This window comes from Pelobates fuscus, chromosome 2 (assembly GCF_036172605.1).
Source record: "Pelobates fuscus isolate aPelFus1 chromosome 2, aPelFus1.pri, whole genome shotgun sequence".
Classification (NCBI taxonomy): domain Eukaryota; kingdom Metazoa; phylum Chordata; class Amphibia; order Anura; family Pelobatidae; genus Pelobates; species Pelobates fuscus.
This window is the reverse complement of record NC_086318.1, coordinates 77,066,098-77,138,186: the sequence shown is the minus strand read 5'-3', so window position 1 is coordinate 77,138,186 and position 72,089 is coordinate 77,066,098. Positions and strand designations below refer to the sequence as shown.

The 72,089-nt window shown below is 44.2% G+C and overlaps 1 protein-coding gene across 1 annotated transcript; it reads left to right on the top strand.

Moving 5' to 3' along the window:
* Positions 1 to 15,116: 15,116 nt before the first annotated feature.
* Positions 15,117 to 41,869, top strand: LOC134586160 (galactose-3-O-sulfotransferase 2-like). Its single transcript, XM_063441665.1, has 2 exons — positions 15,117 to 15,353; positions 41,096 to 41,869. The coding sequence occupies exons 1-2, from the start codon at positions 15,180 to 15,182 to the stop codon at positions 41,867 to 41,869; spliced, it is 948 nt and encodes a 315-aa protein (XP_063297735.1). The 5' UTR covers positions 15,117 to 15,179.
* The last annotated feature ends 30,220 nt before the right edge of the window (positions 41,870 to 72,089 follow it).

The following is a 72,089-nucleotide window of genomic DNA, read 5'->3' as shown; positions in this document are numbered from 1 at the left end:
GTAGGTGATATACCTGCCCTGACCATGCTTTGCAGACCAGGTATCAGTGGTCAGATGGACCCTTGCCCCAACACTGACATGCCATTACTTCCTTTTGCACAATCGAGTACAGGTTGGGGATTGCCTTTTGTGCAAAGAAATTTTGTCCGGGTACCTTCCACTGCGGTGTGTCCCAATAGCTACAAATTTTTTGAACGCCTCAGACTCCACCAGCTTGTATGGTAAAAGCTGGCAGGCTAAGAGTTCAGTCAAGCCAGCTGTCAGACGCCGGACAAGGGGGTGACTTTGTGACATTGGCTTCTTACGCTCAAACATGTCCTTGACAGACACCTGACTGTGGGCAGATGAGTAGAAACTGCTCAAGGCGAGAGACGGAGGGGCGGATGGTTGAGAGGGGGCAAGGAGGACAGCAGTGGTTAACGTGGCTGAAGATGCTGAACCAGGAGGAGGATGGCGGCTTTGAGTTTGTGTGCTGCTTGTACTCATGTGTTGATCCAATAGGCGTTTGTGATGTGCGATCATGTGCCTTCGCAAAGCAGTTGTACCTAGATGGGTGTTGGACTTCCCACGACTCAGTTTCTTTTGGCACAGGTTGCAAATGGCATCGCTGTTGTCAGAGGCAGACACACAAAAAAAATGCCACACTGCTGAGCTCTGCATGCATCGGCATTCTGGTGGTGGCAACAGCATGCGTTGATTGGTGTGCTGTCTGGCTGACCCCGGGTGCCGATGCATGCTGTCTGACTGTGCCACTAGCTCCTTGCGACGACCTCCCCCTGCTTCCAACTCATCTCCTCCTCCTCCTCTCTGTCTCCCAATCTGAACTTTCCCCCTGTTCTTCTTCTCTTCTAGTGGGTACCCACGTGACATCCACGGACGCATCATCATCATCATCGTCATCATCAACCGCTTCACTTGTATCTGACAACTCAGCAAAGGAGGCAGCGTGTGTAATGCTGCCTGACTGAGACATATCCCTGTTATCTACATCATCTGGCAATAATGGTTGCGCATCACTCATTTCTTCCAACTGTTGTGTAAATAACTCCTCTGACATACCAAGTGAGATGTGGTGCTAATGTTGGTGGTGGTGGCAGGCGGGCGAGTGGTAACTTGAGAGGTGCCCGAAGCTAAGCTGGAGGAGGATGGTGCGTCGAGGTTCCGAGCGGAAGCTGTAGAAGATTGGGTGTCCTGTGTTAGCCAGTCAACTATGTCCTCAGAACTTTTCAAGTTCAGGGTATGTGGCCTCTGAACACTGGGCATTATTCTAGGGCCAAAGGGAACCATGACCACGACGGCCCCTGCGGGGTGGCCTGCCTCTGCCTGTCATTTTTTTTCAATTAGTGGTACTATGCGTGCAAGCCACTGTGACAACAGATATGAGTGGCACTGGTGTGACACTGTGCCCTGGCAGGCCCTGAAACGCACACTCGTGAAGGAAACTGACTGCTATTATATTACAGTCAAAAAAGTTTAGTTTTTTGTTAAATGCAAGCTATTGTGACACCAGTGAGTGAGTGGTGGCACTGGGCAGGCCCTGAAACGCACACTAGTGAAGGAAACTGACTGCTATTATACTACATTTAAAAAAGGCTTTTTTTGTTTAAATGCAAGCTATTGGGACACCAGATATGAGTAGTGGCACTGGGCAAGTGGGCACAGTATATGCTGTGAGCCTGACACAACTGCAATTACATTACACAGAAAAAATAAAGCAGACTGATGTTCTAGCCCTAAAAAGGGCTTTTTGGGGTGCTGTCCTTACAGCAGAGATCAGATGAGTCCTTCAGGACTGTAGTGGACACTGAATACACTAGCCTAGCTATCAATTTCCCTATCAAATCAGCAGCAGCTACACTGTCCCTACTCTCACTAAGAATGCAGCTTCACAATGAATGTAAAATGGATGCTGTCCAGGAGGTGGGAGGATCTGGGAGGGAGGGTCTGCTGCTGAATGGCTGGAATGTGTCTGCTGACTGTGAGGTACAGGCCAGGGTCAAAGTTTACTCAATGATGACGAATAGGGGGCGGACCGAAAAGCGCATGTGTTCGTCGTCCGTGGCGAACGCGAACAAGCGATGTTCGCCGGGAACTATTCACTGGCGAACAGTTTGGCACATCACTAGTGTACACAGGTACTGTAACCAGCAAAAAGTATATATGAAGAATGAGAAAAGCAGGAGACAGGGTAAAAGCACAGAATAAAAGCACAGAATACTGCTAAAGGTTTTCTATAAACAGTACGAAATAGGGCATGCAATAAATCTAATTGTATATATGAAGAATGAGAAAAGCAGGAGACAGGGTAAAAGCACAGAATACTGCTAAAGGTTTTCTATAAACAGTACGAAATAGGGCATGCAATAAATCTAATTATATAAAGGAACACTATAGTGTCAAGAATACAAACGTGTACTCCTGATACTATAGTGTTAAAGGGACACTATAGTCACCAGAACAACTACAGCTTATTGAATTTGTTCTGGTGAGTAGAATCATTACCTTCAGGATTTTTGCTGTAAACACGGTCTTTTCAGAGAAAATGCAGTGTTTACATTACAGCCTAGTGATAACTTCACTGGCCACTCCTCAGATAGCTGTTAGAGATCCTTCCTGGGTCATGGCTGCCTAAAATGCATCCAAACATATAATGTCTCCTCCCTCTGCATGCAGACACTGAACTTTCCTCATAGAGATTCATTGATTCATTGATGCTGATTGGCCAGGGCTGTGTTTAAATCATGCCGGTTCTGCCCCTGATCTGCCTCCTTGTCAGTCTCGGCCAATCCTATGGGGAAGCATTGTGATTGGATCAGGCTACCACTTCTGATGATGTCAGCAGACTGCTTGTTTTTCTGAGTCTAACAGCATGTAGAGTTACAGATTCAGGCTTGAATACAGTAAGATTTTTACTATATTTATGGAGGCATGAGGGGGCTAGATGGTGATTTTAACACTATAGGGTCAGGAATACATGTTTGTGTATCTGACCCTATAGTGATCCTTTAAATACACATTTTAGGTGGACAGCCACCACTTACCCCCATTAAAAAGATATGAAACCTTAATTCCAGTGCCTCGCTAGTCTCACCGCATGGTGCCCCACTCGACTCAATATTGATGATCTCAGCCAATCCAGGCTATTGCATATGCGCAGCAAATCTTTACGCTGCGCCAATCAGCATCTCCTCATAGAAATACATTGAATCTGTGCATCTCTATGGGCAGGACTGGGAATGAAAAGCAGCCCTGGAAAAAAGTTATATATCAGCCCCATAATGCATTGCGCCAGCATAGTGTGTAGATATGAAAGCGTGAAAAAAGCCTTAAAACTGAAAACTATCCCTCAAACGTGAAAGAAAGCACTCATATGGCTTCAAAATAAACAAAATAGTGGATTTGTAGTAAGCAGACGTACATTTGCATATAATCAGTGTGTCCCTATAGCCCCCTCCCCATCCCCCATGTGTCCCTATAGCCCCATCTGTCCCCATAGCCCCCTTCCCTGCCCCCACGTGTCCCTAAATCCCCCCTAGTCCCCATGTGTACTATTATAGGCCCTTCCCTAGCCCCCATGTGTTCCTATAGTCCCCTCCCCATTCCCTATTTGTCCCATTATAGCCCCCATGTGTCCCATTATAACCCCCTCCCCAGCCCCATGTGTCCCTATAGCCCCCCAGCAACATGTGTCCCATTATAGCCCCCTCCCCAGCCCCCATGTTTCTCATTATAGCCCCCATGTGTCCCTATAGCCCCCAACCCCCATGTGTCACATTATAGTCCCATGAGCTTCTGTTCCCCTACCCAGTCTGACAAGAAGCAGTCATGTGCTCTCTGTGAGCACCTCCTGTCAGACCGGGTAGGGGAACAGAAGCTCCTCTACCGCGGTCTGCCTGCTCGGCCACGCTACACTCTGTGACCAGCAGGACAGGAGCGCATCCCCTCCTGCTGGTTACTGTGAAATTTCGCAGTGTGACCCGTGGACCGGTGCGCACTAGGTGACCACGCACCGGCCGAATAGTGTGCTGGCCCACCGGGAAATTTTCGGTATCCCGGTGGGCCAGTCTAGCCCTGTCTATGGGGAGCGTACAGCGTCTTGATGCAGAGCCCTCTATGGGGCACGTTCATCGTCTCCATGTAGAGATGCTGAATGTAATTCCTGCATATTGTGCAGCACTGACCCAGGAATCACCTCTAGTGGCCATCTGAAAGGATTAAAAATCCTTCCTTTCACTTACCTCATTCCATGGAGATGGGGGAACCTAATGCAAATGCACGGTGTGTGCAGTGTGTACATTAGGGCTTTCCCATTGGAAAGCATTGAATCACAGTAGGACTATATGCAATTCAAAAAATGCAGTAGAGATGCATTGTGAGTGTATACATCAAAGCACTATCCCTTTAATTTAGTTTTGACACTTTATTTTTTTGAATTATGTTGATCACATTACTTTTGAATAACATATCTTCCCGATGCTCTTACAACAGATTATTTAAATGCCCTTCAGCTTATTTAGCACCAGCACTATTTAATTTGTCTCCCACATTGGAATTAGTGTAGGACCCACCGATACTGGGGTACTGTGAAGTAGTTTCGGGCATAAGGCGATATGGCTATATGGTGGAACTGAATCCTCATTAGACATGGGTAATTCATTTCAGTCCGAATGTCCGAATTGCAAAATTGTCGAATTTCCAAAGTGCCGAATCAAACCGAATTGCCAAAGTGCCGAAGTGCTTCGGATTTCTGAAAAGTGTCAAAATAGGAGAGGGAGGGAAAATTACGGGAATGATGACAGGAATCTAACCCTACCCCTAACCCTAACCCTACCCATAACTTCTAACCCTACCCCTAACCCTACACCGAACCCTAAACCTGCCGAAGTCCTGAAGTTCGGAAGTACCGAACTGAACCAAATATTTTGCCCATGCACATCCCTAATCCCCATATTTGTTTGCTGAGATAGGTGATTTTAAGTAGCCTTAAAAATATAAAAATTAGTCAGCTCTGTGGCAGGAATCTCATATAAAAGCAGTGCCTGGTGCCATTAGTGGGACCTAAAATGGAGCATGGCTGGTCACTCTCCAGCTGGCTTCATCCTATGTTTTTTAGGCAGTTACTGCACGAATAGGGTTGCCTGCTACTTGGTCCCCAAGCTCAGCCCTCCTGTATACCTGAGTAAGGCAGGAACCAGTTTTTAAAGAGCTTTGCCTTTCTTCAGTATTAGTAAGAAGCTATTCAGACCCTGCCTGAGCCAAGCAACATAGTGACAATCACCACTCCAAAAGCAAGCAGGTGCCTGTCACATATTTATTTTATTCATTTGTTCATTTGTAAATTTTGGCCTGAGTTTAGAAATGCCCAATGTTAACATGTTCTTAGCTTTTTTGGAAAGTTATAGGGCAATAATTACAAGTGGCACTTTGCTATTTCCAAACCATTTTTTTTTCAAAATGAACATATCTGTCATATCTGTCAGGAATCCCTGAATAACCCTTTACATAAATATTTTTTTAAAAGAAGACAACCTAAGGTATTAAACTTGGGGTATTTTGACTCTTTTCATGCAACCATTTTACCACCAATCTGTGCCAAATAATAAATAAATAAAAAATTGGTGATTTTTTTAACACACATAGCAATTTAAGAATACATGTACTGTGAACTTTATGGGTTACTTCCGAGTACATTGATACCACCCATGTATAGGTGTGTCAGATTCTCTGGGGGCTAAAAGACCTTACTTGGAGGATGCGCATTCCAGTTTTCCAATTTGGAATTTTCACAGCTGGTCATGATGCACCCATGTCCTATTTGGGACATTTTTAAAGACGGTCAATGTAATTTACCCCTATCAAATCATGTATTTTTGAAATGTAGACACCCTAGGGTATTTCAAATGGTGGTATTATAACACTTGCCATGCACTAATTCTACCACCAGTCTTTGTCAAACTTTTGGGTAGTAATTTTTGTGTTATTTTTCTCTCACATTGTACTTTAGGCATCTCAGTTCCTCTTATGTGTTACTGACAAAGGACACCCCAATTTGTTTTTAGCAACATCTCTTGAGCACAACAGTGCCCCCCAATGTACAAGTTTATTGGGTTTTTGAAAACTTCCAGGGGTCAAATGTAGGGCTTTTCCATGTTTGCACATCGAAATTTGCCAGATTGGTTTGCTGGGCCTATGTTGCCTTTGAGACCATATGGCAGCCCAGGAATGAAAATTAACTCCATCATGGCATACCAGTTGTAAAAGTAGAAAACCCACTGTAATTAAAATGGGGTATGTCCAGTCTTTTTTAGTAGCCACTTACCCTGGCCAAAATTAATATTTATAAAGAAAAGTGACATCTGGCCAACTTGAAGCAATAGCCAATGATCAATAAGTGTTATCTAAGCTCAAAGCTCTCAACAGTCTAAAAGTGTATGCAGTGCTGACATTTAAATGCAGAGGTACTTGTATGTAGTACTGATGTTTGGATGCAGGGGTAGTTGTATGTAGTACTGATGTTTGGATGCAGGGGTAGTTGTATGTAGTACTGATGTTTGGATGCAGGGGTACTTGTATGTAGTACTGATGTTTGGATGCAGGTGTGTGTTTGTGTGTAGTGTTGGTGTTGGAATGCTGAAATGTATGCACATATACACATACACTGCCAAATACAGATACGCATACTGACAACATACACACACACTGACACACGGATATACACACTGACAGATATACAGATAGACAGGCACACAGATACAAACTCTGACAAACAATCAGATACACAGATACATACTGACAACGTACAGATATACACTGACACAGTGTTGTTTTGTTGCATTCCTCAACACTTCTAGCATTATTTACCCAGTGCTTCCTATCTTTGCTGGTATCCTGACTTTTGCTTGCTGCCAGCCTCGCTGTTTGCCGCCTGCTCTGACCTTTGGACCATCTGATTCCTATTACTGCCTGACCTTCAGTTACCTTGCCTAGGAAATTCCAGTTTTTTTTTCCTATTCACCGACCTGACAGAATTTGGTTCTCACCCTTAGGGTATCTAATAGTACTGTTCCATATTCATATATTTTATTTTAAAGTCTATTTAACTGAAAGCATCCTTGACATTTTTTTTTCTTTCGGTTTTCCTTCTCTACCTTTATTTTTATTGATTATTCTCCACCTTCATTTACATTTATTAGTGTATATTTTATTTTTACTAATATGTGAATTAGTGTTAATTCTTTTTACTGATGGATTGTGGATACATTTGATTGGTTACTGAATTAGAACTGCTGAAGCTCAACCAATTGTCATTTTTTGTCAACTTAACTAAAATACATAAGGTAACATAGCTCCTACTTTTCCTTATGTATTTTCATAAATAATAGAGTGCTCTGGAAAAAATAATAGATTAAGGTAAGATAAGCAAAATAGACAAAGATAAGAGAAGCTTTATAAAGAAAAAAAAATCTATCAGAGCTGTTTCAAAAATAACACTCAACAATCACCCATTTTCAAGTAAAACTTTATTTTAAGCATAGATATTAGTACATACCTCCAGACTCTGGTATCCAGAGAAGTGGGCAAATACGTCACTGTCCCGTCCATTTTTCCAATTCTGTAATATTTATCTACAATATGAAATTCCCTTGTCTGGTTAAGTGAATGTATTTGAATATATGCATATGCGTGTAGTTTTGTAGTCATGCACATGGATGCCAATTTGAATGCAACTGTGGAGTTTGCATATACTGTTATTGCAAATACATTTGTTTGTAATGTTTATATGTGAATTTAAGGATACATTTGAGTGTATTAATACAGCGAGTCCTTTTTAAAGAACTCTATGACAAAGGAGTGGGATATTGGTATTTATTGTTATAATGGAATTCTTGTGGGCCCAGTACATATTTGAAAACAAAAGAAATATCAATGTATCCCTCCTGGTAAAATATTTTATAAATAAAAAAAATAAGTTCTTTATTATATGCTATGGGACTTGCATTTTAATTTTTGCACACTAGATGGCGTGCTTGTCTAAGTATTATTGTAATCTTTGCATTGCAGCAGTGCTCTTTTTTTAATTTATTTTTTTATTCTTTATTTTTGTAGTGCATAACTTGACAAGCATGAGAACTTAAAAACATTTCACGAGAGTAAACATATACAGTAAACTATTTAGTTACGCAAAAATGTGAGATAAACAGCACTTTTTATAGTAAAATAAGAGAACAGACACTAGAGGACAGAACTACAGTGTTGGCAATGTGGATTGTAGGATTTTGAGAAAGGCTAGATAAACTTTAGTGCTGTGAGGGACTTTACTGGGTAATTACCACAGGGTAACTTGATTAACGTGGTGCAGGAGAACACTGGGTCATGGCAAACATTGTGTTAATAATAACACCCACAATCAGCCCGGCTACAGGTGAAGCCAACATGCTCTCTAGCCTATGCCTATGGAAGGAGAGTTTCCTTCATCACCCGTCATCCCGAAATGGTCCCACCGTGGTGCCAAGGCCCCCAAATAGTTAGCTGTAAGCCTTTCCAGAGGGGGTTACCGGTCGTCACCAGGAGCTAGGGTATGCATTGGTGCGCGCCTGCAGACTCGGCCGCTGACATGAAGGACTCCAGATCATGTCTGCCACGCTGGTGAAGCAGATGCTTGGTCCTCCTCTGTCGAGGTAAGCGGGAGCTGGCACTAGGGTGCAGTTGACGGGCTAACTCAGATCTTAGTCGCGGTGGTCTTTTGATCCGTCACTTGTGCTGCACCGCTTGGGAGACAAGTGGTGGAAGCCTATGCAGTCGGTGGTGGTCGGCGGAGCGGCTCTGGGACCTCACCTCCAGCAGGAGGAGAGGTAAGCCGTGCTCTGCCGATTCTAGCCCAGAACTTGTCGCAAATGCGATAAAAGTTTGCAAGCAGTCTTTCCATGAGCAGAGATGGCTGCTGGGGGGTCGTCAAGGTTGCCGTCTCTGGTGGGGTGGCCATTTTAGATGCTAGGCCTTAGTGCTATGGTTCACCCGTGAGTTTCCAAAAAAAAAAACAGCGCTAGGCAGGACGGTTATAGCTAGACACCAGTGGAGACCGGGATAACCACCGTGAGTCCAGAGGGGTGAACAGGGCTCGGAGCCAGCAGGCACAGGGCACGGTCGGGAATCGTCTGCCTCCCCTTCCTCATGAAGAACTTCAGGCCGCAGGCGAGTCTGTCAGTCGCTGTATCTGCCGGTTGTAAGCAAGATTAATCCTAATAGTTACATAGTTACATAGCTGAAAAGAGACTTGCGTCCATCAAGTTCAGCCTTCCTTACATTTGTTTTTTGCTGTTGATCCAAAAGAAGGCAAAAAAAAAAAAAACAGTTTGAAGCACAATTTTGCAACAAGCTAGGAAAAAATTCCTTCTTGACCCCAGAATGGCAGTCAGATTTATCCTTGGATCAAGCAGTTTTTACCCTACATTGAAAGATTATATCCTTGAATATTCTGTTTTTGCAAGTATGCATCTAGTAGCTGTTTGAACATCTGTATGGACTCTGATAAAACCACTTCTTCAGGCAAAGAATTCCACATCCTGATTGTTCTTACAGTAAAAAAACATTTCCTTTGCCTTAGACGAAATCTTCTTTCTTCCAGTCTAAACGCATGGTCTCGTGTCCTATGTAAAGTCCGGTTTGTGAATAGATTTCCACACAATGGTTTGTATTGGCCCCGAATATATTTGTATAATGTTATCATATCCCCTCTCAGGCGACGTTTTTCCAAACTAAATAGGTTTAAATTTGTTAACCTTACTTCATAGCTGATTTGTTCCATTCCTATGTTCCATTCCTTTTATTAATTTTGTAGCCCGCCTTTGCACTTTTTCTAGAGCCATAATATCCTTCTTTAGAACAGGTGCCCAAAATTGCACAGCATATTCAATATGTGGTCTTACCAGTGATTTATAAAGAGGCAAAATGATATTCTCGTCCTGAGAATGAATGCCCTTTTTCATGCATGACAATACCTTACTGGCCTTGGCCACTGCTGATTGACATTGTTGCATAGTTTGTTGTCTATAACAATTCCCAAGGCCTTTTCGTGTGTTGTTATCCCTAATTCGCAGGCCCTGCCCCCTCGAAGCAGTGGTTTTCATACGTTGGCAGGGACTTGGATCCAGTTAGTTGGGGCCAAATAAAACCAATTTGAGATGTTATTATTATTATTATTATTTTTACTAGCATTTATGTATTCTGCTGCGCTTTACAATTATTGAAAGAGGATAATTGAAAACAAGTAGTAGACATATAAAATATTAAAGGAACACTATAGTCACCTAAATTACTTTAGCTAAATAAAGCAGTTTTAGTGTATAGATCATTCCCTTGCAATTTCACTGCTCAATTCACTGTCATTTAGGAGTTAAATCACTTTGTTTCTGTTTATGCAGCCCTAGCCACACCTCCCCATGATTGACAGAGCTTGCATGAAAAAAAAACTGGTTTCACTTTCAAACAGATGTAATTTACCTTAAATAATTGTATCTCAATCACTAAATTGAACTTTAATCACATACAGGAGGCTCTTGCAGGGTCCAGCAAGCTATTAACATAGCAGGGGATAAGAAAATCTTAATTAAACAGAACTTGCAATAAAGAAAGCCTAAATAGGGCTCTCTTTACAGGAAGTGTTTATGGAAGGCTGTGCAAGTCACATGCTGGGAGGTGTGACTAGGGTTAATAAACAAAGGGATTTAACTCCTAAATGGCAGAGGATTGAGCAGTGAGGCTGCAGGGGCATGTTCTATACACCAAAACTGCTTCATTAAGCTAACGTTGTTCAGGTGACTATAGTGTCCCTTTAACAGAGAAAATATTAAAAAGGTGAAGAACACTCTGCTCAAATGAGTTTTCAATCATTACAAAATATATATATATATTTTTTTAAAATCAGATATTACTGAAATATTGATATTCGTATAGATCCATGTGAAATATATTTTATGCCAGAATAAATACTAGCTTTTCCTTTAAATCAAGAGGCACCTTGGATTTGATTTCTCTGAGGCTTTTACTTAGGCCTTAATTTAATGTTTTGGGATAACATTTGATAATGATATATATCACATATAAAATATATCAAACTATTAAAAAATATACCAAATATTGCAATATTAAAATAATTTAAAATATATTAAAATATATTAAATTATTTTAAATGTTTTTCAAAAATATTCCATCATTTTAAAAGTTTATCTAAAAAAATATTCAATCATTATAAAAGTTTATCCAAAAATATTAACTTAAAATATTAAGTTGAAGCTCTTGGACATAAATCATATATATGCAATTATGTTTTATGTATTACTCTGCAGTATACAGCATATTTTAATGCTGTATGATTCATCGATAATAATTAAATTTCGTAACTGTACCCTTCTACATACTGAAGGGTAGCACGTTTCTCACTAACCACAAATACTAATATGTGTTTAGGGATACATGGATTCAGAAACTCTAGTGCCAATCCCCATCCTGACTCCCTACCATACTTCCCATCTAGACTCTCTTTCACCTTTCCATCCATTGCTATACATGACTTGCACCCTTCTCTTCCCTGTCAAGACTCACTAGGTCCAGTGTGACAGAGGTTCTGTATGTGGATGTGGCAAGAATATGATGTAGGATCCAATCACGGCTGCTATAGACACAATTATGTGTCACCTATGGCTACAGACTGTATTAAAAAGATGATGATGATGATGATGACAGTCAGTAGCATCTCAGCTAGCCATGCTGCAATTCGCATAAAGTAGTGAAAACTACAGTGGGGTCCTTCATACTAGGGAAGCCTACAACAATTGTTGTTATACAATTTTGGTAAAAATATAAAATCTGTGGGTGACTTTTAAAAATAAAAATGGGCAGCTAAACACCAATGAGAGTTACTATAAATGTAATATAAAAAAAAATCTAAAATTGTGTGAGCGCTCGAAAAATATTGAGAAAATCACATTTTATAAAATAGACATAGAACACAGAAAATGGGTCATAAGCACAATCAGGCTGTGCAACATACATTTATACACCGACACTAACCATTGAAAACTCCGGCAGTCTGTACCAAAAAAATAAAAAGGACAGGGACAGGCAGTAGCAGATAAATATATGCTGCCTATAAAAAATAAATAACGGCAAAATGTGGCAAATTTGCCTCATAAACTTGGCAAATTCAAGAACAAAAAGGACCTGTTACAACACTGCGAACACTATTTTAGCAATTCATGAATGCCTTAAAGTTTTCTGCAGTGTATGCGTATTGGCAAACATCACAAGCACTGGTCCTGTAGACCGAGCAAATGTATGTACAAGGAGAAGATGTAATAGGAGGACACTTAGGGATATATCCCAAATCTATTGTTTGATCATTATTGGTGTGTTCATGGTTGCTGATGAGATGCTAATGATGTTGAGTGATTGCAAGCTTTCTGGTCAAGTTGAAAAAGGTGATGTTTTTGAAATAACAAACTACATGCTTGTTCGTCCACCCACTGTAAAGCACTGCAGAATTTTTTGGCACTATATAAATAATAACATAATAATAATAATAATTAATAATAATATGCATATAATAGAAAATATATATGTATTGTGTTTGGTGGAATATTTGTGTGTCATGAATCAATAATAATATAAATACATTCTCTTAAATTCTGAACAGTTGGATGTTTCATAATATGAAGCTTATATATTCAAGTGTCATCATGGCTACAATCGTGTTCATCGCCTTTGAATACAGCCTAAAGAATGAAGAAATAAGGTGTGTGATAAAATATACTGATTCCAGATGGTTTCGAATACACTTACTATGAACAGAGTGCTATTTCTTACGATAAATTCTCTAGGGTTTATAAATGTTCCAGCCGCAATCAGTGGTCACACAGCCAGTAATTTAATGTACACAGTGTGGTTACTAATGGAAGTATTGATACTAGCAGCATAAGCTGACATATCAGTGTAAAAATATGATGTAATTTATATATTCTTATGAATTGTGCATTCTGTGGGTGAAACTATAAAAAGTAGACTTGTGCACCTAAAAATAATTACTTGTTTTTCTGTTTTGTTTCATCTGAATTTTGTCGACGCTGCCATTCCGCTTTGGCTACTATCGCTCCCCCCCCCCCCCCCCCCCGCACCCTCACACCCTTGCTGTACCCTAATAGTACTTACCCAATTCCAGCACCTATGTCCCACGGTGCTGGGTTGGCGCTCCGACCCTTCTGACATCACCAAACAGGGGTGGGGCAGTAATGCCCATTAGGTCCTTATCATAGGAAAGCATTGCTACAATGCTTTCTTATGGGGAATTGACTGATGCTGGATGTCTTTATGCAGAGAATGAGGACATCTGGGGTCAGTTAGGCAACCAGTTAGTCCACCAGGAGGTGCCTCTAATGGCTGTCTGATTGACAGCCACAAGAGGCAGTCTTAACCATGCAAGGTAATTATTACAGTGTCTCAGAAACTGTAATAATTATCATTGCAGGGTTAAGGGGGCAAATTCTCTGCACCCAGACCACTCCAGTGAGCTGAAGTGGTGTGTCCCTTTAAAGTGGGTAGCCACACTGATCAACATCTATCTTCCACATCTCCTGGAATGTGGGATGGGGTGAATTGTTGTTGACTTATTAGTTTAAGCAGTAGAGTAGTAGGTCAAAACAGTTATCTTGAAATATTTTTTTAGGAGAATATGCATGTATGTGTGAGTTCCTTACACATACACATAGTAGTAGTTCATTATATGTATACTGGGGTCAAGATTTAAAATCTTAACCTACGAACCAGGCCCAAAAGTTACTTGCCACAAAAATTGTTTATTTTTAAAACGATAAGCATTTTTCAATAATATATGAGTTTGAATGCAGGGATGCATTTGTGTTTGTGTACAGTGTCATTATGTACGCATTTTAATTCTCCGAAATTATATATCACCAACATATTCCACAGCACTTTACAATTATAGAAAGGGGATATTTAGAGGTGAAGAAGGCCCTGCTCAAACGAGCTTACAATCTATGAGGATTAGAAGTAGGCAGATATATATTGTTAGGAGTATTGCCCAAGAACACTTACTGGTACGGTGGATTCAGACCAGGGTTTCACAGTTATAAGACAATGACGTTAGCACTGCTCTAACTAACTGGTTTATAATATGCATTCATATATTGGAACACAGGGTCCACATGAGCGTATGAATGCAGGGGTGTATGTATGTGAATGAATGGGAGTGTATGTGTGAAGGGTGAGTGTGTGGTATAATTGCCCTGTGACTGGTCTACATCCTCTGCAGGGAAAATGACACCTGGAGGAATAGAGTCTGGGATATGTCACTGTTCCTTTTATCTAAATGTCCCTGTCCTCTCCCTCTAAATGTCATCAGCCCCTTGCTCCTTGATATTAGAATACCTGGGCACATAAATGGACACCTAAAGAATGGTTATACATCATAGTGAATGAGTAAGGGATATGCTTATCTACTTCCCTCCCTTATCCCCAGGGGGGCAGATTACATGAACATTGTTTAAATATAGTGACCTTCTATTGGGTTCCATGTGCCCCTCACCCATGGGTTATGAGTAAGGCTTAAACATCATAGTAGGAGAAGATATGCCCCGTCCATATTTCAAGCTCACCACTGACTTCCCCTGGGCCGTTGAGAAATAATTAAAACGTAGATGTACCTGCCAGTCTTATCATGTGTCAAAATTTAATTAACAGAACACATTTCTTTATCAAAATTCAGACAAACTGAAACAAAAGAAAGAAAATTAGCCCAATGATATGGGCGAACTATATTTTTTATTTTGTGCACAAGTCTAATCCTGACCAGACTGTACAACTGTACATCTATAAGCTGTGTGTATGTATTTAGTTATTTAGCCTTTCTTATGCAGTTACTGTGATCAAATAAACAGCAATATCAATGACAATCAATTTCTAATTTGTCCTGCTCCTAATAACTGCATTTCTAAACCACAGTATTTCTTTCCTTATGTATTTGACCTATCTATTTTGCTTTCATTTTCAGATGCAATGAACAAAGAAATCAAAATGCTGAGACTTTAAATAGTAGAGATATAGGTTCCTGCCAGGAAAGGACGCACATCTTCTTCCTAAAAACCCACAAGACAGCCAGCAGCACAGTTATGAATATGCTGTTCCGTTTTGGAGACACTCGCAACTTGACCTTTGCCTTTCCAAAGACTACACATTTTTCGTACCCCAGTTATTTTCATTCTACATTTGTTGATGGTTTCTCAAAGGAAAGCAAGCAGGAGTTTCATATCATGTGCCATCACATGAGGTTCCAGCTCAGTGAGGTACATATGTCACAATAAAAATATATATATATATACCACTATCTAGAATCTGCTCAGTATGGTCAATACATAAATAAATGAAACATTTTAATCTGAGAAATTTTTAATCTTAAAATGAAGTGTGAAGTTACATAATTTAGTGGCATATAGGAAAAGAGAAATGTAGACGGGAGAAAAAAAATTACAAGATGCTAAACAAATGTGTAGCTGTCCAGTTAAAAATAACATCCTGCCCTTGTTCAAACACAAGTTGAGTCAGTTGAGAAACTAGAAGACTTTCAAATATAAATACGTGGATAAGTTGATAAGATTTTCTAAAAAATATTTTTTTTCCCTAAAGATTTGTTTATGCAGGGGCTAAATTTTATAAAAAAGACTCTGGCTAGAAGAATGGTTGATGGGGAAGGCAAGTAACAATTAGACTTGGACACTTCAGAAATAGTGATGTACCGAACTGTCCGCCAGCGAACAGTTCCCGGCGAACTTATCGTGTTCGCGTTCGCCGCGGCGGGCGGACACATGCGCAGTTCGATCCGCCCCCTATTCGTCATCATTGGGCAAACTTTGACCCTGTGCCTCTCGGTCAGCAGACACATTCCAGCCAATCAGCAGCACTCCCTCCCTTCCACACCCTCCAACCTCCCTCCCAGCATCCATTTTCGATTCATTCTGAAGCTGCATGCTTAGTGAGAGGAGGGAAAGTTTAGCTGCTGCTGATTAGATAGGGAAATTGATAGCTAGGCTAGGGTATTCAGTGTCCACTACAATCCTGAAGGACTCATCTGATCTCTGCTGTAAGGACAGCACCCCAAAAAGCCCTTTTTAGGGCTATAACATCAGGCTGCTTTTTTTTTTTTTTTTTTTTTCCTGTGTAATGTAATTGCAGGTGCCTGCCTGCCAGCTTCTGTGTGAGGTTCACATTGGATACTGTGCCTACTTGCCCAGTGCCACCACTCATATCTGTTTTAACAATAGGTTAAGCTTTACATTTAAAATAAATATTTTTTTTTCACTGTAATAGAAGAGCAGTTGCCTGCCTGCCAGCTTCTGTGTGAGGTTCACATTGGATACTGTGCCCACTTGCCCAGTGCCACCACTCATATCTGTTTTAACAATTGGTTAAGCTTTAGATTTTAAATAAATAAATTTTTTTCACTGTAATAGAAGAGCAGTTGCCTGCCTGCCAGCTTCTGTGTCAGGTTGGATGCCTTGCCCATTTGCACAGTCAGTGCCACCACTCATATCTGTTTTAACAATAGCTTAAGCTTTAGATTTTAAAGAAATAATTTTTTTTCACTGTAATAGAAGAGCAGTTGCCTGCCTGCCAGCTTCTGTGTCAGGTTGGATGCCTTGCCCATTTGCACAGTCAGTGCCACCACTCATATCTGTTTTAACAATAGCTTAAGCTTTAGATTTTAAAGAAATCATTTTTTTTCACTGTAATAGAAGATCAGTTAGTTGTCTGCAAGCGTCTGGGTGTCAGGCCTACTTCAGCGTGTGCTCTGCAGACCTGTGCCAGCGTGCTTTGACAGTTGCCAATCATATCTGGTGTCTCTTTAGCGTGCTTTTACAAAGAAAAAAGGTTTCCAGTGTAAGCTAATAGCAGCCAGTCAGTGTCCTTCAAGCGGCTCTGTCAGGCCTTCCTTCAGCGTGTGCCCTGCACAACCCTGCCAGCGTACTTTGACAATTGCCACTCATATCTGGTGTCTCTATAGCGTGCTTTTTCAAAGAAAAAAGGTTTCCAGTGTAAGCTAATAGCAGCCAGTCAGTGTCCTTCAAGCGGCTCTGTCAGGCCTTCCTTCAGCGTGTGCCCTGCACAACCCTGCCAGCGTACTTTGACAGTTGCCACTCATATCTGGTGTCTCTATAGCGTGCTTTTACAACCAAAATTTTGTTTCCACTGTAATAGAAGAGCAGTTGCCTGCCTGCCAGCTTCTGTGTGAGGTTCACAGTGGATACTGTGCCCTCTTGCCCAGTGCCACCACTCATATCTGTTTTTACAATAGCTTAAGCTTTAGATTTAAAAGAAATAATTTTTTTTCACTGTAATAGAAGAGCAGTTGCCTGCCTGCCAGCTTCTGTGTCAGGTTGGATGCCTTGCCCATTTGCACAGTCAGTGCCACCACTCATATCTGTTTTAACAATAGCTTAAGCTTTAGATTGTAAAGAAATCATTTTTTTCACTGTAATAGAAGATCAGTTAGTTGTCTGCAAGCGTCTGGGTGTCAGGCCTACTTCAGCGTGTGCTCTGCAGACCTGTGCCAGCGTGCTTTGACAGTTGCCAATCATATCTGGTGTCTCTTTAGCGTGCTTTTACAAAGAAAAAAGGTTTCCAGTGTAAGCTAATAGCAGCCAGTCAGTGTCCTTCAAGCGGCTCTGTCAGGCCTTCCTTCAGCGTGTGCCCTGCACAACCCTGCCAGCGTACTTTGACAGTTGCCACTCATATCTGGTGTCTCTATAGCGTGCTTTTACAACCAAAATTTTGTTTCCACTGTAATAGAAGAGCAGTTGCCTGCCTGCCAGCTTCTGTGTGAGGTTCACAGTGGATACTGTGCCCTCTTGCCCAGTGCCACCACTCATATCTGTTTTTACAATAGCTTAAGCTTTAGATTTAAAAGAAATAATTTTTTTTCACTGTAATAGAAGAGCAGTTAGTTGTCTGCAAGCGTCTGGGTGTCAGGCCTACTTCAGCGTGTGCTCTGTAGACCTGTTCCAGCATGCTTTGACAGTTGCCAATCATATTTGGTGTCTCTTTAGCGTGCTTTTACAAAGAAAAAAGGTTTCTAGTGTAAGCTAATAGCAGCCAGTCAGTGTCCTTCAAGTGGCTCTGTCAGTCCTTCCTTCAGCGTGTGCTCTCCAGAACTGTTCCAGTGCACATTGCCAATCATATCTGGTGTCTCTATAGCATGCTTTTAAAACCAAAATTTGTTTTTCACTGTTATAGATTGAATAGCAGTTACTTGTCTTCAAGCGGGTGTGTCAGGCCTACAGTGTGTGCTCTGCAGAACTGTTCAAGTGCACATTGCCAATCATATTTGGTGTCTCTTTAGCGTGCTTTTACAAAGAAAAAAGGTTTCTAGTGTAAGCTAATAGCAGCCAGTCAGTGTCCTTCAAGCGGCTCTGTCAGTCCTTCCTTCAGCGTGTGCTCTCCAGAACTGTTCCAGTGCACATTGCCAATCATATCTGGTGTCTCTATAGTGTGCTTTTAAAACCAAAATTTATTTTTCACTGTTATAGATTGAATAGCAGTTACTTGTCTTCAAGCGGCTCTGTCAGTCCTTCCTTCAGCGTGTGCTCTGCAGAACTGTTCCAGTGCACATTGCCAATCATATCTGGTGTCTCTATAGCGTGCTTTTAAAACCAAAATTTATTTTTCACTGTTATAGATTGAATAGCAGTTACTTGTCTTCAAGCGGGTGTCTCAGGCCTACAGTGTGTGCTCTGCAGAACTGTTCCAGTGCACATTGCCAATCATATCTGGTGTCTCTATAGCGTGCTTTTAAAACCAAAATTTGTTTTTCACTGTTATAGATTGAATAGCAGTTACTTGTCTTCAAGCGGGTGTCTCAGGCCTACAGTGTGTGCTCTGCAGAACTGTTCCAGTGCACATTGCCAATCATATCTGGTGTCTCTATAGCGTGCTTTTAAAACCAAAATTTATTTTTCACTGTTATAGATTGAATAGCAGTTACTTGTCTTCAAGCGGGTGTGTCAGGCCTACAGTGTGTGCTCTGCAGAACTGTTACAGTTCACATTGCCAATCATATCTGGTCTCACAGTAGCTTGCACGCATAGTACCACTAATCCCCCAAAAAATGACAGGCAGAGGCAGGCCACCCCGCAGGGGCCGTCGTGGTCGTGGTGCTGTGATTCCTTTTTGCCCTAGAATAATGCCCAGTTTTCAGAAGCCACGTACCCTGAACTTGAAAAGTTCTGAGGACATAGTTGACTGGCTAACACAGGACACCCAATCTTGTACAGCCTCCGCTCGGAACCTTGACGCACCATCCTCCTCCAGCTTAGCTTCAGGCACCTCTCAAGATACCACTCACCCGCCTGCCGCCACCACCAAAACCGCTTTACTTGGTATGTCAGAGGAGTTATTCACACACCCGTTTGAAGAAATGAGTGATGCGCAACCATTATTGCTAGAGGATGTAGATAACAGGGATATGTCTCAGGCAGGCAGCATTAAACACATGGAGGTACGGTGTGATGATGATGATGTTGTACCCGCTGCTGCTTCCTTTTCTGAGTTGTCAGATACAAGCGAAGCGGTTGATGATGACGATGCGTCCATGGATGTCACGTGGGTGCCCACTCGGCAAGAAGAAGAACAGGGCGAAAGTTCAAATGGGGAGACAGAGAGGAGGAGGAGACGAGTTGGAAACAGGGGGGGGGGGGTCGTCGCAAGGAGCTAGTGGCACAGTCAGACAGCATGCATCGGCACCCGGGGTCAGCCCGACAGCACGCCAATCAACGCATGCTGTGTCCACCACCAGAATGCCGTCATTGCAGAGCTCAGCAGTGTGGCATTTTTTTTGTGTGTCTGCCTCTGACAACAGCGATGCCATTTGCAACCTGTGCCAAAGGAAACTGAGTCGTGGGAGGTCCAACACCCACCTAGGTACAACTGCTTTGCGTAGGCACATGATCTCACATCACAAACGCCTATGGGATCAACACATGAGTACAAGCAGCACACCTACTCTAAGCCGCCATCCTCCTCCTGGTCCAGCATCTTCAGCCACGTCAACCACTGCTGTCCTTCTTGCCCCCTCTCAACCATCCGCCACTCCGTCTCCCGCCTTGAGCAGTTCCCGCTCATCTGCCCACAGTCATGTGTCTGTCAAGGACATGTTTGAGCGTAAGAAGCCAATGTCACCAAGTCACCCCCTTGCCCAGCGTCTGACAGCTGGCTTGTCCGAACTATTAGCCCGCCAGCTTTTACCATACAATCTGGTTGAGTCTGAGGCGTTCAAAAAATTTGTAGCTATTGGGACACCGCAGTGGAAGGTACCCGGCCGGAATTTCTTTTCACAAAAGGCAATCCCCAACTTGTACTCGATTGTGCAAAAGGAAGTCATGGCATGTCTGGCACACAGTGTTGGGGCAAGGGTCCATCTGACCACTGATACCTGGTCTGCAAAGCATGGTCAGGTCAGGTATATCACCTACACTGTGCATTGGGTAAACCTGCTGACGGCTGACAAGCAAGGAATGCGTGGCATTGCAGAGGAGTTGGTGACACCGCCACGAATTGCAGGCAGTCCTGCTGCCACCTCCTCTACTCCTCCTACTCCATCCTCTTCCATAACCTCCTCGGCTGAGTCCTCTTGTGCCGCTGCTTCTTGCTCCACATCAACGGCACCCCCCCAGCTCCCCAGGTACTATTCCACATCCCGGATACGGCAGAGTCACGCCATCTTGGCTTGGACTTGCTTGAAAGCAGAGAGTCACACTGGACAAGCACTCCTGTCCGCCCTGAACGCACAGGTGGAAAAGTGGCTGACTCCACAGCAACTGGATATCGGCAAAGTGGTGTGTGACAACGTAAAAAATTTGATAGCGGCATTGAAGTTGGGCAAGTTGACACATGTGCCGTGCATGGCACATGTGTGTAATCTGATCGTACAACGCTTTGTGCATAAGTACACAGGCTTACAGGACGTCCTGAAGCAGGCCAGGAAGGTGTGTGGCCATTTCAGGCGTTCCTACACGGCCATGGCTCACTTTGCCGATATCCAGCGGCGAAACAACATGCCAGTGAGGCGCTTGATTTGCGACAGCCCTACACGTTGGAATTCAACACTCCTAATGTTCGACCGCCTGCTCCAACAAGAAAAAGCTGTTAATGAATATTTGTATGACCGGGGTGCTAGGACAGCCTCTGGGGAGCTGGGAATTTTTTTGCCACGTTACTGGACGCTCATGCGCAATGCCTGTAGGCTCATGCGTCCTTTTGAGGAGGTGACAAACCTAGTCAGTCGCAACGAAGGCACCATCAGCGACATCATACCATTTGTTTTCTTCCTGGAGCGTGCCCTGCGAAGAGTGCTGGATCAGGCTGTAGATGAGCGTGAAGAGGAAGAGGAAGAGTTGTGGTCACCATCACCACCAGAAACAGCCTTATCAGCATCGCTTGCTGGACCTGCGGCAACGCTGGAAGAGGATTGTGAGGAAGAGGAATCAGAGGAGGAATGTAGCTTTGAGGAGGAGGAGGAGCAAGACCAAACACAACAGGCATCCCAGGGTGCTCGTTGTCACCTATCTGGTACCCGTGGTGTTGTACGTGGCTGGGGGGAAGAACATACCTTCAATGACATCAGTGAGGAGGAGGAACGGGAAATGAGTAGCTCGGCATCCAACCTTGTGCACATGGGGTCTTTCATGCTGTCCTGCCTGTTGAGGGACCCTCGTATAAAAAGGCTGAAGGAGAACGACCTGTACTGGGTGTCCACGCTACTAGACCCCCGGTATAAGCAGAAAGTGGAGGAAATGTTACCGAATTACAACAAGTCGGAAAGGATGCAGCATTTGCAAAATAAATTAAAAAGTATGCTATACACAGCGTATAAGGGTGATGTCACAGCACAACGGGAATCTAACAGGGGGAGAGGTGGAAGTCATCCTCCTCCTCCTCCTCCCACGACCACGCCGGCAAGGACAGGACGCTTTAAAGACGTGTTGTTGATGGAGGACATGCGGACCTTTTTAAGTCCTATGTATCGCCACAGCCCTTCGGGATCCACCCTCAGAGAGCGACTCGACTGACAGGTAGCAGACTACCTCGCCTTAACTGCAGATATCGACACTCTGAGGAGCGATGAACCCCTTGACTACTGGGTGTGCAGGCTTGACCTGTGGCCTGAGCTATCCCAATTTGCGATAGAACTTCTGGCCTGCCCCGCTTCAAGTGTCCTGTCAGAAAGGACCTTCAGTGCAGCAGGAGGTATTGTCACTGAGAAGAGAAGTCGCCTAGGTCAAAAAAGTCTAGATTACCTCACCTTTATTAAGATGAATGAGGGATGGATCCCGAAGGGACTGACACTGGGCGATACATTCGCTTAAAAAAGGCCTGATGAGATGAGCTGCCTTGGGCTAAAAATGGTCCACACGCTGCTGTATTTTAGCTCTGAATGACATTTGACTTGCGTGACTTATCCGCCACCAACTAGGGTTCAAGCCGCCATGTTTTAGGGCACTTTCTGCCTGTGAAACAAACATCAATTTTTCTGGCCGCTGCTACAGCAGCGGCTGCAACAATACCAAATTTTTCAGGCATGTGTACATGCCTAATTTTTAGGCCCACTGGTGCAGCACTGTGGCTTCAAAAACCAAACCAAAAAAAAATCCTCCAAGATGGCACCAATATACCAGTGGTCTAAGCATCTTCCCACCTTGGCCTAAAAAGGGGAGGTGATTCAACAATTAAAAATCTCTGCCATTTACACGTCCACTGATAGTAGACGCGGAAGGTATTAAACTGATATAAACAATACTCCACTCCTATCAGTAGGCCTCCCATTGTGATTTATGGCCCCCACCCACCGCGCAGGGGTTGGGGAGGACAGTAGCTCCCCCCAGTGTGTATCATGGGCTTTGAGGACTGGTGTCAATCCATACCTGCCAAGTGACCCTATGTAGGGGTAACAGTCCCTATTCTGCTCTGTGTCAGTGTGTATCATGGTCTCTGTGGACGGGGAACAGTCTCTATTCTGCTCTGTGTCAGTGTGTATCATGGACTCTGTGGACAGGGAACAGTCCCTATTCTGCTCTGTGTCAGTGTGTATCAGGGGTTTTGAGGACAGGTGTCAATCCATATCTGCCAAGTGACCCTATGTAGGGGGAACAGTCCCTATTCTGCTCTGTGTCAGTGTGTATCATGGTCTCTGTGGACGGTGAACAGTCTCTATTCTGCTCTGTGTCAGTGTGTATCATGGTCTCTGTGGACAGGGAACAGTCTCTATTCTGCTCTGTGTCAGTGTGTATCAGGGGTTTTGAGGACAGGTGTCAATCCATATCTGCCAAGTGACCCTATGTAGAGGGAACAGTCCCTATTCTGCTCTGTGTCAGTGTGTATCAGGGGTTTTGAGGACAGGTGTCAATCCATATCTGCCAAGTGACCCTATGTAGGGGGAACAGTCCATATTCTGCTCTGTGTCAGTGTGTATCAGGGGTTTTGAGGACAGGTGTCAATCCATATCTGCCAAGTGACCCTATGTAGGAGGAACAGTCCCTATTCTGCTCTGTGTCAGTGTGTATCAAGGGTTTTGAGGACAGGTGTCAATCCATATCTGCCAAGTGACCCTATGTAGGGGGAACAGTCCCTATTCTGCTCTGTGTCAGTGTGTATCATGGTCTCTGTGGACGGTGAACAGTCTCTATTCTGCTCTGTGTCAGTGTGTATCATGGTCTCTGTGGACAGGGAACAGTCTCTATTCTGCTCTGTGTCAGTGTGTATCAGGGGTTTTGAGGACAGGTGTCAATCCATATCTGCCAAGTGACCCTATGTAGGGGGAACAGTCCCTATTCTGCTCTGTGTCAGTGTGTATCATGGTCTCTGTGGACGGGGAACAGTCTCTATTCTGCTCTGTGTCAGTGTGTATCATGGTCTCTGTGGACGGTGAACAGTCTCTATTCTGCTCTGTGTCAGTGTGTATCATGGTCTCTGTGGACGGTGAACAGTCTCTATTCTGCTCTGTGTCAGTGTGTATCATGGTCTCTGTGGACAGGGAACAGTCTCTATTCTGCTCTGTGTCAGTGTGTATCAGGGGTTTTGAGGACAGGTGTCAATCCATATCTGCCAAGTGACCCTATGTAGAGGGAACAGTCCCTATTCTGCTCTGTGTCAGTGTGTATCAGGGGTTTTGAGGACAGGTGTCAATCCATATCTGCCAAGTGACCCTATGTAGGGGGAACAGTCCATATTCTGCTCTGTGTCAGTGTGTATCAGGGGTTTTGAGGACAGGTGTCAATCCATATCTGCCAAGTGACCCTATGTAGGAGGAACAGTCCCTATTCTGCTCTGTGTCAGTGTGTATCAGGGGTTTTGAGGACAGGTGTCAATCCATATCTGCCAAGTGACCCTATGTAGGGGGAACAGTCACTATTCTGCTCTGTGTCAGTGTGTATCATGGTCTCTGTGGACGGTGAACAGTCTCTATTCTGCTCTGTGTCAGTGTGTATCATGGTCTCTGTGGACAGGGAACAGTCTCTATTCTGCTCTGTGTCAGTGTGTATCAGGGGTTTTGAGGACAGGTGTCAATCCATATCTGCCAAGTGACCCTATGTAGGGGGAACAGTCCCTATTCTGCTCTGTGTCAGTGTGTATCATGGTCTCTGTGGACGGGGAACAGTCTCTATTCTGCTCTGTGTCAGTGTGTATCATGGTCTCTGTGGACGGTGAACAGTCTCTATTCTGCTCTGTGTCAGTGTGTATCATGGTCTCTGTGGACGGTGAACAGTCTCTATTCTGCTCTGTGTCAGTGTGTATCATGGGTTTTGAGGACAGGTATCAATCCATATCTGCCAAGTGACCCTATGTAGGGGGAACAGTCCCTATTCTGCTCTGTGTCAGTGTGTATCAGGGGTTTTGAGGACAGGTGTCAATCCATATCTGCCAAGTGACCCTATGTAGGGGGAACAGTCTCTATTCTGCTCTGTGTCAGTGTGTATCAGGGGTTTTGAGGACAGGTGTCAATCCATATCTGCCAAGTGACCCTATGTAGGAGGAACAGTCCCTATTCTGCTCTGTGTCAGTGTGTATCAGGGGTTTTGAGGACAGGTGTCAATCCATATCTGCCAAGTGACCCTATGTAGGGGGAACAGTCCCTATTCTGCTCTGTGTCAGTGTGTATCATGGTCTCTGTGGACGGTGAACAGTCTCTATTCTGCTCTGTGTCAGTGTGTATCATGGTCTCTGTGGACAGGGAACAGTCTCTATTCTGCTCTGTGTCAGTGTGTATCAGGGGTTTTGAGGACAGGTGTCAATCCATATCTGCCAAGTGACCCTATGTAGGGGGAACAGTCTCTATTCTGCTCTGTGTCAGTGTGTATCAGGGATCATTAGGATAGGTGTCAATCCATATCTGCCAAGTGACCCTATGTAGGGGGATCAGTCCCTATTCTGCTCTGTGTCAGTGTGTATCAGGGGTTTTGAGGACAGGTGTCAAACCATATCTGCCAAGTGACCCTATGTAGGGGGAACAGTCTCTATTCTGCTCTGTGTCAGCAGGGCCGGTGCTAGGATTTTTAGTTACACAGGCGAAGATGCATTTTGGCGCCCCCAACCCTCATGTAAAAAAAAAAAATGCATCTTCACCTGTGTGTCTTTCCTCCCAAGCCACAGGCACACAGGCATCATTTTTCAGTCACACAGTCAAAGTCATACAGGTACACTGTCATACAAAGACAGAAATAATCATACAGAGACATACAGACACATACAGTCAGAGACATACAAGCAGAGATATACATGCATATAGAGACATGCAGGCATATAAAGACATACATGCATACAGAGGCATACCGTCATACAGACACATACATACAGACAGGCATACAGAAACATACATACAAAGACATTCAGGCACATACATACAGGCATAAAGAAACATACATACAGGCATGCAGACACATACATACATACAGAGGCATACCGTCATACAGACACATACAGAGGCATACCGTCATACAGACACATACATACATACAGAAACATGCATACAAAGACATACAGGCATACAGAGACACACACATACGTACATACAGAGACATAAAGGCATGCAGTTACATACATGCATACAGAGACATATATACAGACATTCAGAGACAAACATACATCCAGTTACATACATGCATACAGAGACATACAGAAACATACGTACAAGACATACAGACACATACATACATACAGAGGCATACCGTCATACAGATACATACATACAGACAGGCTTACAGAAAAATACATACTCACACACACACACACAAACTCACAGACACATACTCGAAAACACACACACTGACAGACACACATACTCACATGCACATACACACTGACAGACACACACACACACACACACTGACATACACACTCACACTCACATGCACACACACACAGTAATTAATTATCTAAATTAAATTTAAATTTCCCACCCAGCCTCCCTACCTGGAGTGCTGGCGTGGGTCTTTCATTGGTGGTCCAGTGGGGCTGCTGGGAGGCGTGCGGCTGAAGTTCATTAGGAGGCGGCGAGGGAGCTCTCTGATCTCTCTGACCGGCTCCCTCGCAGGCTGTTTTCTGATGCCGCGGGAGCCGGAATATGACGTCATATTCCGGCTCCCGCGGCATCAGCAAAAGGCGCGCGAGGGAGCCGGTCAGAGAGCTCCCTCGCCGCCTCCTAATGAACTTCAGTGCCGCTCCGGGGATCCAAGAGGTGACCAGGCAGGAGGGAGCACTTCCCTCCTGCCGGTCACTGGAATTTTGCGCCCCCAGAGCCGGTGCGCCCTAAGGCGGCCGCCTGTGCCGCTTTATGGACGCGCCGGCCCTGTGTGTCAGTGTGTATCAGGGATCATTAGGATAGGTGTCAATCCATATCTGCCAAGTGACCCTATGTAGGGGGAACAGTCCCTATTCTGCTCTGTGTCAGTGTGTATCAGGGATTTGACTATCTTTATTCAGATTGAAAAATTACAATTCCAGGAAAAATTTAACAAACATTTACAAGAACATGTTATGCACATCATAGAAACAACGTAAACCTCTTTAAAGCCACAAACTTAAGACAAAAAATACGTACACACAATGTAATATATAAACTACAACTAAAAAAATACGTACACACAATGTAATATATAAACTACAAGCAGCGTGAAAACTATAAAAACTCAAGTGGCCATGCTGATCAAATTAAATAGTATGCTTTACACAGCGTATAAGGGTGATGTCACAGCACAACGGGAATCTAACAGGGGAAGAGGTGAAAGTCATCCTCCCCCTCCCACGACCCCGCCATATCTGCCAAGTGACCCTATGTAGGGGTAACAGTCTCTATTCTGCTCTGTGTCAGTGTGTATCATGGTCTCTGAGGACGGGGAACAGTCTCTATTCTGCTCTGTGTCAGTGTGTATCAGGGCAGGGCTTTGAGGACAGGTATCAATGTTAGGTGATTTCTGCCCTTTATGGATTAAAAGCAGACTCTGCATCAACTGTGCAATTTTCCATGGGAGATTTGCCATGGATCCCCCTCCGGCATGCCACAGTCCAGGTGTTAGTCCCCTTGAAACAACTTTTCCATCACTTTTGTGGCCAGAAAGAGTTCCTGTTGGTTTTAAAATTCGCCTGCCCATTGAAGTCAATGGCGGTTCACGCGGTTCGCCGGTTCGCGAACATTTGCGGAAGTTCGCGTTCGCCGCTCGCGAACCGAAAATTTCGGATTTGCGACAACACTATTCAGAAATGTTTGTTTCGTACAAATTTTTTTTTCGTTTTGTCAGAACCGAAATTCGTCCATTCTTTCATTCGTTTTCGTACGAAATCCGTTAGTTTTTTCAGTTTCGGATAACCCATTTGTTCATTCGGCGCAATTTAATTGTACCTAATGAATTTAACATAAAGACCAGTTCCATAAATACCGAATAGCCTGAAGTGAACAAAGTAAAACCATTTGTTTCAAATTTCATGCATTGATCAGAGCATGTCATTGAACAACGTTTTATTTCCCTGATTTTACTCCTGAACACTATAAGTCGCATGAAAATGTATTGGCACTATTAGTAAACTCCTGAGCACTCACTATAGGCATTTGTATGTCGAATTGCATTGCAAATGCTTAGTCTCTTAGGCTGATGAATCATCATGCTACTACATTGACAGGTGGGAACTGGCAACACAATATCATTTTAGAAGGAAATGGGACTGGAACCTAGTAGCCAATTAAATAGGCCTATACATGCTGCCAGACAAAACTGTAAAAAAGTATCAATTTATGGCAGAGCCAGCAATACTTCAGTGCAAAATCTATCCAGAAAATCTATAGGCCAGCCTTTCAACCATTTTAGAGCTCACCCAGCCCACCACGTTGTCAGCCATCTTAGAAGGCACTGCACCTCTAACAGAGTGGCCATGTCTTCCTCCAGCTCCTCAAGGGATCTAGCAATGAATATAGTGGAGGGGGGCATTGGCCACTCTGGCCAGGGGCATGTAGAAGCAAGTGGCAGAAGCAAGGCAAAGCAGAAGCAGCCCAGGATCTTAAAGGCTGCAGATCCTGGGAGGAAAAAAAATGTACGCAGAGAACTATGGTACAGAGTAGAATGCAGTACTGGTCACCAAGTTGTGCCAGTACTACCAATGCATTTTTGGGGGAGCATCCAAAAACACTTCTCGTTTAAAGAAGAATCGTCTGTGGAGGAAGATTGTGAACGCTGTTGGGGAAAACAACCACACTAAGAATGTGGTGAAGAAACGGTAAGTGCACTTATATTGCTAAAAAATAATTTTCTTTATTCCATGTTCTTTAAAACTTGTTTTTTTCCACCATGTGCTTTCGCTACCCACCCCCACCATTGGCACCTATGCTTTTAGAGTTTTTTTAAGCATATAGAGGGAAAATTACACCATGTGCAGCTCAGCTTTAAAGGAACACCAGGTAAAAGTGTATTTTAGTGTATTTTATTCTTGTTCAAGTTTACTCAAATCAAATAGAATATTAAATAATTAACTGTCAAAAAAATTTAATGAGAAGAACTCTTAACAACAGTAACTAACTTTTAATAACAGTAACTGAGTCCATTAAACCAGGTAATGGACTCAGTTACTGTTACTGAAGGCTCAGTGATTATAGTGCTATGTCAGTGGTTATAGTGCTACAGTAACTGAGTCCATTAAACCGGATAATTCTCAGCAATGACAAGCTTTTTTCCCATTTTCCTGCATAGCTGACAATCTATTTATAGTCTTTTCCCTCAAAGCAGATAGTCTTTTCCCCCCCTGTAGCAGATGATCTATTTTTAGATCCATTGCTGCTTCCGGCAAAAAAAAAAAAAATATGCTAAAATACACCTGGACGAAAAAGTCAATAAGATAATATGCTAAAATACACTTTTACCGAAACACTATAGTGACGGGAATACAAACATGTGAAAACACAGTTTAGACTCCTTGTCAGCAATGTAACTATAATTACTCATCTTTATAATAGCGCTGCGCAGGTCCATCACAGCTGGCTCCGCTCCCACTCTGCCTCCTTGGGTTAAGGGACCTGGGACACTGCACCAATGAGCTGAAGTGATCTGGGTGCCTATAGTGTCCCTTTAAACATGTCAGTAAACATATATATATATATATATATATATATATATATATATATAAAGATATATATATATATATAAAGATATTAAAGGTATTCATCAATTACACATGCCATTGCAGTTACTATGACATCAGGCGGATGGGGAACAAGGCAGCAGCTGCCTCCAGGAAGACAGGAGGTGGTTCGCAACAAGAACCAGACCTGCTGCCCTATGAAGAGGAGCTCCTGCAGTTCCTGGGAAGAGACAACCTTCTTGGGATTGAGGCGACAACTGGCGCTGATACATCTGAAGGTACGTTGTTAAATTCATATTTGTTAGTCAATGTACATATATCGTGTTAACCCTCCAATTTGTGTTTTCTATACCATCAGCGCAAGCCTCTCAATCCCAGGAAGAGGCATCAGGTACTGCAGGAGATGCCGTCTCCACAGAGAGTAGAGCAGCAGGTTCACCCCCTGTCTCCCTGGAGATGCACCTGGCTTCACTATTTCAAGTATTTGCATAGCAGCTGGAGACGTCTATACATCAGGATAGGTAGAATTAGCGAGAACTCTTGCAGAATGTAATAACTGAGGTACGCTCCATGTCAAACATTTTGAACGATGGCATTAGGCAATTTACAACAACAATGGTTTCCTTGAAGCAAAATATGCAGCGCTTTATGGAGATGAGGGAGGAAGAGTGCATTCTAATGCGCGCCCAAGCTGACCACAATTTGGGCATAACCATTGCTGATGTGTATAACTTAATTCGTGAACGACGTGCGCAGGGTCTTCCCAGAAGGGATGATGATGATGAATAGATATCTGCGGGTAGAATGCACTCAGATGTTTATTCCTCATTATCATCCACAATGTGAACACAACTGACGCTGTTCATAGGTTGTTACATTCTCTTAATTTTCTTCTGGTTTTTCATATCCTTCCCCCGAAAATACATTGGTTTATTCTCCTCTGCACTATATCCTCCCAGGCCTGCTCCTCTGCTTCTTTGCTTCTCTCACATGCTTTTATAATTAAAGTTAAATTATTTTATTACGACTTCTATATATATTGGAAGGCTTGGCCTGAAGTTGTGGGTGGGGCATATGGACCTTTAAAAGGGACTCTCCCCTTCCCTACCCTGCGGTGATTGGTCTGCCGAGCTGCTACTCTGCTGCCGCCATTCCGGCCAAAACTGTGGTATCCAGCTGTCATCAGCTTGGTATCCGGCTGTCATCCAGTCCATGGAGCTCTGGATTTTTAGGAGGTCAGTTCACCGGGCTACGGCAAGTTTCCCGGCCACAGCTCAGGCTCCACACTGCCTCAGGTCAGACATGGCAGACCTACTTACCTCGCAATCTACGGGTTGGATCTCGCTCTCCGGGTCCGCTGCTGACCGCCATTTCCGCAAATGAGAAGCTCCAATGTTGCCTCTGGTATCAGGTCCATAGTGGTATCCAGCCACTTCTCATGGGTCTAGTTTGCGCAGCCCGCTTCCCGGACATTTCCCTTTAAGGTCGGAAGCTCTGACTTAATTCAGTCTTGGCGGCGCCATCCAGTGACGTCATTTCTGTCCGTCTCGTGGTCCCTCAAACCATAAGCTAACCTCCTCTCGCAGAGGTCAGGTTTCGGGGGCCTGTTACACACGGAAGTGGTATTGTTATATTGCACGCAGGCCGCTCATGCTCCTTCCATATGCCAGTGGGGCGGAGGTCACGGTCACACAAACTCGACCACGGGGTTGGGCGTTAAGGACACAGAAACACTATGGCTGTATAGGGCCTCTGTGTCCGTTTTACCTTAATAGCATAAGTCGGCTGGGGGAGGGAAGTTTCTGCTTTTCACAGGAGTTTACATAGGTCTTATATAACTATCAATATGGTTCTTGCTACAAGTAAATTACGTCTCCCCTCTGCATTTTTAGGGTGCCTACCTACAGGCTGCGTACATGGCAGGGTGTTTATATGGCAGAGGATGTTTATATGGCAGAGGGTTGCAAGCATACTCACATGGTTCCCATGTGAGCTGCTCTTGAATAGGCTACACCGTGCTACAATCTCACAGACCCGGACAAACAGATCAGGATAGCAGCCCTTTAGGGGCAGTACCCGGTATTGACTTTGATCGGTACTAGGAATGGCATATTCCTTTTACTCATGGTTTCAGCTGTTATATTCATGTTATGCATAGCCTATTGATATGATGAACTCAGGTCCTAGAGATATTGTAGTTGGACATGGGTCTGTTGATTCTAATTACTTGCTCTAGCTAATTAAACAGTATCATAGGCATTTCTCTTGGTCACCCTACATTTTAATGTTGTCTGCCCTCTGGGTATGCAGGTACTCATTGGGCCCACATTTGTTTGGTAATTTACTGCTTAGTAGATATGCCCCAATGGACAGCTTGCACGCATCTAATTGTGTACTTTTAGAGGGTGGAGCCCTCTACCCAGGAGCAGAGTCTACAGGTGATGATAAATGCAGCGGTGGCCTCCTCCGTGGAACAAGCACTTGCCAGGGCTCTCCCTCCAGCATAGCCGGACTGGGACGTTTGAGGGATCCCTCAAAAGGCAGAGACTCTCCTAGTAGAGAGCAGGCAAGTGCGCAGAAGCAGTATTGGAAGGGTGAAAGCCCTGAGCCACGCTCCCGAAGGGGTAAGGCTCCGACAAAGTGACTTGGCTCTATGCTATCGGCCTCGCCGGCCAAGCGCTTATCGACATCCATACCTCCCCCACCCTAGACAGTCCCTGTTGAATGGTGGGCAGACCAGGTCAACTCGGAGGAGGTGGATGTTTGGGACAAGGATTCTGGAAAGTACCCCGAATGCACCGTGAGACAGGGGACGCCCCCACGCCTGGGGTGACTGCTAGGGTCGTGGACGACTACATTTTCATGGACGCCACAGCCGATACCCTGTGCGACCATCGGTCCTTTCGACAAACTTGTCCTCGAATGGTCTGTTCGACTAGGCCGCGTTCCAGTGGACTCCGGACATGGAGAACTTCTTCAGCTTGATTCTTCTGGTAAGGAAAAGATTGGGGGATTTCCGCCCGGTATTCAACCTGAGAATCCTAAATGCCGTTGTGGTATACCATCATTTCAAGATGAAGGACACACATCAACTATGGGACCTCCTCTGGCCGTGAGATTGGTTTGCAGGAATGGATCTGAAGGACGCCTACCTCTCTGTCCCGGTGGACAACGAGTGCCGAAGATTTCGCCATTTTCCTTGTGTAGGACGGACTTTGCCATTTCACCTGTTGTCCTATCGGACTATGCGTGGTGGGTCTCTTCTCTGCATCGATCCAGGCGACCTACCCGGGCCCACTCCAGTACAGGGCCATGCAGCAGCTGAAAGCTCGTTTTCTAAGCAAGAGACCCTCCTACATCCAAGTGGTTCACCCCACTACAGTGCACTGGTGACTTCTTCTCATGTCGGCCAGTACGGCAAGGTGATCTGCGGTCCGCCCCCAAATTTCGTGCTAGACTCAGACGCGAGTCTTGGGGTCCGGGAGCCGCCTGCGCGACCAGTTCCACGGGGGGGTCCATGGTCGGAGATGGAGTCGGAGTCCCGCATAAATTGCCGGGAACTGCTTGCGGGATCGTTCGCGATTCAGAGTCTGCAAGTCACTTTTCTGATTTCTGCATCCTCCTCCGGATGGACAATGCCTCAGCGGTGCAAGGCTTCAACCGCCTGGGAGGAGCCTGCTCCCAGACTCTCTTGAAGGTTACGAAGTAGTTCTACGGTTTCTGCTTCCAACGCAACATTATCCTCCAGGCAGAGTATATGTCGGGGGTGTTGAACCGGACGACGGATTGGTTCCCCAGACATTGGAGGCACGCCGGCGATTGATCTTCCTCAAGATCGTAGACCGCAGGGATCCGTTCACAGTGGACCTTTTTCGCCTCGCGGATTAACTTTCAGGTACCGACCTGCTTTGGCTGTCTCACGGATCAGGCTTGTTCAGCGATGGACACTCTCTTCCAAGTGTGGTCGCCATGGGGAGCTGATGTGTTACATCCGCTTAATGGCCTGGAATCTTTCAGGGGAGCCTGGAATCTTGAGGCGTTATCGCAGTCGGCTAGGTCCTCTGCTGGGACTCCTGGGCCCCTGTGACCAGGCGGTGCTATTTGTCAGCATGGTGGTCCTGGTGTAGTTGGTGCCCAGAATGGGATACCGATCCCTTTACGGGCCCTGTAACCAGAGTTTTGGATTTTCGGTAACACCTGTTTAACCTGGGCTTATGTGGGCTTATATAGTTTGGCTTATGTAGTTAGATCGGCGGTTCCGGCAGTCCACGTACCGATTAGAGGTCTTCCCATTGGTCAGGACCCGCTGGTTTGTAGATGTTTCAGAGGTATGTGACTGTCACAACCTCCAAATCCTTCCGTTAATGGACGCTTCCTAGCTTGCGCCAAGGACCACAAGCACCGCACCGGACACCACAACCACCGCAGAGTCCACAACCACTGTAGCTTAACTGGAGTATCGCCTTCTTCTGTCCACCCTGGATCAGCTTCTGTCCTCCAGGACCGTGTGGGGAAGACCTCTCCTCCAGGAGAGCGTATCAGGAACAAGCTCTTAAAAGAGCTAAGTGATTAAAGCTCAAGGGAGTATGCAGAGCATAGCAATCCCCAGTGTGAATATAGCTGTCCCCTCCAATCACGAGACAAGACTACGTGTTGAGGGTCAAGAAGAACTGACTGTACTGGCACATACAGCCTATTTTGTTCACATTCTACAAACATAGTACTACCCACAGGGTTTTGAAGAACAACCAATCAACACATTACAACACAGTTGACACTCCCCATTCATTACATCAGAAATCCTCCCCTCTGCCTGTGATACAATTATCTCAACACAATAGACTAACTTAATTATCACAGGCAGGAAAATACAGTATTATAAAACATATCACAGGGACCCCAAAACATGCAATAACCCCATAAATATATCCTCGGAACCGGGGGATCTGGGTGAACCACATATCCAAAATTCACCCAGATCCGTTCAGTAGTTTGGAAGATACGGTTTAATGCAGATTCCGCAGAACATATACAGGCTATACGAAAAATAATTACTGTTAAATGTGTCCCTTGTTCTGTAGTTTAAAACTACTGAACGATGTATTTGTGCACCAAATACCGGCGAGATGGCACCATGTGGAAAAGTCAAAACAGTGTCTGTGAGTTAAAATGGCCGCCATCCATTGTTCTCACCATGTGCTTCATCCATTGTTCTCACGTTGTGCCTCTGATACATGAAATGGTGGCCACCCAGTAACTCCACAGTTTGTCTGGTAGTCTATCCAGCCGAACCAACAGATGAAACACATGGGGAACAGTGCAACAAACAAAGGGAATCATAAAACATATGGACAATAGTCATATTTGTGTACAATCTCCAGTTTTGTCACAGGGCACAAATAGTGTTTTCAAATGCCATATATCCCAGGGCCATAGTCAAAAGGTAGGAGGCAGGCAAGCAGCCCCCTACAAGAACACATGGCGAGGTCTGTTCCTCCACACTCAGGACCTTCCCTTTGTTGACTTTTGGCTATTTTGCCCTCTTACGATGCCTTATTTCTTTCAGACGTGAGTCAGACGTTTGGGCCTTAGATGTCGACGCCTTTTCTTTTTCTCCGGAAGGGGTCACTTTCAGGGTGTCTATACGTACTAGTAGGATTTAACAGCTATATTCTACCCATGACTCTCCTATACTCTGCGTAGCAACAACACTGTTGCGTTATGGGGCGATTCCTTCCCTTTCTCATTCCGGTCAGTTATTGATTTCTTCTGTCAGAACTATCAATCCAGTCTCGTCTCCTACTTTGGCGCGATGGATTTATGGTTGACATTGGTGGGGGTGACTTCGACCTTCTGATCCTTTTACTGGTTAGAGGCGTAGCGGCCTTAAATGCCTGCATGGCGGGCGCATCTCTCCAGGACATCAGGCATGCAGCTTCTGATCCCGAGAAGGTACCTTTTCCCAATTTTAGGTTAGACCGGCGGATTGTGTTTCTTTTGCTTTGCTCTCTGAACGTTAAAACAGCAAATATGAAGACTCCTGTCATGTTATAAAATTGTAGATTATAATAGCGTTAGTGTAACTCATGTAAGTCATGTTTCAAATATCTATGGAATATGAGCTGATCAACAATTCGACTTTTATGTCGAAGAAAAAACAATGGTATCAAGATTGGTTAAAAAAATATAAGGGTCTATTTTTTTTTTTTATCTGTATTGTATTTGGTAATGTATGTTGGCAGTTACAAACTGAAAAATCAAATAAAATATAAAATAGACGTGTAGACATATAGATTAATGTTTAAGGAAATAATTGATCTTGTGCTCTAAATTTGGTTCTTGCCTTTCTCTTTTTGTTTTAAGTGTTACTTCATGCTGGTTTCTAAGCGATCATTGGGATAATATTTATGACTTTGTATAATGCAAAACAATGTGTAATAATTTGTTTAATTATTTATTTGTTGGTTGTATTATATATGAACTGAATCTCTTGGGCCCAGTATATTTGTCTTATACTGTGAAAAAGAAAAATGCTTTAATAAAAATCTATTAAAAAAAAAAAAAAAGTGTAACTATAATCTTAATTTTTTTAATGACAGGAGGCGAATATTTCCCTCCCAGTTTCACCCTACCCTTGTAATCTGTTTGTTTTATTTGACCACCTCTAGTTGATAGTCTGTTCTCCAGGGCTATAATTGGGTGGGTCAGTTATTTGCCTTCCTGAGGGAAGCCAGGGTGAGATTTTATAGATATTGTACTGTATGTAATATGGGTCTTCATGTTTTTCACATTACATTTCATGCACTAATTGGAGTGTTCGACTCTGTTTCTCTCGTTTCAGACTTTCTTCGGGTTTAATGGTTTGTCTACAGATCCACGTTCAAGTCCTTCGTCTGGTTAAAGTGTAATGGTTCATCTACGGATCCACGTTCCGTTTCGGGTTCTGAATGGTTCGGGTTCGGGTTCTGAGGTCATCGGTTGATATTGTTTGATTTTTTTGTACTGCTACTAGATATATGTTTGTTTCTGTTCTTTTTTTGTCGCAGCTTGAAAGAGGAAATAGTTGGTTGGGAGGGGACCTTTATTGTATCTATCTTTTTTTCTCATTGGTTGATTTACTCTGTGTTAATGTGCTGCTGTAGAGTACCAGTAAGGAGAGACTTAAGCAAATACTCGCCTCCTGTCATTAATAAAATTAAGATTATAGTTACTCTAAAGCTAGTATAATCTACAATTATAGACTCTGGAGACAGAATATGTCGGACGATGTATCTGTCTCATGTATCTGTCTCTCTCTATGCTGTCTAGAGAGATCAAAGTTGTCTACTACTGTTGCTATGAACCCTAGTGCTAAGTAGCAAGAGGACACTATACAGGATCAGACACCGGAGCTGGATATTACTCATAATGATAACGCTAGTACTAAAAAGCAGACAAAGACCCCCAAAGCAAAAAGCAAAAAGCAAAAATTAAATAAAGCAGTGGACCTAGATTAAAAACACCACAGTGTGAAAGAACAGCCCAGCGTGGGTTTCGGGGCTTACATGTGCCTTTGTCAAGAGCTGACTGTGGAGGAGATTGGTGCCACTTTTTAAACCTATTAGAGCCCGCCCATTGATCCACGACGTCATCGGTATTTATAACCGGCATCCAATGAGGGGCGGAGATACTAAGGAATGAGTGGCAAATGGTTCATATCGGCATAAAGAGGAGGATTAACTCCTCAAATGCCAAATATTACAATTAGTCCCAAAAACAGGAAAAATTGAATGAATAATTAATTAGTTTAGGTAGTGTACTATTTCTGATCGATCAAAGGTACAATAAACAGAAAATATATGCTTACATAAAAAGATATTGAATTCTAACTAGGAGTATATGTGGATTATTACTAAGATATTAATATGGACAGAGACAAAAGCAAAAAGTAATGAACAGGACAGAGTAAATAGAAGCAATACTATATGTATAAAAATATAAATGGAATAAATAGATATACAAATCCATAATATATCCTTAGGTCAATATTAGTTACATCCACTTCCTTGTATGTTCACAGTGGCTATATATGTTTAGTCAGGTACTTACTCGGATTAAATTTAGTTAATCTTATTATATATTTAATAAATTACATAGGTGAATCCAAGAAGTGCCTATATTGCCCCTTTGTGTTTACGTCCCCATATAGGTTATTTACAGGGGATATTTATCATACTTATATTATTTATACTGTATAATGTATGGTGAAAAACCACAGATAGAAAGTAGCATAGTGGATAATGAAATATCCCTGGGAATTTAAAAAAAAAAAAAAAAATATACACTATACAGGGGTATCTCAAATCTCCATGGGGAGAGGGGGTGAGGGGTGGGGTAGCTATATACATATACATTATTCAATGCCTGTCGTCCGGTTCACCACTGTTGTATATGTTATACATACACAAAGATACACATAAACACTGACACAAAGGTACAAGTACACTGACACAAACACAGCCAGATAAACACACACTAACACAAACAGCCAGATAAACACTGACACAAACAGCCAGATACACACTGACACACACATTTAGATACACACACACAGTCAGATACACACACAGCCGGTCAGATACAAACACACACAGCAGATACACACACACACACACACACACAGTGAGATACACACACACACACAGTGAGATACACACTGTCATATATACACACACAGTCAGATACACACACACACACACACACACACACACAGAGTCAGATATATACACACACAGTCAAATACATACACACACAGTCAGATACACACACACACACACACACACACACACACACACACACAGTCAGATACACACACAGTCAGATAAACACACACACACACACACACACACACACACACACACAATCAGATATATACACACACAGTCAAATACACATACACACAACCAGTCAGATACACACACACACAGTCATATATACACACACAGTCAGATACACACACACACACACACACAGTCATATCAATTGACATAGTTTAGCCACCCTCCTTATCTTTACAGAAGTGTGGCTTCCCTGGAGTCCAGTGGGAGCTGGATGGCTGAGATTGATGGAAGTCTTCTTCTTCTTGGTCTGTACCTTCTCCTTCTCTCCATTTGTACCTCTGTACCACCTCCTCCTCCCCAGCGGCACTCTGTTAATTGGGATGAAGTGACCTCACAACACTTCCTCCCAGCAGGCAGGAAGACAGAGGCCTGGTCTGGAGCTCTCTTAACCCCTTAAGGACCAACCTTCTGGAATAAAAGGGAATCATGACATGTCACACATGTCATGTGTCCTTAAGGGGTTTAAGGGCCCGGGGCCCCTGATTCTCATATCCTGGTGGGCTGTTCAGACCTGGCTGCGGGCAGGGGGCCCACAGGGCAGCTGCTTTGTGCCCCCCAGGAGCAACTGGGCCCAGGGCAGCTGCCCCGTTTGCCCCTTGTTAAATATGGCCCTGCTCACCATAGGAGTCATAAAATGCATACACAGAACAATGTCATGTTGCCCTACAGAACATGCCACAGTCAGTTGGCCCATTTAATCTATGTCAAGTTAAGTACCCAGTAATAAATTCAGTAGGTTTTCCACTTAATAAATACCACAGTACGTTTGCCCATTAGCAAATACCACAGTAAGTATGCTAGTTTATTAAGGAGCAAACGTAACGTAATACTTATTAACAGGCAAAGTTACTGTGGTTTATATTATTAATGGGCATACTCAGTGGCGTCACTGGGGGGGGGGGGGGGAGGCTACACTAAGCTTACACTAAGGGTTAATTAGTACTACAGCTTGAAAAATACAAAGCTTTTTACAGTCTGCCTATCCTGACATGTCTCATCGGACGTAACTATAGTGTAAGAAACTAGTAGCGATGTAAAGAAACAATGTTGCAAAAATCCCTCGAATAAACAGCGGATCCCTAGTTAGTCAGATCAATGCTCCTGAATAATATAGTACGGCTGCTAAGATAATTTTTGGTTCCAATAAAACAGTGCATGTTACTGAGAGAAGGAAACAAAGTGGTTAATTTCATGCATGGTATAACATCTGTGCTGTGCCTTCATGGGCACCTAAAAATCTCTAATAATCTCTGTCTAACTGTCTACATGCAGCGTTAAAAATACTCTTTGTACAACTGCAGGAAAATAACATCTGTCCTGAGAGTAACTTCTAACTTATCATAGATTTGTTAATGCTTAATCCTGCAGGTTAGGAGGGAGCCCCGACGCGCGTTTCGCCGGTTTGGCGGCTCTTCAGGGGGAGAGCTATATTGTACTTACAAAAGAAGGGGTTTCACAGTGTTTGGCTGCCAGTCAGTATCTCATAGTAAAGATAGTGATAGGAGAATCAATATTTTTGGTGAATGGACAGAATGCCAAAGTTTTGGTGTGAATGATCCAATTGTTAAATGTTGTATTGGGCAAATAAGCATGTTTTTACTATTTTTTTTATAAAGTTTACTATTAGACAACAATTGACTGTTTTGGCCATATCAAGTCTTTTGCACCCACAACAAAGATACTGGTGCTATCTAAATCATAATAATAATAATAATAATAATAATAATAAGTGAGTGCAAGCTATTGTTTTAGCTTTGTTTCAGTGTGAAGGGGCTTTGTATTTTTTAAAGTTAGTGCATTTAAAAAAAATCCTACTTAGAGTTTGGTAGGTCCCTTTAAGATCCATCTTCCTCCTGCAATTGCAAAATCAAAGGGGGGAAATAGCGTCCCATAAATATCTATTCTCCCAGATCTTGCAAATTCTAAAGGAGAGGTCTGAGTCAAGGGGTACTAGAGGCATGAAAACATATTTAGCTTAATGGAGCAGTTCTGGTGTATAGATCATTCCCCCGCAGTCTTACCGCTCAACTCTCTTTCATTTAGCCATTAAATCACTTTTGTTTCTGTTTATGCATCCCTAGCCACACTTCCCCTGGCTGTGACTGGCACTGACTGCATGAAAAAATTGTTTTATTTTCAGTAAAAATGTAACTCTATTTAGAAATTGTTATCTCCTGCTCTGTATATTGAACTTTAATCACACACAGGAGGCTCCTTCAGGATCTAGCAGGCTATTAACAGAGCAGGAGTAAAACAATACAAGTGGTTTTGGTGCCTATACTATGCCTTTAAACAATACTTTATGAGTAGATGCTAAAATCTGGGCATTAATTGTGTTTGATGGGTGGAAGACAGATAGTAGATCATTTTTGCTTAATACTAGTTTTAGCTTTTATCTGTGATTTATAACAACTTTATACCATTTAAAGGTTGTCATCAGAGTAAGTGTGACTAAATATCTAACTCTAGACAAAAAAAAAATGCTCCATTGCAGAAAAGTTTTCAGATGAATTAATGCTGTATTATTTATTTATTTTTAGGTGGAAAACGTGATGCCCAATGATACCTTTTATTTCACCATTCTACGGAACCCAGTCACTCAAATGGAATCATCCTTCTCATACAATAAAAACCAGGAAGCCTTCCAAAAATTTGTGAGCCTGGAGGACTTCCTCAACAACACCTCCAAATACTATAGAAGCAACATGTCATCCAGCTACTATGCCAAGAACTATATTGCCTTTGATTTGGGTTTTGACAACAATGGAAGAGAATCTGAAAAGCATTATAGACTGCTATGTCAGACAGTGGAGATCATGTTTGATCTAGTGCTAATTGTAGAATACTTTGATGAATCTTTGGTGCTCTTAAAGAATGCTCTTTGTTGGACATTTGATGATGTTTTATCGATTCCACTTAACAGTAGGAGCAACAGTTCTAAACATTCACTCTCAGAAAAAGATGAGGAAAAGATCAAGAACTGGAGTCAATTAGATTGGCATATGTACGTCTACTTTAATAAGTCTTTCTGGGATCAAGTGGAGAAATTTGGGAGGAAGAGAATGGATCATGAATTAGAGGAACTTCAGAGAAAGCGGTCTGAAATGGCTCAGGTCTGCTTACAAGGTGAAGCAGATCCTGACAATATGACAGACAAATCTCTGAGACCCTACCAATCAGGAAGAGCCAGGATTCTTGGGCACAATCTGAAACCAGGATTAAAAGATGCTGAAAAGCAATTTTGCCAGAAACTAGTTACCCCAGAAATTCAATACACTAACCTGTTGAAGAGCAAAAGAACAAGACATGTTTAGTCTGCTTCGACACACATTGCCCTGTCAGCATCTACTATAATGTCATCTCTACGGTACCTCTTCAATATCCATATTCATAATCTATTTAATGTCACAATTGTATTACAGGTGGATGATTAGCTATGAATTGTTGAAAATTGAAAATTAAATAACAAAAGTTATTTTGCTAGAGAGTCTTAAAGAATAAACCTTTTTAGCCTTTATGTTGTCATTTAAGTTTCCTTTTTTTTAGTTTGGAGTTTAGCAAATAAACCTCAGTAGTCATGTTCTTTGTCCTTTTCATATATAAATATTATTCAATGCAAATACCCACCAATAGATCACCTTAAATGTGTACTCTCAACCCAGTCCTCACGGACCCCCTCCCAGTCCAGGATTTAGGGATTACCTGGGTGTGTCTAAGGTTTTTAGAAACACCTTAGACTTTCTCGCCTTGACTAATGTAATCCGCTTTTCAGTGGTCTTACGTGCTCCCAACTTGCGCCGTTACAGTCCATAATGAATGCGGCGGCGAGGCTCATCTTCCTGTCCGCCCGCACCTCCCACGCCTCACCCTTCTGTCAGTCCCTATATTGGCTTCCTATAAGATATAGAGCTCAATTTAAAATTCTGGTTCTTGCTTTCAAATCTCTACATAATGCTGCTCCCACCTATCTATCCTCCCTTATACACAAGTATGCCCTTACGATCTGCTGAAGACTTACGTCTATCTTCTGTCCATACTCCTACCTCTGATGCTCGCCTTCAAGATTTCTCGAGGGCTGCACTGTTAGATGCTCACCCAGTCTCCACTTCTTCAAAAAATCGTTAAAAACCCACTTCTTCATAAAAGCGTATCAATTGAACTGTTAATAGCTCCCGACTGATTCCTCTTCTGCAACTGTCACTTGTCTAATACTATCCTTACCTTTTTGTGTCATTTTACCCCACTCCCTCAAGCATGTAAGCTCATTGAGCAGGGCCCTCAACCCCTCTGTTCCTGTGTGTCCAACTTGTCTGGTTACAACTACATGTCTATTCGTCCACCCATTGTAAAGCGCTGCGGAATTTGATGGCGCTATATAAATAACATAATAATAATAATACTACCGAACTGGGAAATTGTAAAAAGCCAACTAATTTTGCAACTTAAGATGGAAGGAGGCCTAAATAGGAATTTGAAGAAAAAAAAGGACGGTTGATATAGATAAGTGGCTAAATAAGCTGACTTTGGTAGATTAATTTAGGATGTAAAGGGAGGACTAAAAAGAATAGGAACAACAAAAAGTAAAGCTATCTCATATATTAAAGGTAGAAATATTATGGAGGACGACTAGGGAGGGTATGTCACCATCTTTGTGTCTTTGGAGTGTATCCTTTTTTTTTCTCTTTTCTCTTTGTCTTGCTATCTGGAAAATGAATGTTTTAAAGAGTAAAACAGGTTATATGAGCAAACGAAAAACATTAATGATGACTAATGTACCCATGCCTGAGATGCAGGAACCTCAACATGTTATATAAGGCTGGTACTGTCTGAAATAAAAAAACAAAAACAAAAAAACACTTAAGGACGGTGGTAATTGTACAAGTTCTGATCAAAACAAAATCAAAACAAAACCCGGAATGTAACTTTATACTGTGATTTATATATATATATATATATGTTGTTTTTTTGTTGTTTTTTTTAGCCATAATTTACCTATTTTATGTTAAGTGCACCCACATCTATTATATATATATTTTTCAGGAGAAATAGAGTTTTCAATTCACATCAAATATTTATATATGAAACATACTTTTATATGAATAAAATCTACAAGTGCGAGAAATTAAAGGGCAAAAAACAAACAAAAAACAAACTCGTTTTCCTGGCACTATAGGGTCTTTGGGTCTCCCCCACCCTCTGGGTCCCACTCAAGCCGGGCTGAAGGGGGAGGAAGGGGTTAAATTCTCACCTTTCTGCAGTGCCCCTTGGCGCTGGGGCTCTCCTCCCCCTTCTGACGTCAACAGCCGAATGTGCATGCACGGCCAGAGCCGTGCGCGCGCATTCAGTCAGTCCATAAGAAAGCATTTCTATGCTTCACAGTAATAAGTGCGGAAGCTCCTCTAGCGGCTGTCAATGAGACAGCCTCTAGAGGCTGGATTAACCCTAATGTAAATGTTTACAACTGCAGGGTTAACCCTAGATGGACCTGGCACTCAGACCACTTCATTGAGCTGAAGTGGTCTGGGTGCCTATAGTGGTCCTTTAATACATGTTATTTTCTTAGTTCTGCGTGGCATTTTAACTGTGATTGTCATAATACTGTTAGCTTGTACTGCAAAAATACACGCATATTTGTGTTCAGTAGTGATGTACCGAACTGTCCGCCGGCGGACAGTTCCCGGCGAAATTAGCTTGTTCGCGTTCGCCACGGCGGGCGGACACATGCGCAGTTCGATCCGCCCCCTATTCGTCATCATTGGGCAAACTTTGACCCTGTGCCTCTCGGTCAGCAGACACATTACAGCCAATCAGCAGCACTCCCTCCCTTCCACACCCTCCAACCTCCCTCCCAGCATCCATTTTCGATTCATTCGGAAGATGCATGCTTAGTGAGAGGAGGGAAAGTTTAGCTGCCGCTGATTACAAAGGGAAATTGATAGCTAGGCTAGGGTATTCAGTGTCCACTACAATCCAGAAGGACTCATCTGATCTCTGCTGTAAGGACAGCACCCCAAAAAGCCCTTTTTAGGGCTAGAACATCAGGCTGCTTTTTTTTTTTTTTTTTTCCTGTGTAATGTAATTGCAGGTGCCTGCCTGCCAGCCTGTGTGTCAGGCTCACAGCATATACTGTGCCCACTTGCCCAGTGCCACCACTCATATCTGTTTTAACAATCGGTTAAGCTTTACATTTAAAATAAATATTTTTTTTTCACTGTAATAGAAGAGCAGTTGCCTGCCTGCCAGCTTCTGTGTGATGTTGGATGCCTTGCCCATTTGCACAGTCAGTGCCACCACTCATATCTGTTTTAACAATAGCTTAAGCTTTAGATTTAAAATAAATATTTTTTTTTCACTGTAATAGAAGAGCAGTTAGTTGTCTGCAAGCATCTGGGTGTCAGGCCTACTTCAGCGTGTGCTCTGCAGACCTGTGCCAGCGTGCTTTGACAGTTGCCAATCATATCTGGTGTCTCTTTAGCGTGCTTTTACAAAGAAAAAAGGTTTCCAGTGTAAGCTAATAGCAGCCAGTCAGTGTCCTTCAAGCGGCTCTGTCAGGCCTTCCATCAGCGTGTGCCCTGCACAACCCTGCCAGCGTGCTTTGACAGTTGCCAATCATATCTGGTGTCTCTTTAGCGTGCTTTTACAAAGAAAAAAGGTTTCCAGTGTAAGCTAATAGCAGCCAGTCAGTGTCCTTCAAGCCGCTCTGTCAGGCCTTCCTTCAGCGTGTGCCCTGCACAACCCTGCCAGCGTGCTTTGACAGTTGCCAATCATATCTGGTGTCTCTTTAGCGTGCTTTTACAAAGAAAAAAGGTTTCCAGTGTAAGCTAATAGCAGCCAGTCAGTGTCCTTCAAGCGGCTCTGTCAGGCCTTCCTTCAGCGTGTGCCCTGCACAACCCTGCCAGCGTACTTTGACAATTGCCACTCATATCTGGTGTCTCTATAGCGTGCTTTTTCAAAGAAAAAAGGTTTCCAGTGTAAGCTAATAGCAGCCAGTCAGTGTCCTTCAAGCGGCTCTGTCAGGCCTTCCTTCAGCGTGTGCCCTGCACAACACTGCCAGCGTGCTTTGACAGTTGCCAATCATATCTGGTGTCTCTTTAGCGTGCTTTTACAAAGAAAAAAGGTTTCCAGTGTAAGCTAATAGCAGCCAGTCAGTGTCCTTCAAGCGGCTCTGTCAGGCCTTCCTTCAGCGTGTGCCCTGCACAACCCTGCCAGCGTGCTTTGACAGTTGCCAATCATATCTGGTGTCTCTTTAGCGTGCTTTTACAAAGAAAAAAGGTTTCCAGTGTAAGCTAATAGCAGCCAGTCAGTGTCCTTCAAGCGGCTCTGTCAGGCCTTCCTTCAGCGTGTGCCCTGCACAACCCTGCCAGTGTGCTTTGACAGTTGCCAATCATATCTGCTGTCTCTTTAGCGTGCTTTTACAAAGAAAAAAGGTTTCCAGTGTAAGCTAATAGCAGCCAGTCAGTGTCCTTCAAGCGGCTCTGTCAGGCCTTCCTTCAGCGTGTGCCCTGCACAACCCTGCCAGCGTACTTTGACAGTTGCCAATCATATCTGGTGTCTCTATAGCGTGCTTTTACAAAGAAAAAAGGTTTCCAGTGTAAGCTAATAGCAGCCAGTCAGTGTCCTTCAAACGGCTCTGTCAGGCCTTCCTTCAGCGTGTGCCCTGCACAACACTGCCAGCGTGCTTTGACAGTTGCCAATCATATCTGGTGTCTCTTTAGCGTGCTTTTACAAAGAAAAAATGTTTCCAGTGTAAGCTAATAGCAGCCAGTCAGTGTCCTTCAAGCAGCTCTGTCAGGCCTTCCTTCAGCGTGTGCCCTGCACAACCCTGCCAGCGTGCTTTGACAGTTGCCAATCATATCTGCTGTCTCTTTAGCGTGCTTTTACAAAGAAAAAAGGTTTCCAGTGTAAGCTAATAGCAGCCAGTCAGTGTCCTTCAAGCGGCTCTGTCAGGCTTTCCTTCAGCGTGTGCCCTGCACAACCCTGCCAGCGTGCTTTGACAGTTGCCAATCATATCTGGTGTCTCTTTAGCGTGCTTTTACAAAGAAAAAAGGTTTCCAGTGTAAGCTAATAGCAGCCAGTCAGTGTCCTTCAAGCGGCTCTGTCAGGCCTTCCTTCAGCGTGTGCCCTGCACAACCCTGCCAGTGTGCTTTGACAGTTGCCAATCATATCTGCTGTCTCTTTAGCGTGCTTTTACAAAGAAAAAAGGTTTCCAGTGTAAGCTAATAGCAGCCAGTCAGTGTCCTTCAAGCGGCTCTGTCAGGCCTTCCTTCAGCGTGTGTCCTGCACAACCCTGCCAGCGTACTTTGACAGTTGCCACTCATATCTGGTGTCTCTATAGCGTGCTTTTAAAACCAAAACTTTGTTTCCACTGTAATAGAAGAGCAGTTGCCTGCCTGCCAGCTTCTGTGTGAGTTTCACAGTGGATAATGTGCCCTCTTTCCCAGTGCCACAACTCATATCTGTTTTTACAATAGCTTAAGCTTTAGATTTAAAATAAATAATTTTTTTCACTGTAATAGAAGAGCAGTTAGTTGTCTGCAAGCGTCTGGGTGTCAGGCCTACTTCAGCGTGTGCTCTGCAGACCTGTGCCAGCGTGCTTTGACAGTTGCCAATCATATCTGGTGTCTCTTTAGCGTGCTTTTACAAAGAAAAAAGGTTTCCAGTGTAAGCTAATAGCAGCCAGTCAGTGTCCTTCAAGCGGCTCTGTCAGGCCTTCCTTCAGCGTGTGCCCTGCACAACCCTGCCAGCGTGCTTTGACAGTTGCCAATCATATCTGGTGTCTCTTTAGCGTGCTTTTACAAAGAAAAAAGGTTTCCAGTGTAAGCTAATAGCAGCCAGTCAGTGTCCTTCAAGCGGCTCTGTCAGGCCTTCCATCAGCGTGTGCCCTGCACAACCCTGTCAGCGTGCTTTGACAGTTGCCAATCATATCTGGTGTCTCTTTAGCGTGCTTTTACAAAGAAAAAAGGTTTCCAGTGTAAGCTAATAGCAGCCAGTCAGTGTCCTTCAAGCGGCTCTGTCAGGCCTTCCTTCAGTGTGTGCCCTGCACAACCCTGCCAGCGTGCTTTGACAGTTGCCAATCATATCTGCTGTCTCTTTAGCGTGCTTTTACAAAGAAAAAAGGTTTCCAGTGTAAGCTAATAGCAGCCAGTCAGTGTCCTTCAAACGGCTCTGTCAGGCCTTCCTTCAGCGTGTGCCCTGCACAACACTGCCAGCGTGCTTTGACAGTTGCCAATCATATCTGGTGTCTCTTTAGCGTGCTTTTACAAAGAAAAAAGGTTTCCAGTGTAAGCTAATAGCAGCCAGTCAGTGTCCTTCAAGCGGCTCTGTCAGGCCTTCCTTCAGCGTGTGCCCTGCACAACCCTGCCAGTGTGCTTTGACAGTTGCCAATCATATCTGCTGTCTCTTTAGCGTGCTTTTACAAAGAAAAAAGGTTTCCAGTGTAAGCTAATAGCAGCCAGTCAGTGTCCTTCAAGCGGCTCTGTCAGGCCTTCCTTCAGCGTGTGTCCTGCACAACCCTGCCAGCGTACTTTGACAGTTGCCACTCATATCTGGTGTCTCTATAGCGTGCTTTTAAAACCAAAACTTTGTTTCCACTGTAATAGAAGAGCAGTTGCCTGCCTGCCAGCTTCTGTGTGAGTTTCACAGTGGATAATGTGCCCTCTTGCCCAGTGCCACAACTCATATCTGTTTTTACAATAGCTTAAGCTTTAGATTTAAAATAAATAATTTTTTTCACTGTAATAGAAGAGCAGTTAGTTGTCTGCAAGCGTCTGGGTGTCAGGCCTACTTCAGCGTGTGCTCTGCAGACCTGTGCCAGCGTGCTTTGACAGCTGCCAATCATATCTGGTGTCTCTTTAGCATGCTTTTACAAAGAAAAAAGGTTTCCAGTGTAAGCTAATAGCAGCCAGTCAGTGTCCTTCAAGCGGCTCTGTCAGGCCTTCCATCAGCGTGTGCCCTGCACAACCCTGCCAGCGTGCTTTGACATTTGTCAATCATATCTGGTGTCTCTTTAGCGTGCTTTTACAAAGAAAAAAGGTTTCCAGTGTAAGCTAATAGCAGCCAGTCAGTGTCCTTCAAGCAGCTCTGTCAGGCCTTCCTTCAGCGTGTGCCCTGCACAACCCTGCCAGCGTGCTTTGACAGTTGCCAATCATATCTGCTGTCTCTTTAGCGTGTGTAGCGGATTGGTACCGGGCTGTCCCACGACATGTATGAGAATAAGTGTATTTGGTCATATGGCTGGTTTAATGTGTATGTACATGTATAGAAAGCATGGTATCCGGGTATAATGACAGTTAAATGTATGTAAAGAATTGTATTCCTCTAGTTGTTCGGTAGAATCATTCAAATAAAACAAGGGAATGAAACTACCGAACAACCAGACCACCCAGGAATGAGTGTGCCTCCAATTACCGTTTGCAACAATGTTGCAAACAGGTAATTGGCAATCAGTGCAGTGTGGTCTTTGTCCTCTGGGTGGCCGCCATTCGGGAAACAAACACGTGGCGGCGGCCATCTTAAACTACCGAACAGCGGTGTTTTGCCGTCGAGTGTCTGGAACTAAAATCGGACACTTGACTAGGCAAACACCGCTGAGACCTCCATACTTCCAGAAATTCGTATGGAAACTACCGAATGACCCGCCGTTCGGTAGAAAGAGCCCCATAAACAAGGGAATTCATTCAAACCCTCTCCAGGCTCTATAACACAGGCAATTCGCCTGTTTTCATTCCCTTGTTTGTGACCGACCGCAGGGCCAAAATGCATGGAACTGTTTTCGGATACTTTACCCATGCGGTCGGTCAAATCTTTGGAACCCCATATCTCACGAACCATTCATCCGAATGGGCTAATGTTTAAGTATGTTGGTCCCCCAGAATAGAGCTATCTGGGGATGTTGGATTTGTGGATGTACCCCAAGTATTTAGGGTACATCCAAAACTCGGGGAAAACTGTGTACACAATAAGGGGATTATGATGCTAGAGGAGGGGAGGAGATCTGTGGGAGGTTACTACTTAGAGATTGGATAATGTCTTAAGTGTTAGAACCTCCTCCCTTGCATGGGAGAGGGCTTTATAAGGAACTGTGGAATAAAGCTTGTCAGTCTACTCCTGAAACTGTGTGTCGTCCAGTTATTGGGATTGCGATGGGGATACTGCTGTATTACTTTACCTGCTGGAAACCTTGCCTATGGACTTAACATCACCTTGTTCCTGAGCCTCACTGGAATCTCTAGTGGAGAATAGCTGTGCAAGATCGGCTCTCCGCTACATTGGTGGCAGCGGTGGGATCCAAACTCACAGAGGAACAAGCGTAAATGGAGTACGGATGGAGATTGATTTTTCTGCGCTAAAACGCTCCACGCTAAAGGACCTCCTAGAGGCAAGGGGTATACAAGCCAGCAATAAGAAGAAAGCAGTACTTGTTACAGAACTCATGGCAGAGTACAGAATGGAGGGCGATTCAGTTCCGGCACAGAGGGAGCCGGGAGGAACACCACAAGGATCGGAATTCCAGAGGCAGGTTCAGTTCAGGCTATCCTTTTATGGGGAAAACCCCCCAACAGAAATTGTTACCAGGACAATGGCCGAGGTACAAGAATTCATCCTAAGGACACAGGCACCAGAACAAAGCTCTGCAATTAATGTGCCACAGGAATGTAAGTCTAAAATACCATACCAGGCTTTTAAAACATATGTGGAGGCAGAGGAAGATATAGACGCTTTCCTGCAAGACTTTGAAAGACTGTGTGCACTGCATAAAATTAACGCAGAGGACTGGGTACCTATTTTGGCCGGAAGGTTAACCGGGAGGGCAGCAGAGGCATATCGGACTGTACCTAATGACGAAATAAGGAATTACAGTAAAGTGAAAGAAATTATACTCGCCAGGTATGCTATAACACCCGAGGCATACCGGCGGAGGTTCCGGGATCTAAAGAAAACAGAGAAGGACTCGCACGCAGAGTGGGCATGCCGATTACAGGGGGCAGCGCTCGGGTGGGTGCAAGCTAGCAAGGCACGTTCTATGGAGGATGTAATACAAATGTTGCTGATGGAGCAGTTCTATGAGGGAGTAACCAATGAGGTCCAGGAATGGGTAAGGGACAGAAACCCTACTTCCCTTACCGAGGCGGCTAGGAAAGCGGATGACTACCTGGATGCACGCAGGTCACAAAAACCTGCAGCTCCAAAAGCAACCTTTAAAACATTCGGGGGAAACAACTACACCCCAGCTCCACCGAGACCGCTACCACCACCTCCACCACCCGCTGCACAGCCCCGGTTCGGACAACCCACCGCTGGCCCCTGTCATCACTGCCAGAAGTGGGGACATTATAAAAGGGAATGCCCACAGCTACGGGACCGTTCCACCTGGATTCGTCCAGGCCCACCTCCACCCAGGGCGGCCGCAGCCCACCACTACCAGGACCTAGTCACCACCCCATATGGTTCCGCAGTCCCCATTACTACTGTGGAACAATGGGAGGTACTGCACGAGGCAGATCCGGTCCAGGCCAATGTGGATAATCTACAGCACCATCGACAGACGGTATATCTGAATGGTACAGCAGTCCGGGGATTACGAGATTCGGGAGCCACCATCACTTTGGTACAGAGCCACCTGATTCCAGATCAGGCAAAACTGAACAAAACTGTTGCCGTCCGGGTAGCTGGGGGAGCAGTGTACCGGCTACCTACAGCAAGGGTACATTTACATTGGGGAGCGGGGGCAGGGGAAGTGGAGGTGGGGTTGATGCCACATTTACCGGCGGAGGTTTTATTGGGGAACGATCTGGGGAGGCTCACTTCTGCTTTTGAGCCCCAGTCACCCACCACAGGAGAGGTCAACCCTGTAGTCACCCGACAACAGGCCCGCACCCAGGACCACAACACACTGCCGGAGGTCCAGGTAAGCAACCCTACCCCCCCTCTAGAATGTGTCCCCTGGGCTCCACCTAATGAATTTGTAGCTGAAGTCGCAACAGACCCCACGCTTCAGGTGTATAGGGACAAGGTTGGCACGGGTTCCCCCGGGGCGGAGGGAGAGAAGTTTATCTGGGATAAACAACTTTTATACAGGGAAACAACCAAACAGATTACGGGGTTAGACCCGATAGCGAGGAGACAATTAGTGGTACCACAGCGGTACCGGGCTGAATTACTCCGGATAGCGCATGATATTCCGCTATCCGGACATCTAGGGGTTAGTCGCACCAGGTACAGACTAACCCAGAGTTTCTTCTGGCCAGGGATTAGCCAGGAAGTACGCAGATATTGCACGACTTGCGATACCTGCCAGAGAGTGGGAAAAAGGGGGGATCGCAGGAAGGCTAAACTTCACCCCTTACCCATAATAGAGGAACCTTTTAGCCGAATAGCGGTGGATCTGATAGGCCCCCTCAATAAAGTTAGCCCGTCAGGAAAACGGTATATTTTAACGGTCGTAGATTATGCCACCAGGTATCCAGAAGCAGTGGCTCTGACCAACATCCACGCTGAGACGGTCGCGGATGCCCTCATGCGGATATTCTCCCGGATGGGATTACCCAGGGAGATTATCTCGGATCAGGGTACCCAGTTTACCGCAGAATTCACCCAACACCTCTGGAGGATCTGTGGCATTAAGCCTATTATCAGCGCCCCTTACCACCCCCAGACGAACGGGCTCTGCGAACGATTCAATGGTACCTTGAAGCAGATGCTCCGAACCTTCGCAGAGACCCACAAGGACTGGGAACGATTCCTGCCGCACCTCCTATTTGCATACCGGGAGGTGCCGCAGGAATCCACAGGGTTCTCCCCGTTTGAATTATTGTTTGGAAGGAGGGTCCGAGGCCCATTGGATCTTATTAGAGAGCATTGGGAGGGAGACCGGAGCACAGATGGCACTCCCATCCTACCATATGTGTTGGCCTTTCGGGACCGCCTAGAAGCGTTGACCAAGACGGTACGGGAAAACCTTCAGGAGGCCCAGACCCGCCAGCGTACATGGTATGATCGGGGAGCCAGGGACCGTAGCTTTCAGGTCGGGCAGAAGGTACTAATTTTAAAACCTGTCCGACATGATAAGTTACAGGCCGCCTGGCAGGGCCCATATAAGGTGGTGGAGCAAAGATGCGATACCACCTATATTATCGGCCCCTGCACAGGGACTGGGGGGCGACGCATGCTCCATGTGAACATGCTGAAGCCCTACCACGAGCGTACTGAGGAGGTAACCGCCATCTGTGCCCCTAACACGGAAGAGTTTGACAGCTTACCCCTCCCCGATTTGCTGGGGGATGGGCAGCTGTCCGGAGATTTAGGGGAGGTTACGCTGGGAGATCGGCTGAGCCCACAGGAGCGGATCGAGGTACAGCAACTATTGGAAGAGAAACGCGACACGTTCTCTAATGTACCTGGATACACGCCTCTGGCAACTCACCGGGTCGAGACCCCAGGGCAACTACCCATGCGCCAGACGCCATACCGCATTCCAGAAGCGGTACGGGCAAACATGCGTAAGGAGATCGACGAAATGCTCCAACTGGGGGTGATTGAACCCTCAGACAGTCCTTGGGCATCTCCTGTAGTCCTCGTACCAAAGCGAGACGGTACGACCCGCTTCTGCGTGGACTATAGGAGATTGAACGAGAAGACTGTATCTGACGCCTATCCGATGCCCCGGATAGACGAGTTACTGGACAGAATGGCCAGGGGCCAATACCTCACCACTATTGACTTGTGTAAAGGGTATTGGCAAATCCCCCTGGCCCCAGACGCCATCCCGAAGTCGGCCTTTGTCACCCCATTTGGCTTGTACCAGTTTAAGGTCATGCCATTTGGGATGAAAAACGCCCCAGCCACCTTCCAAAGGATGGTGGATCGACTCCTAGATGGATTCCAGGACTATACATGTGCCTACCTGGACGATATTGCTATTTTTAGCAATACGTGGCAGGAACACTTAGCTCACATCGGAGCTGTACTAGATAGGATAAGGGAAGCAGGTCTGACCTTGAAGCCGGCCAAGTGTAGTATCGGCATGGCTGAGGTACAATACCTGGGACATAGAGTAGGGTGCGGTAAACAAAAACCCGAACCCGCCAAAGTAGAGGCTGTAGCCCAGTGGCCCACCCCTAGGACTAAGACCCAGGTTTTAGCGTTTCTAGGGACAGCGGGGTATTACAGGAAGTTTGTTCCCAATTATAGCGCCCTGGCCAAACCCCTCACTGACCTGACCCGTAAGAACCTTCCCCGCCAAGTAAACTGGACCCCGGAGTGTGAGCAGGCATTCCAACAATTGAAAAATGCACTGATAAATGCCCCTGTCTTGGCAGCTCCCAATCCAACTAAACGTTTTCTTGTTCACACAGACGCTTCTATGTTTGGATTGGGGGCAGTACTGAGTCAAGTCGGGGCCGATGGCGGGGAACATCCAGTGGCTTACATCAGTCGCAAACTGTTACCTCGAGAAGTAAGCTACGCCGCCATCGCAAAGGAATGCCTGGCTGTGGTGTGGGCCCTAAAGAAGCTACAACCCTATTTATATGGACAGCCCTTTTCCTTGCTCACGGATCACAACCCGTTAGTCTGGCTGAACCGGGTGGCTGGAGACAACGCCAGGCTGCTGCGCTGGAGTTTGGCGCTACAGCCTTTTGACTTTAATATCCAGTACCGGCCGGGTAAGCAGAATGGAAATGCTGACGGGTTGTCAAGACAAACTGACTTAGAGAAATGATCCGTGAGCCCCCGGACATCCCCAAGCCGATCCGTGTTGGATCAGACTGTGTATGCCGGCTTGTGGGCAAGGGGGAGCAGTGTAGCGGATTGGTACCGGGCTGTCCCACGACATGTATGAGAATAAGTGTATTTGGTCATATGGCTGGTTTAATGTGTATGTACATGTATAGAAAGCATGGTATCCGGGTATAATGACAGTTAAATGTATGTAAAGAATTGTATTCCTCTAGTTGTTCGGTAGAATCATTCAAATAAAACAAGGGAATGAAACTACCGAACAACCAGACCACCCAGGAATGAGTGTGCCTCCAATTACCGTTTGCAACAATGTTGCAAACAGGTAATTGGCAATCAGTGCAGTGTGGTCTTTGTCCTCTGGGTGGCCGCCATTCGGGAAACAAACACGTGGCGGCGGCCATCTTAAACTACCGAACAGCGGTGTTTTGCCGTCGAGTGTCTGGAACTAAAATCGGACACTTGACTAGGCAAACACCGCTGAGACCTCCATACTTCCAGAAATTCGTATGGAAACTACCGAATGACCCGCCGTTCGGTAGAAAGAGCCCCATAAACAAGGGAATTCATTCAAACCCTCTCCAGGCTCTATAACACAGGCAATTCGCCTGTTTTCATTCCCTTGTTTGTGACCGACCGCAGGGCCAAAATGCATGGAACTGTTTTCGGATACTTTACCCATGCGGTCGGTCAAATCTTTGGAACCCCATATCTCACGAACCATTCATCCGAATGGGCTAATGTTTAAGTATGTTGGTCCCCCAGAATAGAGCTATCTGGGGATGTTGGATTTGTGGATGTACCCCAAGTATTTAGGGTACATCCAAAACTCGGGGAAAACTGTGTACACAATAAGGGGATTATGATGCTAGAGGAGGGGAGGAGATCTGTGGGAGGTTACTACTTAGAGATTGGATAATGTCTTAAGTGTTAGAACCTCCTCCCTTGCATGGGAGAGGGCTTTATAAGGAACTGTGGAATAAAGCTTGTCAGTCTACTCCTGAAACTGTGTGTCGTCCAGTTATTGGGATTGCGATGGGGATACTGCTGTATTACTTTACCTGCTGGAAACCTTGCCTATGGACTTAACATCACCTTGTTCCTGAGCCTCACTGGAATCTCTAGTGGAGAATAGCTGTGCAAGATCGGCTCTCCGCTACAGCGTGCTTTTACAAAGAAAAAAGGTTTCCAGTGTAAGCTAATAGCAGCCAGTCAGTGTCCTTCAAGCGACTCTGTCAGGCCTTCCTTCAGCGTGTGCCCTGCACAACCCTGCCAGCGTACTTTGACAGTTGCCACTCATATCTGGTGTCTCTATAGCGTGCTTTTAAAACCAAAACTTTGTTTCCACTGTAATAGAAGAGCAGTTGCCTGCCTGCCAGCTTCTGTGTGAGTTTCACAGTGGATAATGTGCCCTCTTGCCCAGTGCCACAACTCATATCTGTTTTTACAATAGCTTAAGCTTTAGATTTAAAATAAATAATTTTTTTCACTGTAATAGAAGAGCAGTTAGTTGTCTGCAAGCGTCTGGGTGTCAGGCCTACTTCAGCGTGTGCTCTGCAGACCTGTGCCAGCGTGCTTTGACAGTTGCCAATCATATCTGGTGTCTCTTTAGCGTGCTTTTACAAAGAAAAAAGGTTTCCAGTGTAAGCTAATAGCAGCCAGTCAGTGTCCTTCAAGCGGCTCTGTCAGGCCTTCCTTCAGAGTGTGCCCTGCACAACCCTGCCAGCGTGCTTTGACAGTTGCCAATCATATCTGGTGTCTCTTTAGCGTGCTTTTACAAAGAAAAAAGGTTTCCAGTGTAAGCTAATAGCAGCCAGTCAGTGTCCTTCAAGCGGCTCTGTCAGGCCTTCCATCAGCGTGTGCCCTGCACAACCCAGCCAGCGTGCTTTGACAGTTGCCAATCATATCTGGTGTCTCTATAGCGTGCTTTTACAAAGAAAAAAGGTTTCCAGTGTAAGCTAATAGCAGCCAGTCAGTGTCCTTCAAGCGGCTCTGTCAGGCCTTCCTTCAGCGTGTGCCCTGCACAACCCTGCCAGCGTACTTTGACAGTTGCCAATCATATCTGGTGTCTCTATAGCGTGCTTTTAAAACCAAAACTGTGTTTCCACTGTAATAGAAGAGCAGTTGCCTGCCTGCCAGCTTCTGTGTGAGTTTCACAGTGGATACTGTGCCCTCTTGCCCAGTGCCACCACTCATATCTGTTTTTACAATAGCTTAAGCTTTAGATTTAAAATAAATAATTTTTTTTACTGTAATAGAAGAGCAGTTAGTTGTCTGCAAGCGTCTGGGTGTCAGGCCTACTTCAGCGTGTGCTCTGCAGACCTGTGCCAGTGTGCTTTGACAGTTGCCACTCATATCTTGTGTCTCTATAGCGTGCTTTTACAACCAGAATTTGTTTTTCACTGTTATAGATTGAATAGCAGTTACTTGTCTTCAAGCGGGTGTCTCAGGCCTACTTCAGCGTGTGCTCTGCAGCACTGTTCCAGTGCACATTGCCAATCATATCTGGTGTCTCTATAGCGTGCTTTTAAAAACAAAATTTGTTTTTTACTGTTATAGATTGAATAGCAGTTACTTGTCTTCAAGCGGGTGTCTCAGGCCTACTTCAGCGTGTGCTCTGCAGACCTGTGCCAGTGTGCTTTGACAGTTGCCACTCATATCTTGTGTCTCTATAGCGTGCTTTTACAACCAAAATTAGTTTTTCACTGTTATAGATTGAATAGCAGTTACTTGTCTTCAAGCGGGTGTCTCAGGCCTACAGTGTGTGATCTGCAGAACTGTTACAGTTCACATTGCCAATCATATCTGGTCTCACAGTAGCTTGCACGCATAGTACCACTAATCCCCAAAAAAATGACAGGCAGAGGCAGGCCACCCCGCAGGGGCCGTCGTGGTCGTGGTGCTGTGATTCCCTTTTGCCCTAGAATAATGCCCAGTTTTCAGAAGCCACGTACCCTGAACTTGAAAAGTTCTGAGGACATAGTTGACTGGCTAACACAGGACACCCAATCTTGTACAGCCTCCGCTCGGAACCTTGACGCACCATCCTCCTCCAGCTTAGCTTCAGGCACCTCTCAAGATAGCACTCACCCGCCTGCCGCCACCACCAAAACTAGCACCACAGCCGCTTTACTTGGTATGTCAGAGGAGTTATTCACACACCCGTTTGAAGAAATGAGTGATGCGCAACCATTATTGCTAGAGGATGTAGATAACAGGGATATGTCTCAGGCAGGCAGCATTAAACACATGGAGGTACGGTGTGATGATGATGATGTTGTACCCGCTGCTGCTTCCTTTTCTGAATTGTTAGATACAAGCGAAGCGGTTGATGATGACGATGCGTCCATGGATGTCACGTGGGTGCCCGCTAGAAGAGAAGAAGAACAGGGCGAAAGTTCAGATGGGGAGACAGAGAGGAGGAGGAGGAGACCAGTTGGAAGCAGGGGGGGGTCGTCGCAAGGAGCTAGTGGCACAGTCAGACAGCATGCATCGGCACCCGGGGTCAGCCCGACAGCACGCCAATCAACGCATGCTGTGTCCACCACCAGAATGCCGTCATTGCAGAGCTCAGCAGTGTGGCATTTTTTTTGTGTGTCTGCCTCTGACAACAGCGATGCCATTTGCAACCTGTGCCAAAGGAAACTGAGTCGTGGGAGGTCCAACACCCACCTAGGTACAACTGCTTTGCGTAGGCACATGATCTCACATCACAAACGCCTATGGGATCAACACATGAGTACAAGCAGCACGCCTACTCTAAGCCGCCATCCTCCTCCTGGTCCAGCATCTTCAGCCACGTCAACCACTGCTGTCCTTCTTGCCCCCTCTCAACCATCCGCCACTCCGTCTCCCGCCTTGAGCAGTTCCCGCTCATCTGCCCACAGTCATGTGTCTGTCAAGGACATGTTTGAGCGTAAGAAGCCAATGTCACCAAGTCACCCCCTTGCCCAGTGTCTGACAGCTGGCTTGTCCAAACTATTAGCCCGCCAGCTTTTACCATACAATCTGGTTGAGTCTGAGGTGTTCAAAAAATTTGTAGCTATTGGGACACCGCAGTGGAAGGTACCCGGCCGGAATTTCTTTTCACAAAAGGCAATCCCCAACTTGTACTCGATTGTGCAAAAGGAAGTCATGGCATGTCTGGCACACAGTGTTGGGGCAAGGGTCCATCTGACCACTGATACCTGGTCTGCAAAGCATGGTCAGGGCAGGTATATCACCTACACTGCGCATTGGGTAAACCTGCTGACTGCTGACAAGCAAGGAATGCGTGGCATTGCAGAGGAGTTGGTGACACTGCCACGAATTGCAGGCAGTCCTGCTGCCACCTCCTCTACTCCTCCTACTCCATCCTCTTCCATAACCTCCTCGGCTGAGTCCTCTTGTGTCGCTGCTTCTTGCTCCACATCAACGGCACCCCCCCAGCTCCCCAGGTACTATTCCACATCCCGGATACGGCAGTGTCACGCCGTCTTGGGTTTGACTTGCTTGAAAGCAGAGTCACACCGGACAAGCACTCCTGTCCGCCCTGAACGCACAGGTGGAAAAGTGGCTGACTCCGCAGCAACTGGATATCGGCAAAGTGGTGTGTGACAACGGAAAAAATTTGATAGCGGCATTGAAGTTGGGCAAGTTGACACATGTGCCGTGCATGGCACATGTGTGTAATCTGATTGTACAACGCTTTTTGCATAAGTACACAGGCTTACAGGACGTCCTGAAGCAGGCCAGGAAGGTGTGTGGCCATTTCAGGCGTTCCTACACGGCCATGGCTCACTTTGCCGATATCCAGCGGCGAAACAACATGCCAGTGAGGCGCTTGATTTGCGACAGCCCTACACGTTGGAATTCAACACTCCTAATGTTCGACCGCCTGCTCCAACAAGAAAAAGCTGTTAATGAATATTTGTATGACCGGGGTGCTAGGACAGCCTCTGGGGAGCTGGGAATTTTTTTGCCACGTTACTGGACGCTCATGCGCAATGCCTGTAGGCTCATGCGTCCTTTTGAGGAGGTGACAAACCTAGTCAGTCGCACCGAAGGCACCATCAGCGACATCATACCATTTGTTTTCTTCATGGAGCGTGCCCTGCGAAGAGTGCTGGATCAGGCTGTAGATGAGCGTGAAGAGGAAGAGGAAGAGTTGTGGTCACCATCACCACCAGAAACAGCCTTATCAGCATCGCTTGCTGGACCTGCGGCAACGCTGGAAGAGGATTGTGAGGAAGAGGAGTCAGAGGAGGATTGTAGCTTTGAGGAGGAGGAGGAGGAGCAAGACCAAACACAACAGGCATCCCAGGGTGCTCGTTGTCACCTATCTGGTACCCGTGGTGTTGTACGTGGCTGGGGGGAAGAACATACCTTCAATGACATCAGTGAGGAGGAGGAACGGGAAATGAGTACCTCGGCATCCAACCTTGTGCAAATGGGGTCTTTCATGCTGTCCTGCCTGTTGAGGGACCCTCGTATAAAAAGGCTGAAGGAGAACGACCTGTACTGGGTGTCCACGCTACTAGACCCCCGGTATAAGCAGAAAGTGGCGGAAATGTTACCGAATTACAACAAGTCGGAAAGGATGCAGCATTTGCAAAATAAATTAAAAAGTATGCTTTACACAGCGTATAAGGGTGATGTCACAGCACAACGGGAATCTAACAGGGGGAGAGGTGGAAGTCATCCTCCTCCTCCCACGACCACGCCGGCAAGGACAGGACGCTTTAAAGACGTGTTGTTGATGGAGGACATGCGGACCTTTTTAAGTCCTATGCATCGCCACAGCCCTTCGGGATCCACCCTCAGAGAGCGACTCGACCGACAGGGACTGACACTGGGCGATACATTCGCTTAAAAAAGGCCTGATGAGATGAGCTGCCTTGGGCTAAAAATGGTCCACACGCTGCTGTATTTTAGCTCTGAATGACGTTTGACTTGCGTGACTTATCCGCCACCAACTAGGGTTCAAGCCGCCATGTTTTAGGGCACTTTCTGCCTGTGAAACAAACACAAATTTTTCTGGACGCTGCTACAGCAGCGGCTGCAACAATACCAAATTTTTCAGGCATGTGTACATGCCTAATTTTTAGGCCCACTGGTGCAAGTGGACTGATTACAATTACAGGGCCTCTAAAGAGTCCTGTATTGTTATTTGTCGTCACTACCTTTCCGCGTCGGGAGTGGGTCATTTGCGCCCCTGCTGCCTTCCTTGCATGTGGTAGCTGTTTGTCAGGGATTTGTCAATCCATATCTGCCAAGTGACCCTATGTAGGGGTAACAGTCCCTATTCTGCTCTGTGTCAGTGTGTATCATGGTCTCTGTGGACAAGGAACAGTCTCTATTCTGCTCTGTGTCAGTGTGTATCAGGGGTTTTGAGGACAGGTGTCAATCCATATCTGCCAAGTGACCCTATGTATATCTGCTGTCAGTACACAGGAAAAGTTTAAATATTTCTTGTTCTACGTTCTCTGCAACTCCACGCACCGACTCATCCAATACGTGAAGATCTGGGGTTTCTCTGACTCTCCTCAGTAGTGTATCAAACAGAGTCTGCACTGTGGTAACACGGACATCTTCAGGACATAACTCAACTATTTGCAGATAGGCAGTCTGCAGCTTCTCTTTTTCACCTGTTCTCTTCTTTCTCTTATGCGTATTCTTGTCTATATGCAGGTGGTCTCTTGCCTTTCTTTTAACCAATTCGTTCCTTCCATATGGTTTCAAAAGATCTCTGGCATCATTAATTTCAACGCAAATAACGTCATCATCGGGAAGAGAGTGTTTGCACTGACTACCCACAGCATGCTCTTGCCATTGCCTACTCCACCTTCAACGACAGGGTGCAAGTCCCAAGGAGAAGGATCATTCACTTTATTATCTGTCTTTATTTCACAAGTAGTGCCTGGAACATCCTCATGGGTCACAAGATGTAAATCTGGACTAATGTCAACCCCAGGGTCTGGAAAATCGAAAGAGTCCTGTATTGTTATTTGTCGTCACTACCTTCCCGCTTCGGGAAGATTTCTTGCACAGGGCGCCCAAAGGCCTAAGGCTGGCCCTGTGCATGGGTCAGTGGCTCTGCACCAGACTTCCCTCCAATTGATCAAAGTTAAAGGATTTCAAGTGGACTGATTACAATCACAGGGCCTCTAAAGAGTCCTGTATTGTTATTTGTCGTCACTACCTTCCTGCGTCGGGAAGATTTCTTGCACAGGGCGCCCAAAGGCCTAAGGCTGGCCCTGTGCATGGGTCAGTGGCTCTGCACCAGACTTCCCTCCAATTGATCAAAGTTAAAGGATTTCAAGTGGACTGATTACAATCACAGGGCCTCTAAAGAGTACTGTATTGTTATTTGTCGTCACTACCTTCCCGCGTCGGGAAGATTTCTTGCACAGGGCGCCCAAAGGCCTAAGGCTGGCCCTGTGCATGGGTCAGTGGCTCTGCACCAGACTTCCCTCCAATTGATCAAAGTTAAAGGATTTCAAGTGGACTGATTACAATCACAGTGCCTCTAAAGAGTCCTGTATTGTTATTTGTCGTCACTACCTTCCCGCGTCGGGAGTGGGTCATTTGCGCCCCTGCTGCCTTCCTTGCATGTGGTAGCTGTTTGTCAGGGATTTGTCAATCCATATCTGCCAAGTGACCCTATGTAGGGGGAACAGTCCCTATTCTGCTCTGTGTCAGTGTGTATCATGGTCTCTGTGGACAAGGAACAGTCTCTATTCTGCTCTGTGTCAGTGTGTATCAGGGGTTTTGAGGACAGGTGTCAATCCATATCTGCCAAGTGACCCTATGTAGGGGGAACAGTCTCTATTCTGCTCTGTGTCAGTGTGTATCAGGGATCATTAGGACAGGTGTCAATCCATATCTGCCAAGTGACCCTATGTAGGAGGAACAGTCCCTATTCTGCTCTGTGTCAGTGTGTATCAGGGATCATTAGGACAGGTGTCAATCCATATCTGCCAAGTGACCCTATGTAGGAGGAACAGTCCCTATTCTGCTCTGTGTCAGTGTGTATCAGGGATCATTAGGATAGGTGTCAATCCATATCTGCCAAGTGACCCTATGTAGGGGGAACAGTCTCTATTCTGCTCTGTGTCAGTGTGTATCAGGGATCATTAGGACAGGTGTCAATCCATATCTGCCAAGTGACCCTATGTAGGAGGAACAGTCTCTATTCTGCTCTGTGTCAGTGTGTATCAGGGATCATTAGGATAGGTGTCAATCCATATCTGCCAAGTGACCCTATGTAGGTGGAACAGTCCCTATTCTGCTCTGTGACAGTGTGTATCAGGGATCATTAGGATAGGTGTCAATCCATATCTGCCAAGTGACCCTATGTAGGGGGAACAGTCTCTGTTCTGCTCTGTGTCAGTGTGTATCAGGGATCATTAGGATAGGTGTCAATCCATATCTGCCAAGTGACCCTATGTAGGGGGAACAGTCTCTATTCTGCTCTGTGTCAGTGTGTATCAGGGGTTTTGAGGACAGGTGTCAATCCATATCTGCCAAGTGACCCTATGTAGGGGGAACAGTCTCTATTCTGCTCTGTGTCAGTGTGTATCAGGGCTGGGCTTTGAGGACAGGTGTCAATGTTAGGTGATGTCTGCCCTTTATGGATTAAAAGCAGACTCTGCATCAACTGTGCAATTTTCCATGGGAGTTTTGCCATGGATCCCCCTCTGGCATGCCACAGTCCAGGTGTTAGTCCCCTTGAAACAACTTTTCCATCACTATTGTGGCCAGAAAGAGTCCCTGTTGTTTTTAAAATTCGCCTGCCCATTGCCCGTAAATTCCGGGTTCGCGACAACACTAGTGTTCAGTGATGTCTCACGAGTACAATAGTACCACCCATGCAGGGCGTACCTAGAGCATGTGGCACCCAGGGTGGGTCCTGGGTTTGGCACCCCCTCGCCCCCCCTTTCCAAACTCCCCCCCCCCAAAAAAAACACCTACTAAAATTTTAAAATGTGTTCTTTTTTTTTTTTTACATTTTTTAAAACATGTATTGAACAAATTTGTAAACTTTTTAAAACCCCTGCCCCCTTCTACAAAATCCCTGCACTCCCTCACACACAGTTACAGGCAGACAGTTACACACAGGTACAAACAGACAGTCACAGGCACACAGTCACATGCAGACAGTCACACATATAGTCACAGGCAGTCATACACACAGTTACAGGTAGAGAGTTACACACACACACACACACACATAGTCAGTTACAAGCAGTTACACACAGTCATGCACACTGTTACAGGCAGACAGTCACATATACAGTCACAGGCAGAACGTCATACACATAGGTACAGCCACACACAACACAGTTACAGTTAGACAGTTACGCACACACACAGTTACAGGCAGACTGTTACATACACACACACACACAGTTACAGGCAGACAGTTACACACACACATATCTACAGGCAGACAGTTATACACACACACAGTCAGTTACAAGCAGTTACACACAGTCACGCACACTGTCACAGGCAGAAAGTCACATTTGCAGTCACAGGCAGACAGTCATACACATAGTTACACACACACAATTACGCACACACACAGTTACAGGCAGACCGTTACATACACACACACACACATATTTACAGGTAGACAGTTACGCACACACACACACACACACACAGTCACAGGCAGACCGTTACACACACGTACACACAGTTACAGGCAAACAGTTACACACACACACAGTCATATCAATTTACATAGTTTAGCCACCCTCCTTATCTTTACAGAAGTGTGGCTTCCCTGGAGTCCAGTGGGAGCTGGATGGCTGAGATTGATGGAAGTCTTCTTGGTCTGTACCTTCTCCTTCTCTGTACCGCCTCCTCCTCCCCAGCGGCACTCTGTTAATTGGGAGTAAGTGACCTCACAACACTTCATCCCAGCAGGCAGGAAGACAGAGGCCTTGTCTGGAGCTCTCTTAACCCCTTAAGGTCCAAACTTCTGGAATAAAAGGGAATCATGACATGTCACACATGCCATGTGTCCTTAAGGGGTTTAAGGACCCGGGGCCCCTGATTACCTCACCTGCTGCAGCCCACCGGGATATTTCTCAGTATCCTGGTGGGCTGTCCAGACCTGGCTGCGGGCAGGGGGCCCACAGGGCAGCTGCTTTGGCCCCCCCAGGAGCAACTGGGCCTGGGGCAGCTGCCCCGTTTGCCCCTTGTTAAAGATGGCCCTGCTCACCATAGGAATCATAAAATGCATACACAGAACAATGTCATGTTGCCCTACAGAACATGCCACAGTCAGTTGGCCCATTTAATCTATGTCAAGTTAAGTACCCAGTAATAAATTCAGTAGGTTTTCCACTTAATAAATACCACTTAATAAATACCACAGTACGTTTGCCCATTAACAAATACCACAGTAAGTATGCTAGTTTATTAAGGAGCAAACGTAATGTGATACTTATTAACAGGCAAAGTTACTGTGGTTTATATTATTAATGGGCATACTTACTAAGGTATTTATTACTTACTATGGTATTTATTAATGGGCAAACTTACTGTAATGTTGTTTATTAATATCACAGTAAATTTGTCAATTAACCCCTTAAGGATTGCGGGCGTGCCATGCCGTCCTATTTACTTACCCAGTCATCGGCGATCCCACGCCGGCGATTGCGGTGCGGGGACTCACCTGGCAGACCTGGTTTGTGACAAAGTGGCTACTAAAAATGATTGGACATACCCCATTTGCAATACCTTGGGTTGTCTACTTTTGCAAATGGTATGCCATCAAGGGGGTAATTCTCATTCCTGGGCTACCATACGGTCTCAAAGGCAACGTAACCAATCTGGCGAATTTCAATGTGAAAAGAATGAAACATTTAACATGCTATATTTGACCTTGTCACTTCCCAAAACACCATAAAACCTGCATATAGGGGGTACTGTTTTACACATGAGACATCGCTTAATACAAATATGTGTATTGCAGTAAAAGCAAACAGTATTATGACATTCACAGCTAAAATGTCACGTAGAACTAACTTTACTACCTTTACTAACTTAATTACCTCAGAAGATACTGAAGCATAGGGAACGGATGGAGAAAGGATATCTCCTAGGGAGCTACCAAAAATATATATAAGTATTCACTAAACCAACAATAAGAAAAGGATGAAATAATAAGAAAGTGTTAAAAATCCCAAACCAAAATAACAATAACAAAAATGTATAATAATGTGAAAAAGGAGTAAAATATACACTCCAAAACAAAGTATATACAAAAGATTTTTCCCAATCTCAGTTATGTATCTGAACAGAGATGTTCAGGAAAAGGTTCGTATGCACTGGAATGTGTATAAAGTCCCTGTATGGCAGACACTTACACTAAGGGTTAAATGATGTTATCTCTGGCAAAGCAAGGAGCTGATGGCAGTCTGCCAGTTTTGTCAGAAGCTCACACTAGGCAGATCAGTGATTCTGTCAATAGAAAAGCACAACATTTTGGCAGTCTGCCTATTTTACCAGGAGCTTTCACTAAGGGTTAAATGATGCTACCATTTAGACATCACAGAACTTTAGTGAATCTGTCTAATAAATAGTAGCTTACACTAAGGGTTAATTAGTACTACAGCTTGAAAAATACAGAGCTTTTTACAGTCTGCCTATCCTGACATGTCTCATCAGACTTAACTATAGTGTAAGAAACTAGTAGCGATGTAAAGAAACAATGTTGCGAAAAATCCCGAAGGATCCCTAGTTAGTCAGATCAATGCTCCTGAATAATATAGTACTGCTGCCAATATAATTTTTGGTCCCAATAAAACAGTGCATGTTACTGAGAGAGGGAAACAAAGTGGTTAATTTCATGCATGGTATAACATCTGTGCTGTGCCTTCATGGGCACCTAAAAATCTCTAATAATCTCTGTCTAACTGTCTACATGCATGTTAGGAGGGAGCCCCGACGCGCGTTTCGCCTGTTTGGCAGCTCTTCAGGGGGAGAGCTATATTGTACTTACAAAAGAAGGGGTTTCACAATCTTTGGCTGCCAGTCAGAATCTCATAGTAAAATAGTGATAGGAGAATCAATATTTTTGGTGAATGGACAGAATGCCAAAGTTTTGGTGTGAATGATCCAATTGTTAAATGTTGTATTGGGCAAATAAGCATGTTTTTACTATTTTTTATAAAGTTTACTATTAGATAACAATTGACTGTTTTGGCCATATCGAGTCTTTTGCACCCACAACAAAGATACTGGCGCTATCTAAACCGCAATAATAATAATAATAATAATAATAATAATAATAATAATAAGTGAGTGCTAGCTATTGTTTTAGCTTTGTTTCAGTGTTTTGTATTTTTTAAAGTTAGTGCATTTAAAAAAAATCCTACTTAAAGTTTGGTAGGTCCCTTTAAGATCCATCTTCCCCCTGCAATTGCAAAATCAAAGGGGGAAAATAGCGTCCCATAAATATCTATTCTCCCAGATCTTGCAAATTCTAAAGGAGAGGTCTGAGTCAAGGGGTACTAGAGGCATCAAAACATATTTAGCTTAATGGAGCAGTTCTGGTGTATAGATCATTCGCCGCAGTCTTACCGCTCAACTCTCTTTCATTTAGCCATTAAATCACTTTTGTTTCTGTTTATGCATCCCTAGCCACACTTTCCCCTGGCTGTGACTGGCACTGCCTGCATGAAAAAATGGTTTTATTTTCAGTAAAAATTTAACTCTCTTTAGAAATTGTTATCTCCTGCTCTGTATATTGAACTTTAATCACACACAGGAGGCTCCTTCAGGATCTAGCAGGCTATTAACAGAGCAGTAGATAAGCAATACAAGTGGTTTTGGTGCCTATACTATGCCTTTAAACATTACTTTATGGGTAGATTCTAAAATCTGGGCATTAGTTGTGTTTGATGGGTGGAAGACAGATAGTAGATCTGTTTTGCTTAATACTAGTTTTAGCTGTTATCTGTGATTTATAACAACTTTATACCATTTAAAGGTTGTCATCAGAGTAAGTGTGACTAAATATCTAACTCTAGACAAAAAAAAAATGCTCCATTGCAGAAAAGTTTTCAGATGAATTAATGAAAGAATTTACTTAGACCATCTGGATACCAAATCCGGAGGTCTATAATAAGTACTGGAGTAGGAAAGATGGGATTACCAAATCAATAAATGATAGGACCGTAGAGAGTCTTTAGCAAAAATAACAAAATAGGTGGTCAAATACCCGAATTGGGTAAAAAATCTCGCCACAATGGCTCACCTCAAACTATCTTGGTCAATGGGGTACTTTATAGATTTGTCTTAAGAAAGCTACAGATATTAGACTTTAATCATGGAAGGTCAATTCTGATAGCTACAGACAGCAGATAAGCTTAGCTCCAAGTTGCTAAGTAAAGTATTGACTAGAAACACTGGTCTTTAGGCTGGGAGCAGACTTAGTTGTAAAGCTCTATAGGCCACAGCTAGCGTCTGTGGAATTATCTAAATAGAGCCAACAGTCTTAAAAAGTAGTCTTGCAAATAATCAACAGTTCCAAACTGCAAACATACCCACACATATGAGGCCTAGATAAATGTAATGAGACCTACTTGTAATGTCTAAGGCTCTCAGTATATCTTACCCATATTATGTGAAAAAACAGGGGGGTGGGGGGGGGAAGATTTGATTTGTGGTCAAATATAGTTCGCACGTAATGAAATCAAACCCGTATCAATTGTTTAAACTGACGTATTATATTAATAGACACTGTCAATTGACTCAGTCATAATGTCAGGTTTAGAGCTGGATAAATTTCGGCAGTAATGAACTAAGTCACAGACTTCCGTCCCTAGACACATATCAGGAATCTGACGATTCTGTTCTAACAGAATACCGAGCAGAGGTGTGTTTGTGATACTTACTAGGAAACGGTGTTAGCTGTGTCTTTGATTGTTAGAATAGTTGTATGCAGGAAAGCATGTGACTATTAACTAAGCTCTGAAGTCTGGAAAGTAGTATGTAGTTGATAGATTATCGCATTGCAGTTAATAGATTGTAATTGCCTAAAAGACACAGATATCTATCCCTATTATAAGAGGAAAGATCAAGGGCATTTCCTTTTATGGGGTCTGATAAAGTGTATTATGTACCGCTTAGTCACATACCGTCACTTCTTAAAGGACCAGACTTCCATATTAATGGCTGTGTGTCCAGGCAGTTTTTACAATGATTGTGTTGCAATTACTATTATTAAACTTGGCTCTGAATGTAATGTTAATTAAAGTCTGATTACTGGGACAATCTGACTTCATAATCATAACATCTAAAAATTGATGTGTGTAGTCTGATTATTAAATGTAATAGGTTAGAGGGACAGATACAGCAGCTACTAACTAGGACACAACTTAATTTAATTTTGCTGAAGACTATTTACATATTTACATATATCCAATAATGAGAATGGCGTGTATGCTCATTAGAACCTTAATGGAAATGTAATCCTTTAAAACAGGATAGAGTCATGGTATTTGCAGTGTATAGATAGTTTCTAGTCAGAGATGAAGGACGTATACGTATACGATATCTATATCCCCTTTTCTTGGGCCTAGTTTGATTTTCTCTAAACCGTTAAAGCGTTAGTCTTGTGCTGACCCTCCATGTTTCATTTTTAGATGAAGTGAAATCACTGTATCAGTTTGTCTGGAAGGATTCACTGAATTAATGTGTTCCAGAATACGATTTTTAAAGGGTCTAAATGTCTTCCCCACGTACTTTAGGCCGCAGCTGCATGTCAGGAGGTAGACAATTCCAGCTGTTTGGCAGTTAAAAAAAGTTTTAACTGTGTATGTCTTCGTATTGTTTGCATTAGAAAAAGTTTTTGAATGCCTTCTGATAAATTTGCAAGCCTTGCAACGTCCACACTGGTAGGTGCCTACTGTTGGAGACTTTAGCCAAGTGGTCGGGCCTGTTTTCAGTGGGAGATGACTTGGTACAAGAATGTCTTTAAGGTTACGGCCTCTTCTGGCTGTGAGTGAGACATGAGGAGTAAGGACTTCTTTTAGATGTTGATCTTGGTATATTAGTGGCCAGTATCTTTCAAGGGTTTGTTTCACAGGGTCCCATCCCAATCAAAGGTGCCAATACACCTGATCAGGTTCTGGGTTGTATCCTTGGTGGAATTCTCAGTAAGGAGGGGCTCCCTTTCAGTTAGTAGTGCCCTCTGGTATGCTGACTTCAGGCATCTATTAGAATACCCTTTCTTTTTAAATTGCAACCTCAAGGTTTGGGCTTTCAGTTTAAACTCTTCTAGTGTGGAGCAGTTTCTTCTAACCCGAAGATACTGACCCGTGGGTATTCCTCTCTTTAGAGAGGAAGGATGGCAGCTCTCCCAATTCAACAGATTATTAGTGGCCGTAGGTTTTCTAAACAGGGTAGTGGATACATAATTATCCTGTGTAATTTCTAATGTGACGTCAAGAAAGTGTAGTTTATGACCTCCTATTTCATGAGTAAGTCTGAGATTAATGTTATTGGTGTTTAAGGCTTTGATGAAGCTGTTAAACAATTCAGATGATCCAGTCCATACAATCAACACGTCATCAATGTAGCGTTTCCACAATTTGATGTACTTATGGTACTGGGAAAACCCTGCATTGAAGACAATGTTGTGTTCCCACCAACCTAGGTGGAGGTTCGCATGTTGCCTATGTTGTGAGGGATGGAACTATATAGTCCTTCTACATCAAAGCTACATAGTTTGTCGTCAGGAGTTAGTGTCATGTCTTTCAAGATGTTCAAAGTCTGTTTTGTGTCTCTAAGGTGGGAAGGGAGAGTCTTAACAAAATCCCGTAATATGTACTCTACATATACACTGCAGTTTTGAGAGAGATTATTCCTGTCTGAGACTATTGGTCTCCCGGATAGTATTGCCTGTTGTTTGTGGATCTTGGGCAGGGAGTAAAAAGTTGCAATGGTTGGTTTTTTTGTTCCACATGATCTTATATTCATCCGTTGTTATCAGATTCTTTTGGAGGGCTAGGTCCAGTATATTTTTTAATTCAAGTAAATACTTGTTTGTTGGATCAGAAGCTAGGACTTCATAGGTGTTCACATCATCTATAATTCGATGTACCATTTAAACATAGTTTGTCCTGTCCATTACGATCAGGTTTCCCCCTTTATCAGATGGTTTAATGGTGATAGATTCATTATTTTTAAGGACATCTAGCGCCTTCCTTTCTTGAAAGCTCAGATTGTCTGTGGATTGAATGTCATCCCCTATAGTTTCTAGTTCCTTACAGGTTAGTTCTACGAAAAGGTCTATGTATTTGAACTCTGGGATATAGGGAGTAAATTTGCTTTTAGGTTTTAAATTCGTAAAAGGAGCCGTCATCGTAGTCACTGGATCATTGCTGTTGAGTAGGTCCACTAGATTGTCCAGCAAGTTCATATCTTGAATTTCTAGACCTAGTGTTCCCGCTCTTTTAGTCTTTTGAATACAGTGAAATTTGTGGAGAGCTAGTTTTCTGGCAAATAGATGAATATCTTTTGTCCAAAAAAATCTATCAAATTTTGGTGTGGGGACAAAGGATAGTCCTCTCTTAAGTATCTGAGTCTCAATGGTAGTAAGCTGGTGAGAAGACAGGTTGATGATCAGGCTTTCATTTGTTAGTATGTTTTCTTCTGTCTGTATCTTTGTGTTGACCTGCTTCTTGTGTTCCTTTGGGATTTTCCTTCTAAATGTCCCCTTTCTAAAAAATTAATACCCTTTTTCAAAATACTTTTGGGATTTGAGTCTGTGGAGGTGGAAGCACTTTCTATGGTTGGTTCTGTTTCAGAGCCACTGGTGTCGTATTCTGATGTGGAAAATTGATCAAAATCCACTCTTCTATTGCGCTTAAATTTTTGGTAGATGTTTCCTGTCTGAAAGTCTTTAGAGTCCCTCAGGAATTTTGAGTGTTTGCGTGTTTTAATAGAGTTTTGAAACCTGTCAAGTTGTTTTTTTAGTTTTATTTCAAGTTGTTTAAAGTTAGTTTCTTTTTTAAAAACTTGAATTTTGTCTATCTCTTCATCCACTTCTTTATTGATTTTCTCTAGTCTCAATTTTTCACATCTACATAAGATGTCCAAGAATTTACAGGAACAGGAACTGCTTCCTCCCATTCCTTAATGAACTCAGTTTCTTCTATGTGGGGTCCAGGGATGTTTTGGACTCTAAGTCCCCTTGGAATTAACTCCTTATTGAGATATTTCTCAAGTGAGGCTACCTGCCACCCTGCTCTTATTTGTTGTTTGAATAAATATATTAAATGGTTGAAAGTTGAGTGAATATTAGTACTTGTAATGTTCTCTGTTAGATGTCCTTCTGAAAACACTGACTCAATATCTGTATACCATGCCTCTCTGCTTGCTTTGTCGGATAAAAATCCAGCCGTACCTCGAGCTACGCTATAGGTGTATAGTTATTGAAACCTTGTTAGTATTGAATAACGAAATGTATCCCTGCCCTTGTTGGTGGGTCCAACTGATGGAACTCCTCAACACTAGCAGAGATTCACCTAGTTTGGACACTCCAGAGGTGTCCTGGGGCTTAACCCCTAAATAGAGAATAGTGAAAGATTTTACTTAGACCATCTGGATACCAAATCCGGAGGTCTATAGTAAGTACTGGAGTAGGAAAGATGGGATTACCAAATCAATAAATGATAGGACCGTAGAGAGTCTTTAGCAAAAATAACAAAATAGGTGGTCAAATACCCAAATTGGGTAAAAAATCTCACCACAATGGCTCACCTCAAACTATCTTGGTTAATGGGGTACTTTATAGAT

What these genes read in the sequence shown, in the direction of transcription:
- LOC134586160 (XM_063441665.1), top strand. Translation starts at nt 15,180, where the DNA reads ATGAATATGCTGTTCCGTTTTGGAGACACTCGCAACTTGACCTTTGCC. An exon ending in TGAGGTTCCAGCTCAGTGAG is followed by an intron (nt 15,354 to 41,095) that starts GTACATATGTCA and finishes ATTTATTTTTAG; the next exon opens with GTGGAAAACGTGATGCCCAA.